Source organism: Euprymna scolopes, chromosome 2 (genome assembly GCF_053919585.1).
Source record: "Euprymna scolopes isolate OS-2025 chromosome 2, ASM5391958v1, whole genome shotgun sequence".
NCBI classification, from domain to species: Eukaryota; Metazoa; Mollusca; class Cephalopoda; order Sepiida; family Sepiolidae; genus Euprymna; species Euprymna scolopes.
The window spans coordinates 31,107,515-31,179,603 of NC_136483.1; the positions used below are offsets into that span (position 1 = coordinate 31,107,515).

The 72,089-nt window shown below is 34.3% G+C and overlaps 19 non-coding genes across 19 annotated transcripts in view; 11 read left to right on the forward strand and 8 right to left on the reverse strand.

Annotated features, from left to right (window-relative positions):
• Positions 1-59, forward strand: part of Trnap-ugg (transfer RNA proline (anticodon UGG)) — a 72-nt gene extending 13 nt beyond the window's left edge. The window contains exon 1 of the tRNA in view: positions 1-59. This exon is cut by the window's left edge and continues 13 nt beyond it. This is a non-coding gene — a tRNA (tRNA-Pro).
• A 1,283-nt stretch (positions 60-1,342) lies between these two features.
• Positions 1,343-1,414, forward strand: Trnap-ugg (transfer RNA proline (anticodon UGG)). The gene has a single exon. It is a non-coding gene; the product is annotated as a tRNA-Pro (tRNA).
• A 154-nt stretch (positions 1,415-1,568) lies between these two features.
• Trnap-ugg (transfer RNA proline (anticodon UGG)) lies at positions 1,569-1,640 on the forward strand. Its single transcript has one exon. It is a non-coding gene; the product is annotated as a tRNA-Pro (tRNA).
• Positions 1,641-1,794: 154 nt separating this feature from the next.
• On the forward strand, positions 1,795-1,866 carry Trnap-ugg (transfer RNA proline (anticodon UGG)). Its single transcript has one exon. It is a non-coding gene; the product is annotated as a tRNA-Pro (tRNA).
• A 154-nt stretch (positions 1,867-2,020) lies between these two features.
• Positions 2,021-2,092, forward strand: Trnap-ugg (transfer RNA proline (anticodon UGG)). Its single transcript has one exon. It is a non-coding gene; the product is annotated as a tRNA-Pro (tRNA).
• Positions 2,093-2,697: 605 nt separating this feature from the next.
• Positions 2,698-2,769, forward strand: Trnap-ugg (transfer RNA proline (anticodon UGG)). Its single transcript has one exon. It is a non-coding gene; the product is annotated as a tRNA-Pro (tRNA).
• Positions 2,770-2,923: 154 nt separating this feature from the next.
• Trnap-ugg (transfer RNA proline (anticodon UGG)) lies at positions 2,924-2,995 on the forward strand. The gene has a single exon. It is a non-coding gene; the product is annotated as a tRNA-Pro (tRNA).
• Positions 2,996-3,149: 154 nt separating this feature from the next.
• Trnap-ugg (transfer RNA proline (anticodon UGG)) lies at positions 3,150-3,221 on the forward strand. The gene has a single exon. It is a non-coding gene; the product is annotated as a tRNA-Pro (tRNA).
• Positions 3,222-3,375: 154 nt separating this feature from the next.
• Positions 3,376-3,447, forward strand: Trnap-ugg (transfer RNA proline (anticodon UGG)). Its single transcript has one exon. It is a non-coding gene; the product is annotated as a tRNA-Pro (tRNA).
• A 154-nt stretch (positions 3,448-3,601) lies between these two features.
• Positions 3,602-3,673, forward strand: Trnap-ugg (transfer RNA proline (anticodon UGG)). Its single transcript has one exon. It is a non-coding gene; the product is annotated as a tRNA-Pro (tRNA).
• A 155-nt stretch (positions 3,674-3,828) lies between these two features.
• Trnap-ugg (transfer RNA proline (anticodon UGG)) lies at positions 3,829-3,900 on the forward strand. The gene has a single exon. It is a non-coding gene; the product is annotated as a tRNA-Pro (tRNA).
• Positions 3,901-30,281: 26,381 nt separating this feature from the next.
• On the reverse strand, positions 30,282-30,353 carry Trnap-agg (transfer RNA proline (anticodon AGG)). Its single transcript has one exon. It is a non-coding gene; the product is annotated as a tRNA-Pro (tRNA).
• Positions 30,354-31,971: 1,618 nt separating this feature from the next.
• On the reverse strand, positions 31,972-32,043 carry Trnap-ugg (transfer RNA proline (anticodon UGG)). The gene has a single exon. It is a non-coding gene; the product is annotated as a tRNA-Pro (tRNA).
• Positions 32,044-33,616: 1,573 nt separating this feature from the next.
• Positions 33,617-33,688, reverse strand: Trnae-cuc (transfer RNA glutamic acid (anticodon CUC)). Its single transcript has one exon. It is a non-coding gene; the product is annotated as a tRNA-Glu (tRNA).
• An 8,405-nt stretch (positions 33,689-42,093) lies between these two features.
• On the reverse strand, positions 42,094-42,165 carry Trnap-agg (transfer RNA proline (anticodon AGG)). Its single transcript has one exon. It is a non-coding gene; the product is annotated as a tRNA-Pro (tRNA).
• Positions 42,166-43,305: 1,140 nt separating this feature from the next.
• Positions 43,306-43,377, reverse strand: Trnae-cuc (transfer RNA glutamic acid (anticodon CUC)). Its single transcript has one exon. It is a non-coding gene; the product is annotated as a tRNA-Glu (tRNA).
• Positions 43,378-51,943: 8,566 nt separating this feature from the next.
• Trnap-agg (transfer RNA proline (anticodon AGG)) lies at positions 51,944-52,015 on the reverse strand. Its single transcript has one exon. It is a non-coding gene; the product is annotated as a tRNA-Pro (tRNA).
• A 1,423-nt stretch (positions 52,016-53,438) lies between these two features.
• On the reverse strand, positions 53,439-53,510 carry Trnap-ugg (transfer RNA proline (anticodon UGG)). The gene has a single exon. It is a non-coding gene; the product is annotated as a tRNA-Pro (tRNA).
• A 1,104-nt stretch (positions 53,511-54,614) lies between these two features.
• On the reverse strand, positions 54,615-54,686 carry Trnae-cuc (transfer RNA glutamic acid (anticodon CUC)). Its single transcript has one exon. It is a non-coding gene; the product is annotated as a tRNA-Glu (tRNA).
• Positions 54,687-72,089: the final 17,403 nt, after the last annotated feature.

Here is a 72,089-nt window from a genome sequence, read left to right on the forward strand (position 1 = left end):
AGGGGTATGATTCTCGCTTTGGGTGCGAGAGGTCCCGGGTTCAAATCCCGGACGAGCCCGATGTCTTACATTTTTCATTATGATCGTAGCAAACCCCATATTTTTTGATGATATTTATAAAGAAACTTTGTTCCTTGACTTGTTTTACATGAATTAAATGGACTTACTTCACTGTATATTAACAATCTGTGCTATGAAGTAACTATTGTGTCTGGCTCGTTGGTCTAGGGGTATGATTCTCGCTTTGGGTGCGAGAGGTCCCGGGTTGCAAGCCGGGACGAGCACGATGTCTTAAATTTTTCATTATGATCGTAGCAAACCCCATATTTTTTGATGATATTTATAAAGAAACTTTGATAATTTACTTGTTTTACATAAATGAAATTGACTTACTTAACTGTATATTAACAATCTGTGCTATGAAGTTACTATTGTGTCTGGCGCGTTGGTCTAGGGGTATGATTCTCGCTTTGGGTGCGAGAGGTCCCGGGTTCACATCCGCGACGAGCCCGATGTCTTACATTTTTCATTATGATCGTAGCAAACCCCATATTTTTTGATGATATTTATAAAGAAACTTTGTTAATTGACTTGTGTTACATGAATTAAATGGACTTACTTAACTGTATATTAACTATCTGTGCTATGAAGTACCTATTGTGTGTTGCTCGTTTGTCTAGGGGTATGATTCTTGCTTAGGGTGCGAGAGATGCAGGATGCAAATCCCGGACGAGCCCGATGTCTTACATTTTTCATTATGATCGTAGCAAACCCCATATATTTTGATGAAATTTATAAAGAAACTTTGTTCATTGACTTGTTTTACATGAATTTAATGGACTTACTTCACTGTATATTAACAATCTGTGCTATGAAGTAACTATTGTGTCTGGCTCGTTGGTCTAGGGTATTATTCTCGCTTTGGGTGCGAGAGGTCCCGGGTTCAAATCCCGGACGAGCCCGATGTCTTGCATTTTTCATTATGATCGTAGCAAACCCCATATTTTTTGATGATATTTATAAAGAAACTTTGTGAATTGACTTGTTTTACATGAATTAAATGGACTTACTTCACTGTATATTAACAATCTGTGCTATGAAGTAACTATTGTGTCTGGCTAGTTGGTCTAGGGGTATGATTCCCGCTTTGGGTCCGAGAGGTCCCGGGTTCCAATCCCGGACGAGCCCGATGTCTTACATTTTTCATTATGATCGTAGCAAACCCCATATTTTTTTATGATATTTATAAAGACACTTTGTTAATTGACTTGTTTTACATGAATGAAATTGACTTACTTAACTGTATATTAACAATCTGTGCTATGAAGTAGCTATCGTGTCTGGCTCGTTGGTCTAGGGGTATGATTCTCGCTTTGGGTGCGAGAGGTCCCGCGTTCAAATCCCGGACGAGCCCGATGTCTTACATTTTTCATTATGATCGTAGCAAACCCCATATTTTTTGATGATATTTATAAAGAAACTTTGTTCAATGACTTGTTTTACATGAATTAAATGGACTTACTTCACTGTATATAAACAATCTGTGCTATGAAGTAACTATTGTGTCTGGCTCGTTGGTCTAGGGGTATGATTCTCGCTTTGGGTGCGAGAGGTCCCGGGTTTAAATCCCGGACGAGCCCGATGTCTTACATTTTTCATTATGATCGTAGCAAACCCCATATTTTTTGATGAAATTTATAAAGAAACTTTGTGAATTGACTTGTTTTACATGAATTAAATGGACTTACTTCACTGTATATTAACAATCTGTGCTATGAAGTAACTATTGTGTCTGGCTCGTTGGTCTAGGGGTATGATTCTCGCTTTGGGTGCGAGAGGTCCCGGGTTCAAATCCCAGACGAGCCGGATGTCTTAAATTGTTCATTATGATCGTAGCAAACCCCATATTTTTTTATGATATTTATAAAGAAACTTTGTTTATTGACTTGTTTTACATGAATTAAATGGACTTACTTCTCTGTATATTAACAATCTGTGCTATGAAGTAACTATTTTGTCTGGCTCGTTGGTCTAGGGGTATGATTCTCGCTTTGGGTGCGAGAAATCCCGGGTTCAAATCCCGGACGAGCCAGATGTCTTACATTTTTCATTATGATCGTAGCAAACCCCATATTTTTTTATGATATTTATAAAGAAACTTTGTTTATTGATTGTTTTACATGAATTAAATGGACTTACTTCACTGTATTTTAACAATCTGTGCTATGAAGTAACTATTTTGTCGGGCTAGTTGGTCTAGGGGTATGATTCTCGCGTTGGCTGCTAGAGGACCCGGGTTAAAATCCCGGACGAGCCCGATGTCTTACATTTTTCATTATGATCGTAGCAAACCCCATATTTTTTTACGATATTTATAAAGAAACTTTGTTTATTGACTTGTTTTACATGAATTAAATGGACTTACTTCACTGTATATTAACAATCTGTGCTATGAAGTAACTATTTTGTCTGGCTAGTTGGTCTAGGGGTATGATTCTGGCGTTGGGTCCTAAAGGTCCCGGGTTCAAATCCCGGACGAGCCCGATGTCTTACATTTTTCATTATGATCGTAGCAAACCCCATATTTTTTGATGATATTTATAAAGAAACTTTGTTCAATGACTTGTTTTACATGAATTAAATGGACTTATTTCACTGTATATAAATATTCTGTGCTATGAAGTAACTGTTGTGTCTGGCTCGTTGGTCTAGGGGTATGATTCTCGCTTTGGGTGCGAGAGGTCCCGGGTTCAAATCCCGGACGAGCCCGATGTCTTAAATTTGTCATTATGATCGTAGCAAACCCCATATTTTTTGATGATATTTATAAAGAAACTTTGTTCAATGACTTGTTTTACATGAATTAAATGGACTTACTTCACTGTATATTAACAATCTGTGCTATGAAGTAACTTTTGTGTCTGGCTCGTTGGTCTAGGGGTATGATTCTCGCTTTGGGTGCGAGAGGTCCCGGGTTCAAATCCCGGACGAGCCCGATGTCTTAAATTTTTCATTATGATCGTAGCAAACCCCATATTTTTTGATGATATTTATAAAGAAACTTTGTGAATTAACTTGTTTTACATGAATTAAATGGACTTACTTCACTGTATATTAACAGTCTGTGCTATGAAATGACTTTTGTGTCTGGCTCGTTGGTCTAGGGGTATGATTCTCGATTTGGGTGCGGGAGGTCCCGGGTTCAAATCCCGGACGAGCCCGATGTCTTACATTTTTCATTATGATCGTAGCAAACCCCATATTTTTTGATGATATTTCTAAAGAAACTTTGTTCATTGACTTGTTTTACATGAATTAAATGGACTTACTTCACTGTATATTAACAGTCTGTGCTATGAAGTAAGTATTGTGTCTGGCTCGTTGGTCTAGGGGTATGATTCTCGCTTTGGGTGCGAGAGGTCCCGGGTTCAAATCCCGGACGAGCCCGATGTCTTACATTTTTCATTATGATCGTAGCAAACCCCATATTTTTTGATGATATTTATAAAGAAACTTTGTTCATTGACTTGTTTTACATGAATTAAATGGACTTACTTCACTGTATATTAACAGTCTGTGCTATGAAGTAACTATTGTGTCTGGCTCGTTGGTCTAGGGGTATGATTCTCGCTTTGGGTGCGAGAGGTCCCGGGTTCAAATCCCGGACAAGCCCGATGTCTTACATTTTTCATTATGATCGTAGCAAACCCCATATTTTTTGATGATATTTATAAAGAAACTTTGTTTGTTTACTTGTTTTACATAAATTAAATGGACTTACTTCACTGTATATTAAACAATCTGTGCTATGAAGTAACTATTGTGTCTGGCTCGTTGGTCCAGGGGTATGATTCTCGCTTTGGGTGCGAGAGGTCCAGGGTTCAAATCCCGGACGAGCCCGATGTCTTACATTTTTCATTATGATCGTAGCAAACCCCATATTTATTGATGATATTTGTAAAGAAACTTTCTTCATTGACTTGTTTTACATGAATTAAATGGACTTACTTCACTGTATATTATCAGTCTGTGCTATGAAGTAACTATTGTGTCTGGCTCGTTGATCTAGGGGTATGATTCTCGCTTTGGGTACTAGAGGTCCCTGGTTCAAATCCCGGACGAGCCCGATGTCTTATATTTTTCATTATGATCGTAGCAAACTCCATATTTTTTGATGATATTTTTAAAGAAACTTTGTTAATTGACTTGTTTTACATAAATGAAATTGACTTACTTTACTGTATATTAACAATCTGTGCTATGAAGTAACTATTGTGTCTGGCTCGTGTGTCTAGGGGTATGATTCTCGCTTTGGGTGCGAGAGGTCCCGGGTTCAAATCCCGGACGAGCCCGATGTCTTACATTTTTCATTATGATCGTAGCAAACCCCATATTTTTTGATGATATTTATAAAGAAACTTTGTTAATTGACTTGTTTTACATAAATGAAATTGACTTACTTCACTGTATATTAACAATATGTGCTATGAAGTAACTATTGTGTCTGGCTCGTTGGTCTAGGGGTATGATTCTCGCTTTTGGTGCGGGAGATCCTGGGTTTAAATACCGGACGAGCCCGATGTCTTACATTGTTCATTATGATCGAAGCAAAACCCGTATTTTTTTATGATATTTACGAAGAAACTTTGTTCATTGACTTGTTTTACATAAATGAAATTTACTTACTTCACTGTATATTAAACATCTGTGGTATTAAGTAACTGTTGTGTCTGGCTCGTTGGTCTAGGGGTATGATTCTCGCTTTGGGTGTTGGCGGTCCCGGGTTCAAATACCAGACGAGTCCGATCTCTTACATTTTTCATTATGATCGTAGCAAACCCCATATTTTTTGATGATATTTATAAAGAAACTTTGTTAATTGACTTGTTTTACATAAACTTAAATTCACTTACTTAAATATATATTAAAAATCTGTGCTATGAAGTAGAGATTGTGGCTTGCTCGTTGGTCTAGGGGTATGAATCTCGCTTTGGGGTCAAGAGGTCCCGGGTCCAAATCCCGGACGAGCGCGATGTGGGTCTTTTTCTCATTATGATCGTAGCAAAACCCATTTTTTTATATTTATAAAGAAACTTTGTTAATTTACTTGTTTTACATAAATTAAACTTACCTACTTTATTGTATATTAACAATCTGTTCTATGAAGTCGCGATTGTTGATGGCTCGTTGGTCTAGCGGTATGATTCTCGCTGTGGTGCGGGAGGTCCCGGGGTCAAATCCCGGACGAGCCCGATGTGTTATTTTTCTCATTATGATCGTAGCAAAACCCATTTTTTATGATATTTACAAAGAAACTTTGTTAATTGACTTGTTTTACATAAATGAAACTGACCTACTTGATTTTCTATTGAAAATCTTTGCTATGAAGTCCTGATTGTGTCTGGCTCGTTGGTCTAGGTGTATGATTCTCGCTTTAGGTGCGAGAGGTCCCGGATTCAAATACCGGATTAGCCCGATGTGGTTTTTTTTTTCTAAATGTGATCGTAGCAAAACCCATATTTTTTGATGATATTTATAAAGAAACTTTGTTAATTGATTTTGTTGCATAAATTAAACTGACCTACTTAATTGTATATTAAAAATCTGTGAAATGAGGTCGCGATTGTGGCTGGTGAGTTTGTGTAGGGCATGATTCTCGCTTTGGGGTCGAGAGGTCCGGGGTTCAAATACCGGACGAGCCCGATGTGATTTTTTTCTAATTATGACTGTAGCAAAACTTATTTTATCATGATATTTATAAAGAAACTTTGTTAATTGACTTGTTTTACATAAATGAATCCGACCTACTTAATTGTATATTGAAAATAGTTGCTATGAAGTCCTGATTGTGGCTAGTACGTTTGTCTTACGGTATAGTTCTCGCGTTTGGTGCGAGAGGACCAGCGTTAAAAACGTGGACGAGCCCGATGTGTTATTCATCTCATTATAATCATACGAAAACCCATTTTTATGGATGATATTTATAAAGAAACTTTGTTAACTGATTTGTTAACATAAATTAAACTGACCTACTTAATAGTATATTAACATTCTGTGCTATTAAGTCGTGATTGTGCATTGCTCGTTGGTCTAGGGGTATGATTCTCGCTTTGGGTGCGAGAGGTCCCTGTTTCAAATCCTGGACGAGCCCGATGTGTAGTTTTTCTCATTATGATTGTAGCAAAACCCATTGTCTTTTGATGATATTTATAAAGAAACTATAAGTTCGTTTATAAAATGTTCGGTAATTAAAACTAATTCTATAATTGTTTATAAGACGATAAAATAAGGATCGTTGTATAACGTTTAACAACATTGAATAAGGAAGAATCGATAAACTGTTTTAAACTATCCTTTGAAACGAGTTGCTAAATAACTTCAAAAAATATTATTCTTTATAAATAAGACACAGCTTTAAATAAAACTTTAACTGATACAAAGCAAGAAATCACATGATTTAGTTGATAAACGGTTCGAAACAATCATATTTTGCTGATAAAAATGGCTAGAAATAAGCTCATAATTGATAAATAGGTTACGATTGATAAAGTCTGAAAAAAAGTTTTAACTGATATGCACATATTAAATTGGTATATAGATTTGTAAAGAATTTGAAAACAAATTCAGTTAATACCCTTTGTAATGATCAATTTTTTTGAAAAACTGGGATAAATAAACATTCAGCTAATAAACAAATTGAACTTAAATGCGATGAGTAGGGCTAGGACAACAGCATATTCTTTTCATTGTTTTGACTCTCGACTATATATCCGCCGCAGTTAGACACAGTTAATCTGTCGAGAACCACATCACTCTACATAAATCATATAAGATATCAATAGATATATATCTGAGATTCAAAACAAGGAAAATAATATGCTGTTGTCCTAGCTCTAGTGATGAGCAATTGAATTGTTAAGTGCGCAATTCTCCTCGTTGAAAAGAAAATAAATTCGATTAAAGAAACACGTGATGAATGTGGCAAAAACAAAACAACAAACAAAAAAACAGAAAAGAAAACAAACTCGTGTCTGCGACCAAATATAAAGATGGCATTAGTTTTCAAATAAATATGCGTTTGTTAGGAAAGATTTCATGGTCCAGTAAATCATCAGTAAATGATGAATCATTACTGGGTGAGGTTTGAAGTTTTCTCTGGTCTTCTACTTAAATTTGATAACCCGAAAACTATATATTTGATGAGGCTAGAATTTCATGCGATTCTTATTGTTACTAAAGCACATCAGATCACATTTGAAAAATCTAAAATTTAATTTCCATTAATGTTTTTCTTTTGCCATGATGGGGCTTTACTAAATACAATATGAAACAAACAGAAAGTCCCTACAATAAGCAGAATTGAAGTGAACACTAAAAGTGACTTTCACATTTTCCATGCCCTTGAACTCTGACCTAGATTTCATATATCTATACCAGTCCTAAGTTAGACCATGAATGATATTTTGACCAAGCTTGGTGACGATTAATCAAGCGATGTTGATACTAAGCTGTACGCTATCAAACAAACATTACACTCGACTGGAAACATAAGATGAGCTTTGGGGGTAATAAGATATTTCCTTTAATAGAACACTAATCCAACTGTGATACTATCGCTTGGTGTATTATTATATTAGCATGCCGAGGCAACGCCGAGTAACCTGGCCGCGTATTGTTTTTAGAAAAATAAAACAATCAGATTTTGTAAAATTTGGATTTACAGTTTAGAATGTGTGTGCCAAGAATTTTACCCAGAAATAAAATAAACAAAGTCGGTTTAGGAATTTTAAAGTAGATTATAATTTAGTTAAGTAAACAATGATTTAGCTTACGTGAACAACACGTGATCTGGTCTGATTTGCTGACGTAATAGTTAGCATGAACTAAACTAGGGAGTTGGCGAGAAAAGCGTTAGCGAACGAACGTGTCGACGACCTCATTGAAAGCAGAAGGGGGGGGGACCAATGAAATGTAAAAAAACAACGGTGTGCCAAACCCCGATAAGAGAATCTATAAGATAAATAAAGAACGTATAAAATATAAGTCGTTGTGATTGCATTCTTTTGGTGTTTGGAAAAATAAGCAGGTATAGCTTGGCAAGAAAGTTCTTGTATTTTTGAACTTTTAAATTTAGATGAACATATCACGGCTCAAACAAAAATTTATTTATCGAAATAAGCACCATTGGAATTAATACATTATTGCCAACGCAAAACAAGTTTATATCAGTAATGTAAAAATTTTGCGTTCTAGTGGTCATGAAGTGACGGTGCTTGGGGTTTTAAAACATTTCTTACGCAGGAATCTGTCAAGATGCTTGAAATAGTGGTAGTCGGTAGGTGAGAGATCTGGAAGATATGGCCGATGAGGCAGAGTTCCGTAGCCCAATCCGTTCAGTTTCTGCAGGGTCAGTTTAGCAACGTGCGGTCGGGCATTATCGTGAAGGAGAATTGGTCTTTTTCTGGTGACTAATGCTGGTTGTTGTTGTCGAAGTTTCTGATGTATTTCATCCATTTGCTGACAGTACTTCTCCATTGTAATGGTTTCGCCTGCATAAAAAAACAAAAAAACAAACAAACGATAATGGATGAGACTGGTCGCAGACCACCAAACAGTTAGCATCACCTTTTTGTTTTTTTTCTTTAGTTCAACTCTGGCTTCGGGAAGTGTCGTGGAGCTTCGTCTGCCTCTAACTACTGGGGTCACTTTTCTTCGCAAGTCACAACCCGGTTGTGAAATGGGTCGTTCTTGTTACGTAAAAGCGAAGATGACCCCTCATAACGGCGTTTTTTTTTGTGTCGTTCAATTCGTGAGGCACCATTATATCAAGTGTTTTTTTTTTTGTCTTTCCAATCTCTCTCAAGTCATTGAAAACCGTCGTATACCTTATATCTAATTAGAAGCAAGTTCTCGAACAGTTGTGCGTGGATTGATCTCGAATAAACCTCTTATTTGAGCGTTGTCGACATCTGATAGCCGACTACTACGCTCATCATCTTCAAGACTGTCGTTGCCGTCACGAAATTATTTAAACAACCATGTTGCTGTTCGTTCAGTAGTGGGTCCTCGGTCAGACGCTTCCTTGAAATCGCGAGCTCTTTCAGTAGCTTTTCGGCCTAGCTTAAATTGAAATAAGAAAATTGTGCAAATTTGCTTTTTTTCCATCTGGAAATCAACATTATGAAAAAAAGACATAATTGTTTCAAAACGATTAAAAGTTAAACGAATAGATAGATCGAAAAACACTCTTTAAAATGATATATAAAGTAAAGGTATTATAACGAAAACTTATTTGAAAATACATCATTTGAAATCAAAATTAAAAGTTAAAATACACCACTAGACAATACGAGCTCATGTATTATAATTTTACACGTGTAGGAAATACATCCCCAATTTCTGTGGAAATATATTTTCTTATAATATATACCAATTCTTATTTAAGATCCTAATTCCCTTATAATTAGGTTTCAGAGTTTCCTAATCTCATAATAATATGTTCTTTAATGTTAATTAAATCAATGTATATTTTAGTGAAATCTAATTGAAATTTTACTTTAAGTTAATTAAGAATTATAAATGTTATTTAGACCTAATATTATAGCGTTCCTTTTACTTTACCTACCCTACCCTATGCATTCCCTTTTTTCCTCCACCTTAAATTTAACTTATAATTCTGTTCAATAAATATACCTTATTATATAATTTTGTTTTTACATCCATTCTAACAATTAACCCATTTGGCTCATATATTTGTGATCACACATCAATCGAATAATAATCACGTGTTTCAACATCTACAGTTTATCTTTAGATCAATATTTGGAATCTGATTACTACATTTGTAATATTATGATTATTACAAATTTAACTTTCCTATCCATAAACTGACTTACTTGGCAAACTAAAGTTTAACAATTCTAAACATTACGATCAATCTAGAAGCTATATTACGATCAACTACTATTCCCTATTCTAATTTGATATTACATTTTTCCTCCACAACTAATGTTATAATATAGTTGTATGCTCTTTATTATCAGTCTACAAGAAAATACAATATTATGTGAGATATATTATCATACTTACTTTCAATGGTTCATATTAAATATTAATTTAAATATATCTTGCCATCATAGTTGGGCTGTTTAATTAGTCTATAAAGTTTTACCATTGTTTTCCTATTTATCTTCATTAGCTAATTATAGTTTATATAAAGTATTTATCTCCATAGAGAAATACTTAAATTATCATGTCATGATAGTTTAATATATTTTTTTCTAATCTATTTTTTTTACACAGGAATCGACACTTATCAAGGCCCGGAGGCTACTTGAGGATAAGGATTAATGGGTATACATTAGTCAATGTGATTATAGCGTAGTAAACATAAGTAGTGGGAATGTTGTAAATTGGATTACTTAGGGGGACGATAGATCAAGGACTTTTTACATTGGATTTGAAGACAATCAGATTGTAGTCAGCTGGAAAGCAGGCAATCAGAAGAGAGTTCCACAGGCGTACAGTTTTAAGATAGAAGCTTTGTTCATGGAATCTACATTTAGGCTTAGACACAGATAAAGAGTGTGGAAAATTATTGATAGTGGTTTGGGCTATACGAGTGTTTTTCACGAAAGTTTGGGGAGGGGGGCGTAGATTGAAGATTAGCTGAGCACTTGCCATGAAAATAACGATAAAACAGTGACAGGCTCGCAGCGTCTCTTTTGTGGAAAAGAGGTTGCAGGGAAGAGAAAAGGGTATCTCCCACTAAACTACGAAGTCTATTTTGAACTCTATCAAGGCAGGATAAACTGCTTCTAGCAGCTCCTGCCCAGATGTGGCAACAGTAACCCATCGTTGGCCGTACTTGGCTTTTATATAGGTAGAGAATAGCATCTCCCCCCCTCTCTGTCTCTGTCTGTCTGTCTGTCTGTCTGTCTCTCTCTATCTCTCTCTCCCCCCCCTCTCTCTCTCTCTCTCTCTCTCTCTCTATATATATATATATATATATATATATATATATATATAGTGCCGGCAAAAAGAAAGTCCGACTTGTAATTTTTTTTCCAAAACTGCAAATTTAATCTAAATTTAATGTAACTGTTTAAACAACCTATACCTCATTTGATTTGCCTTTTATTCTTCTATAATTTTACTTGTTTATATTTGACTTTTAATTGAAATATTCTGGTGTTCACGTCAATTTAAACAAAATAACTTCGAATTGAGGAGGCAAAAAAAGTCCGCAGCAACAAATTCGCTTAAAACCAGCTTAAATTATCGCCCCTAAATCAGTATAAATATCCACCAACAAGCAACAAATATCTCTAATCGTAATTGTTGTTGTTCCAGGTTATACAATGTAGCATTTAGTCCATATGCCGCGATTAGTGATTGTCAGGAGCTCATTAATCTCCACCTTTCTGGTTTATCCAATCGAGGAATCGGCTGCAGATTGTAGGTGATGAGAAAACGGTACAAAAGCACCAAAACACCGGCAGTGTTCGTGATGCCCATAAATCTGGTCGTATTAGAGTTACTTCTAACAGGGAAGACAATGCTATCAAGATCCGCAGCCTAAGAAACGGCCCCCAAATTTAACAACAGTGCAATCTTGTTAAGAAGTGCTCTCTTTCTACTGTCAAGAACAGATTAAAGGAATTTAATTTGCGAGGATATGTTGCAAAACGCAAGCCAATGAATTTTGTAAAGAACAGAAAGCGCCGTCTTAACTTCATCAGATACAATGAAGATCATGACTCTTCATATTGGTCAAAAGTGCTTTTTAGCGACGAAAGCAAGTTCAATAGGCTAGGCAGTAATGGTAGACAGTACGTCCGTCGGGGGAAAGACGAAGAATTTTATCCTAGGTGCTCAGTTTAAACGCTGCAAGGTAGTGTAGGTTCAGTTTTGGTGTTGCGCATTATTAGTACCAATGGTACAGGGCCTATAGTTCGCTTACAAAGTCGAATTAATTCGACTAAGTACATTAGTATGTTGACTGAGCATTTTCTACCCTATTTGGTCGGAATTTGGATGATAATCCCATTTCCATACAGGATAATGCTCCCATTCACACAGCTGGCAATGTCAAGAGGTTCCTGGAAGAGCATGGTATTCCGTGTTTGGATTGGCCTGCACAATCTCCAGACCTCAGTCCTATCGACAACGTATTCCATTACATCAAGCAACAACTATGCAATGATAGAATTTCAAATTTGGAAGAACTTTGGACAAAAATTAAAGAAAAGTAGGATGCCTTTTCGCCAGAGTACTGCTGCAGTCTAATTCAAGGAATCCCCAAAATATTGCAGGCTGTCAAATCGCAGAAGGACTATGCTACTAGATATTAACTAGTTCATTGTGTTCCTGTTGTATGTGTGTTACATTAATGTCTTAAAGTTACATTTAAATAACAATTTTCCATTGTGCAGACTTTATTTTTGCCTCCTCAATTTGAAGTTTATGTACCAGTTACAGAGGATAAAACCACAGTATCCGTACCATGTGTATAATAACCTGTGGTGTTTACTGGGTTCTGTAGTAAGACTTTAGTAATGGAGGAAATCGGGATTACTTTCTATATAGATTATAGCGATAGTGCTGCTGTAGCTCCTCGGATGTAATCTAGGATTTTATTGCAACACCTGGATGTGTCAGAAAAATCTTTATAAAGTTACATAAGATAGTGGCTAATAGGCTAGACGTAATACATTTGTATGTGGCATATGTTGTTGCAAACCCACGGTATTTTAATTAAGAGGAGAATTTTTGCAATCAAATTATTATATACAGGATCAGCTGTATCTACACAGCGTTGCCCGAAAGTCTTCATCTTATTAAAATATTTACATTTTTGAAAAATAATTAAATTTCATAATTTTATATAATACAATTTTTCCTTTGCAAGAATATTGATAGGACGTCATACAAAAATTATGAATTTTTGTTGCACCGCAAAACGAAGGATATTTTAATTTTATTTTATAAGTCACGTGTATTCATAGTTTTGCGAAGGTGGGGGTAAGAACGACAATCATAACATTATTTAAGTTTCGGATTTTTTTTTTAGATGATGATCGATAATTTATGTCATTTGAATAATACGGACTATTGTCTTCAGCTTGAATGCGCTTCTCACAACTTATCGTTCGATGTAATCTCCGAATTTCTTCAGGAACATCCAGAGTATTAAGACACCAATGTCCGTATATTTTACTAGTACATATTTAGCACAAACAATATTTAAAAAAGAATAAAATTTTAGAAAAAAAAGCTGAAGAATTATGGTTTCAAATGTTATTCTAAACCATATATTTCACGCGTGTTACATATAAACCGATACGATTTTTCAAAAACATTTATTTTCTTCGTACGGTTTCAGCGTCCGAAATTATCCGGTTGTATTGAAACTTTAATATCAGAAAATGAACATCACTTTATTTTAGACATTACATTTTTTTTTTTTTTTTTTAAATCTTTATTCATTCTTCGGTTGCTACAGTACTGGCGTTGGTTCGGCAGTCATATTTTAAACGTTTATAAAATATTAAACGTTTTACTTCACTTTTTCTAAGTTATATATAAACAGCATTAACTTGGAATGAAATAGTAATGATGGGAACAGCAGTTTCTTGGTTTCTTCAATTTGCAACAACGTCAAGGTGTCATTAGTTGGGCAATAATAATAATTAGTAATCTTATTTTTAAAGTATTACCGATAGATTTCACTGATCGATGATTGTGTATTTAAATAAAACTTGGGGGGGGGACAGAGAAGTCCACAAATAACTAAGGGGGAAAATCAAGTACGCAATAAATATTTACATAGCCAATAAACGTTACTTTTGTACTTACCAGGTTGATTTTTTTTTACTATGGTAAATAAGTAACACATAAACTTTGTAATTAAAAAAAAATATGTAGGAATGTCCGGGACTTGAACCCGGGACTTCTCCCACCCTAAGCGAAAATCATACCAACTGACCAACGAGCCAGGTGCTCGTTAGTCAACCGCCAGCTACATTTAATTAATATTAGTTTAATGTGTTCAATTTTATATGTAATTAAATGACAGTAAATGTCGAATCCGACACAGATTTTATTAAATGCAATTAAAGTTATTCGAATTTTTGTTCATATTACTAAAAATAAGGAATATGTATGCGAAAAGTGATAACGTACCTACGATCAGAGATGTATGTGATAGGTGATAACGTACGCCCAAAAATAAATGTGTGTGATAGGTGATAACGTACGTCTAAAATACACACAGATGTTATGTTTGTACACACAAACATAATATAGGTGTGAAAGGTGATAACGTACGTCTAAAAATAAATGTATGTGTATGCACCAACACAAATGTGTTTGAAATATATATAATTTGAATTGTTGTTCTAACTTAAACCAGAAAATGACCCTGTATTGTTTTTTTCTGCCAACTCGAGAATCTCATTATCATATTTATTTATTTATTCTTTTCCATTCAAATATTTTATTTCTTATGGACATTTTCGCCTCTCCGTATCGCTACATAAGTACAAAATGGAAATTAAAACCCTTAAAGAACAATTATTATCTATTATTTTCTTCTTTTCTTGATAAAGTCCTAGGGACATTTTTCTTTTTTTCTTGATCAAATATCACACCCCTCTCCTACCTTCTCTTCCTCTATTTGTAAAGCAAGACCATCTGGTATCGCCTGGGATCTTGCTAATTATTTATATAAACAAAAACAAAAAAATAATTAAATAGAACGGAAAGTTTTACAAAGCGGGGACAAAACAAATCCCAATAAACATTTTTTTTTATTAAATATCGTAACATTACATAAAATGCTACACCCAATAATTATTAAATATTACATTACATATATTAAATATAACATTACATAAAACGCTACACCCAATAATTATTAAATATTACATTACATATATTAAAATGCTACACCCAATAATTATTAAATATTACATTACATATATTAAATATAACATTACATAAAATGCTACACCCAATAATTATTAAATATTACATTACATATATTAAATATAACATTACATAAAATGCTACACCCAATAATTATTAAATATTACATTACATATATTAAATATAACATTACATAAAACGCTGCACTCAATAATTATTAAATATTACATTACATATATTAAATATAACATTACATAAAACGCTACACCCAATAATTATTAAATATTACATTACATATATTAAAATGCTACACCCAATAATTATTAAATATTACATTACATATATTAAATATAACATTACATAAAATGCTACACCCAATAATTATTAAATATTACATTACATATATTAAATATAACATTATAAAAAACGCTACACCCAATAATTATTAAATATTACATTACATATATTAAATATAACATTACATAAAACGCTACACTCAATAATTATTAAATATTACATTACATATATTAAATATAACATTACATAAAACGCTACACCCAATAATTATTAAATATTACATTACATATATTAAATATCGTAACATTACATAAAACGCTACACTCAATAATTATTGAATATTACATTACATATATTAAATATAACATTACATAAAACGCTCCACTCAATAATTATTAAATATTACATTACATATATTAAATATAACATTACATAAAACGCTACACTCAATAATTATTAAATATTACATTACATATATTAAATATAACATTATATAAAACGCTACACCCAATAATAATTAAATATTACATTACATATATTAAATATAACATTACAAAAAACGCTACACTCAATAATTATTAAATATTACATTACATATATTAAATATAACATTACATAAAATGCTACACTCAATAATTATTAAATATTACATTACATATATTAAATATAACATTACATAAAACGCTACACTCAATAATTATTAAATATTACATTACATATATTAAATATAACATTACATAAAACGCTACACCCAATTATACTTTGATCTTTAGAAGAAGTGTTCAGTTTTCGAACATTTAAATGCAGAACATAGTAATTCACAAAAGAATATACGTTCAATATTATTGCCTTATAATGAATGTTTTCTTGTTTTCCTTGTGGTAAACTCGTCACTAACATTGACAAAATATATTTGTTTTGTAAATTCATTTTCATTAGACAGGATAGCCAGACCCTACAATCTGGACTGGCTCATGGTTGACCGGAGGTAATTTTTTATAAGTTTCATTTTGGAGAAATTTCTCTCACACGATGCCACAGAAACACATATTGTCAGAAGAAATTTTAGAGCCAGCGTAAGATATGGTAACGATTTAGCAAAATCGCACTATGATAAACTGTAAGAATTGCAGTACAGTCCAGTGCTTGCCTCCCTCCAAGTTTATTTCAGCTGCTTGTAAGTGTCGCCTTAAACATCGGCATGTGCACTTCAGTGAGTTGTAGATAATCTCTTAACTATAAGACCTGTGTACTTTATTAACACATCCCAGCGATGGGTTGACAACGCGAAAAACGTGTACAGCGCTTCAAGACTGCCAAAAAATGTTACACAAGATGGATTGTTAGAAAACGAATGGTTGCCATAAAGGTTCAAAGAATGATTCGAACAACGTACAAAAACGCTCCTTGGATTAATGTCCTTGATCCTTTTTGCACACCACTATGAATTCCGGTCATGCTTGCAGCGTTATCGTACCCTTGACCGCGACAGAACTTAATATCTTGTTCTTCGTTTTTTTTTAATTCTCAAGGATCTCATAAGTCAATGCAATAGCTGTTTTATCATTCAAATGTAAAAATCCCAAGAATAACTCACACACTTCAACTGCACCATCGCCGATATGTATATATCTAATTACTGTTGACATTTAATCTGCATGCGAAACGTCTGGTGTGCTATCAAAAAGTATAACAAAGTACTTTGCATTCTTGATGTCAGCAACGAGTTTTCCAATCACACGTTTCGGCAAAAGAGAAATAAACTCCTTCTGTGTTTCAGGCGACATGTATGAACATATTGTTTGAGTGTTCGTGCGTTGCTGGAGGCTGAACAGATGCTCCTTTAACACTACATCATAGTGAAACAACAATTCGACAAGTTCCAAGAAGTTACCTTGGTTTAATGAGGACGTGCTCTAACGATGTCCTCTAAATGGCAGGTTCTGTCGTGCATAAGTATCACGTCTAAAACTCTGTGCAGAATGTCTCTGAACTTCCTTTTCTCTTTTTTAATAAGGGAAACGTGCGCTGCATCGATAGTTTTTGTAGCTGGAGTTGTGAAGCCAGCGTTTTCCAATCCTCCCAGCACGACAGATGGTTCTTTGACTGTTCATGTTCAATAATTTTGGGATTTAGCTTCCACCAGTCTTCAAAACCAGTGACAAAAGTAAATGTTCCGGGAGCCTTGTCATCTTTGGTAAACAACCGACAACAAAAGCAGTACAACTTTCCGCCACGCAGCGACTAAGCCATCCATGATCGTAGCACCATGTCGCCATTTGACAATGAGGAATAAAACCAGGTTGTAGAAAGTTGCCGAAATTCACCTTTAACCTTTGAACCTGGTCTTTTAACCAACTTGAAAGGTCCCTGCTTATTCTGAAATGGCTCGCTCCCCCTTTTTTTGATATCAATTCTTACACTATCAGGCGCAGGAATTTGCCACGACGACACATCGTTAAATGTTGACAAATTACTGGCGGTGCTGGCGACTGAGCCTTGAAACTTTTCTTCTAATCGAGTTGAAATTGCTGTATCATAATGATCTTCAATATAAGTTTGTTCTGTGTCGCTGTCTCTTGATTGTTCACTATCACTTGAAAAATGTCTTTTTAACTGTTTTTCATGCGCTCTACTTTCAGCTTAAATAAAATCAGAACTTTTGATAGTTTCTGGTTTTTGTATCCACTCCTTGACGTTGCTGATAGCCGCTTGGACGGTTCAGTCGTTTTATGATTATGCAAGTTTCGGTTCTGAAAATAAATGAAATGCATGCTTTTTCAGAAAGCCTGGTACTACTGTGCACCTAGGAAACCCGACAGTATTTGACATTCGTTTTTAAGTTATAAAAATATTAAGTTAAAGTAGAACATGTTATTCCAAGTCAAGAATATATATATATATATATATATATATATACATATATATATATATATATATATACATATATATATATATACATATATATATATATATATATATATATATATATATATATATATATATATATATATATATATATATATATATATATATATATATATATATATATATATATATATATATTCATTGGCTATATCAGTTCTTCTCCTGTACTGAAGAATACCGAAGGATCGGTCGAAAATTTTGTGCTTTTGGAAAAAATGTTTTTGCTTTTTTCCGAACGACTTTTAGTATTCCTACACGTCAACAAATAAGATATAGATAAGAAAAGATATATACATTTATATAGTTTTCGTATTGATTATATATATATATATATATTAGTTATTTAATTTCATTATTAACATATAACAAGGACAGAGTAGTTAAACATTTAAAAACGCTTGTTATCAGCAATCGAGTTGTAGTTTTTTTTTTGTTGTTAGACTATACAGTCAACTTGTTAATTTTGTTTCGCTAAAATTGCGTTCCATTCCATAATTGAACGGAACGCAAATCTTAGAGAAATGAAATTAGTTAGTCGACTGTACAGTCTAGCAAGAAAAAAAAAAACTTCTCGACTGCGGATAACAACAATCAGAAATAAGCGTGTTTTAATTTTTAACTAATCTGTACTTGTTATGAATATGTTCATAATGAAACGAAATAACTAAAAAATTTTATTCAACTAGACTGTAGTTTCACATAACATTCTAATAAACAAATGATACATAAAATTAAATTTCATCGTCCTTTTTCTGTATAATTAATTACCAAAACAAAACCATGAAATTAAAATAAAACAAAAACAATAAAATGAAATAACTAAAAAATAACCTAATCCTCACAAATAACAAAGCAATTTTAATGTCTTTGTTTTTTAGTCAAGAAAAAAGTATGTGAAAAATTGCTAGGCTGTACAGTCGACTAGTTAATTTCGTTTCGCTAAAATCTGTGTTCCGTTCTTTTTTACACCCTTTCGCGCCCGTCGTATTGCGTACGATCTATGTTTGTACACACACACACACACACACACACACACACACACACACACACACACACACACACACACACACACACACACACACACACACACGCACACACACACACACACACACGCACACACACCTAACATATACAGGGTCACCCCCCTCCCAAAAAACAAAAAAACAAAACGGCCCCAACTCTAATTAGGCCCCGTTTCTTAGTGTTTTTTTTCCGAATGAAATGAAACTTTGGTCATAACTAGTTTATTATATTCAAAACATCAATCAAAACACTTTGACCTTTTTTCTCCGTTGACTGTAAAATGCTCAGAAAAACAATTGAATGTCCTTTGTTTTTTTGGGTCACCCTGTATATATATATATATATATATATATATATATATATATATATATATATATATATATTGGTCACCCTGTATATATACATATATATATATATATATATATATATATATATATATATAGTAATTTATAAAATATATATGGCGATTAAGCTACACTGAATATTCTGCGTTTCATCCACTGTAGGATTCGTCAGGCTTATGCGCGAATTCTGTGGTTGCTTCTTGTTTTTATATATGTTGAGGATTTCTAGTTAGCCAATCAGCTTTCTAGTATCCACCGCGCCCCTTCCTATCAGCCAATGGGCATGCATTTTATCGAACAAAGGATCTGTTTTTGAACTAGGTTAGTGATTTTAGGTAGATCTTTTCCCTCCTTTTTTATATATATAAATATACCTATGTGTACACACATACATGCACATATATATATTACATGATAAGGGCTGTCCCCTTTTCATGTAAGTATAAAAATAGAGAGATTAGTTAAAATGAAAATGAAATAGCATAGGCGAAATTCAAACCTCGTAATCTAGGTTTAGAAATAGATTACGTGTGAGAATTTAAAAATGTAAAACAAACATTTGTTTAGAATATAGATAAATATTTCAAGGAAAGAATGTTAACTATCAAGTTTGTTATGAAATTTTAAATTGAAAGAATGCAGCTTATAAGATAATGTTTTTAACATATTGGATAAATAGGTTACTGAGAAATAGGAAAAGTTTTGGACACGTATGTCCAGAGCACGTGAAAGAAGGCACATGTTTTAACATGTGTATGACGTCACGGAAAATAGAAAGTTCTAGGAATAGAGAAAAAACTTTAGAGTTAGTCAGTCAGTGAAGAAACTCGGAGGGAGTCAGTCGTCTAGGGAGCGAGACGTCACTTCAAGAAAAAAATGTGAGATTTTGAATTCTTGATGATGGAAACACGGCCGTGTGACGAAATAAACCATCATGTGTTTTGTAAAGCTCGTCTTGTGTCTTATGATTCTTACAAAAAGGTAAAGTGGAATTGTATTATATATTTATGTTATATGTCTTTACATACACGTCTCAACATCATCATGTCCGAACTGTCTGAACACTATGTCCTCACTCAAAGAGCTTTCTTCTTCTTCCATTCAACACAATTAAGGAATGAACATTTAATATATAAGAATCACTCATAACATGAACAATATCTATCTAGTCTCTTACAACTACATCTCTCTCTCTCTCTCTGAGTCCTTCAACATCCCTCTCCGTAATAAGACAAACACTCTTCTAATAAGACTCTAAGACTCTCTCACAAGACAAACATCATATGTAATAAGACAAGAACTCTAATAAGATTCTTTCTAAGCATCTCTCACTAAGACTCTCTTTTATATAACCCCTATATGTATACCTATATAACATATATATATATATATATGTGATCGTTTATGTATATTCATGTTTATTTAATTTATTTATTTGTTTGTTTTTATTGTTATTGTTAGTTTTAAAGCTATTTTGTATCGCTATCCTAGAGTAAGTTTTATTTTGTGAACACAGTTGTTTGCTATTTCTCGTCTACAGTTTAATAGATTTTAAGGTTCTTTAAAGTACAAGATAGCAAATTTTTCATGGAGGCATAATTTACATGGGTCGTCTAAATGCCTGCACGTGGTAGCTTGTCTCATTATTTTCCATTCGACTACCGGCGAATGTCCGCTTTCTTTGAGTTCACAGTATTTATTCGCTAGTGTTGTTTTTATACGGTGTTTTTTATTTTTGAATGTACTTTTTTGGTCATAGTATCGGGTTTTGAAATCTACGGAAGTCATGCCTATGTAATATTTCTTGTTATTCGGGGTTTCTTTCGCAAATATTGTTGCTTGATAAACTACACTTTTTGTTAGACATTTATTTTGGACTGGGCAAAGTGTGCGGTGTCTACAATTGCATTTATCTTGTTCGTTATTAGTATTTTTATTTATGGTATGGTTGTTCTTGTCCGGGGTTGGTTTGTTATTATTATTATTATTATTATTATTATTGTTATTATTATTATTATTATTATTATTATTATTATTATTATTATTATTATTTCTGCTAGTGTTGGTTTTATTTCTGTCATGGTGTCTACTTTTTTATTGTTTATTTTGTTGTTGTTTACATTGTTTTCATTTAGTATTTTGTTATTATGTGCTTTAATTATTATCTCTAAATTTTCGCAACAACTGTAAGATAACTTCAATGTATTTTTATTGAAGATTTTGTGTAAGGGGTTGGTTGTGGGAAAGTGTTTTTCAATAAGATCTAGAAATTTCTTTGTATATTCATGTTTATTTAATTAATTAATTTGTTTGTTTTACGATAAACGATCACACATATGTATATATATATATATATATATATATATATATATATATATATATATATGTGCATGTATGTGTGTACACATAGGTATATTTATATATATATATATATAAAAATAAATAAAAAAGGAGGGAAAAGATCTACCTAAAATCACTAACCTAGTTCAAAAACAGATCCTTTGTTCGATAAAATGCATGCCCATTGGCTGATAGGAAGGGGCGCGGTTGATTCTAGAAAGCTGATTGGCTAACTAGAAATCCTCAACAAATATAAAAACAAGAAGCAACCACAGAATTCGCGCATAAGCCTGACGAATCCTACAGTGGATGAAACGCAGAATATTCAGTGTAGCTTAATCGCCATATATATTTTATAAATTACTAACTAGCTCTACCTACGTATTGAGCACTTTTGAAGTAAATACTTAAAGTTTACGCATAAATCTATACTTCCGTATATTAAATTTATGTAAGTAAATGAAGTAGTTATATATATATATATATACATATATATATATATATATATATATATATATATATATATATATATATATATATATACTGCATATCAAATTATCAACAGTTTACATTTTTGTCAATATTTAAGGAACGAGTGAATAAAAATCCATGAAACTTTGAGAAAGTGTTTACAATAGTATTTAGCTACTCCAGTCAGTAAATAAAAGTATTTAAACCAGTATTAGCGAAACTCTGGCAAATGATAGGAATATCTGTTGGTTCCAGTGTGTTAAGTTATTAACGAGGTTGAGAAAAAACAATAATTTGTTCATTGAAATAATTTTCAAACATTAAATGAACTAGGAAAAATGCTTAGAACACAATAACTTCATAGCAATTTCTCCGTTGACATAATTAGTAGGGCGTATGCGATCCTTTATTATGAATGACTTGTAAAAGACGTTGGTCCACAGAATTAGTCAAATTAGTCATTTCGTCAACAGTTATTCCTCGCGATACCTCTCGGAGAGCATCCCACAACTCATCTTTGCTCTTAAATTGGCGTCCACTTACATAGAGGCGTGGCTTCATGATACTCCAAAGGTTCTCAATTGGGTTCAAATCTGGTGAATTCGCAGGCCACTCCATCTTCCGTAGCCAAGTAAACCCCACTTGTTGCAAATACTCTTTTTTTTTTGCTGCATGCGAAAGAGTATTATCCTGCATAAATGCAAACAAAAGCAAAGAGTATTTGCATAATGGTTCTTCTGAACGTCAACCTTCGCATCTTCAACCATGGTTCAAAGTGCGCCTTCAGAAAAGCTATGTAAACATTTGACGTCATTTTTACGCCTTCTGGAACTCTCCATGGGCCATCTAAAGTACCTCCGATAATCGCTGCCCAAATCATTATCCCACTACCACCTTGTTGGCGCCTTAAATGCTGATGACCATGTCATTCATCTAGGACCCATCCCTTGCTCCAGCCATCTGGGCCATTCATTCGTGAACAAAACTTTGGAAAAATCCGTTTTTATGTTGTGCTCTCTCAATTTCAATCGATGTTGCTTTAATGGCGGCTTTGTGACAGGCTTACAGACTTTGCCACTTTTTCAGAAGGCCAAATCGAGTACTTTCTTTTTAGACATTCTTCAATCCAGCTTGGTCAAAGACTTCTCGACTTGTCTGCCCAGGGTTCTTAACTACTTCACGTTTAATTTGGAGTAGAGAACGGCGTAAAACAACTCTAGATTTAACTTTATCGGCTCGCTTACGTACCTTTGTAGGGCCCTTGACAAAGTTCTTCACAGTTGGATGGTACCTTGCTATCATTTTCGATATTTCGAAGGTAGTTTTACCTTTTGCTAGCTGTTCTGTAATAGTACTCTTTTCAGAACTACTCAAACTACCTTTACGACCAATCTTTTTGACGAAACAAACTGCTTTGTTAATAATTCGACAAACCTTAAATACCGTGGATTCAGCAATTACGATGGCAAGTTGTTTACATTGCGATGAACAGTATAAAAATTTCACAGTATGTACAGCTCAGCATTGCCAACGTTTCCGAAGCTTTTGATACGAAACTACTGGTAAGTTTCTGAAACTGGTAGAAAAGTGTTATTTCGTTAATAATTTGACACACAATATATATATATATATATATATATATATATATATATATATATATATATATATATATATATATAAATGTGAGGTTAGAAAGAACGATCACATGCGAATTTGTATTTTTTAAATAAACAGATATTTATTTATTTAAAGTTTCTAATTTTCGGCTTATAAAAAAGCCTCCATCAGGATTTTTTTTTAAACAATACAATATATATATATTTTTTTCTTTTAAAATTTGAAACTTTGATTGTTTATTTAAAAAATACAAATTCGCACGTGATCGTTCTTTCTAACCTCACATTTTGAATTCCATTGTCCGCGTGCTTCTTAAAAGTTGATTATATTCATACTACACATTCGCGCATGAACAGAGCTTAACACTGGACTTACAATACACAACCACTCTGCTAAACGACATCATCGCACGTAAGAAAATAAAAAATAAAAAAATAATAAAAAGGTGATAATGTACGTACAAACATAATTTACATAAGAGTTTTCCTTCTCTTATGCGCGCGCCCACATAAACTTGGAAAAACGCTTGAAAAAAAAATGCGCTGATATCAGCAGAAAAGAATTGTATTCACAACTGGTGTCGCTAGACTGGCAAACGATGACATTATGCTTACCTTTTTACATCTCTATGAAAAATGATATAAACTGAACGGAGGGAGATGTGAATGTTATTAGTAGGGCTATGACAACAACATATACTTTTCATTGTTTTGACTCTTGAGTATATATCCGACACAGTTAAACAACCGAGAACCACATCACTCTATATAAAAGCATATAAGATATCAACGGATACGCACTCGAGAGTCAAAACAATGAAAAGATTATGCTGTTTGTCAAGTTATGGGCTTCCTCGCTGGTGTACGGTGTGGTTTTCCTCTTTGAGTATGAGGTGTTTAGTGTTCAAATACTGGAAAGCGTGGATTTGGGTTTTATAATTTATTTTTTATCTGCATAAATTCTGTATTTATAAATTTGTTATTTTTTGTGTGTGTATTGATATTCATTTTAAAAACTATTTTTTCTATTTATTTAAAACGAAAATAAACTTTGTTATATATATATATATATATATATATATATATATATTGAATTGCATTTATCGCCAAAAGATCTAGCTAATTTACATATTCTTTTTAACATATATTTTAATTCCCTATTAGTTTTTTCAGTTTTCTTATGGGGTGATCATCTTAAGGTAACCATTACGTGTAATTATATTCATGCAGATATTCTACATGATTTATACTTGCGTAAAATTTGCATAAAAAGCTTATAGTAAACACAAAACCGTTTCTATATATATGGAGGTATGCGTATATATTTTTGTTTAAAAAATTGCCTACCAAACTCCTCCGTCAGTTTCTGGTCTAGGCACATGAAACTTCATATAAAGTGTAATCGAACCCTTGCTAAACTTTATATTTATTTATTACAGAAATGAAATTTGCCAGGTGAAGGTTGAATGATGGCATTACGAATAGCATGCGTGACGTAATAGCTATTCGTTCATGTTTTAAGTTTTAGCCTTGCACTATACATATCTTTACAGTAGAGTCAAAGGAAAAAGTAAATCTTAAGCTAAACGTTTTGGTTTCCATTCTCGGTTTTGGCAAACGAGTCATTTTCTTTTTTAAAACTTTTAAAATCATTACTATATATTGGATGCAATATAATCTATCAATCTATATCTATATCTATCTATATCTTCTATAAATTCGTTTTTCTTTTGTGTGTATTGATATTCATATTAAAAACTCTATCTTCTATTTATTTAAAAAGAAAATACAATTTTCTTATATATGGGTTCTGGAATTGCATTTACTATCAAAATATCTAGCAATTTGCATATTCAATTAATTCCTTATTATTTTTTTCGGGTTTCTCATGGGATGATCAACTAGAGTTAACAATTACGTGTAATTATATTAATGCAGATATTCTACTTGATTTATACTTGCATAATATTTGCGTAAAAAATTTATATTAAACACAAAATTGTTCCCATATATATGTTTTTGTTTAATCTATCTATCTATCTATCTATCTATCTATCTATCTATCTATAAAAGTGAACGTGTGTGTGTGTGTGTGTGTGTGCATTTCTCTACGCAATAACTTTGTCAATTTTAAGTCTACAAACTCGAAATTTGATATACAGGGTATTTAAGAAAATCTTTTTAATCCGTTTTCAGCAAGATATTTGGCTATTAAGGGGTCAAAGTTCAACGATTTAACCTTTGAGAACTCTACCAAACCCCTCCGACAATTTTGGGTCTAAACACTTGAAATTTTAGATATAGGTTCCTTGGACATGGATCTAACTTTATAACTTGATTTGAGCTAAAAACAATAAATGTTAAGAGGTCATAATAGGGGTCAAAGTTTTTAAAAAATTGGCCTCTGCGGTCTCTACCAAATTACTCAAACAATTTATGGTCTAAACATTTGAAATTTTACATAAAAGGTATTCAGAGATAGGGCAAGCGTTTTCATTAGTTTGGGTCGAAAATCTTTAGCTACCAATATATAAATGTATGTATGTATGTTTGTATGTCTGCCTAAAACTTTCGACAGAGGCGACGGATTTTTACAAGATCAGTATCGTTTTGAAGTTCGACCTTTCATACGACAAATATCGAAAAATTGGCTAAACACATTAATATCTTCACCTTCAACTTGGCACTTTTCTACAGGGCGGGGTGGGGTCACTTTTTTCGCCGATGTTTTTGAAAGTCATCCTCTCCTTTCGATTGTCTAGCTTTAATTTAAGCCACTTATGGTTTGGAGGTGGTCGTAACAGCAAAGACGTCAGGGTTTTCCCCCCGTTCTTTTCCTCCTTTGCGGTACGGGTTCGAGCCTGCCTTCTTACTACCACTTTTTTTGTTGTTGCTCAACGTACACATCCAAACACTCGAACAACGCCGAGCTGAAAGGTAGTATGTCTATAAAAGTAAAATTGTCTGTCTGCGTGTGTATGTGTGTGTTTGTTTGCGTACATTTCCCTACCAAACTACTCCGTCAATTTTCAGTCTAAAGGCTCGAGACTTGATATAAGAGGTACTGAGATTTTGGAAACCCTTTTTTAATCGTGTTTTTTTACTAGAAATTTGGCTGTTAATGGGTCAATGTTTAACGATTTGATATTTGAAAATTCTACCAAACTACTTCGCCAATTTTGGGTCTAAGCACTTTAAATTTTAAATGTAGGTTACTTGGATATGGATCCAAATTTTTAATTTTATTTGGGCCCAAAATAATATATGTTAAGGGGTCAAAATTGGGGACAAAGTTTTTAAAAATTGGCCTCTGCGGTCTCTACCAAATTATTCAGTCAATTTTTGGTTTAAACATTTGAAATTTTACATTAAGGGTATTCAAATACAGGTCAAGCTTTTTAATTGAGTTTTGGCCGAAAATTTTCTTGACAAAGGATTAAAGTTCGAAAGATTAACCTTTGCAGTCTCTAGCAAACTACTCAGTCAATTTTTGGTCTAAACATTTGCAATTTGACATAAAGGGTATTCAGACATGCGGCAATCAGTTTTGGGGCAAAAATTTGGCAAGATTTAAAATTTATTTAAATTAATCTATTAAATAGAAAATGTCTATCCCGTCATGGTGGCCATATTTGAATTCAGAAATGTCAACCGGATTTAATAAACCATCCCTCATTATATTTTTGCCAGTTATTATTTTTTTGATAACAACCGGTTCTGTAGGTAAACAATCCAATCCTAACTATTCTGCACTTTCTCATATAGATGAACAATTCTGTTTTTTCAACTGAGTTCTGGGGTTAAAGTTTACAAACTCTTCTTACTCTACTGTCAAAGTTCGCTGATAAAACAGAAAGTGCATATGAGATGACGTGAACGATCTTCAGTGTATAATTAGAAGCAAAAATGATTTTTTTCTTTTTTTTTTAATCGTTTTCTTTTTTTTTTGTCTGCCCCTGAGGACAATTCATGTTGCATAGAATAAGTACATTTGCACCAATTTTTAAGGCATTTAATCAGAAATTAAAAAAAAATCAAACTGACTTTTATAATTCGAAATTATTCTTTTTTTAAATTTTATTTTGAAAATAGATTTTAGTGCGAACTGAACTAAAACGACTTTTGCCGAAATAAACTGAAAATTAAGTTTGGGTTGATTTGTTACGTTGCGCAATGACCCCATGTTGGGAACGGTCGTAGTTAGTAAGTTCCCCGCTGCAACAAAACCTAGCAGCCGACTTTTATTGATCGTCTAGTTTGTTTAGGACTTTGGTTGTCATGGTAACTGCGAAGACAGCAAAGTTATTTCCCCCTTGACCGTGCATTTTTTTCTCTTACTTGCCGTCAGCTGTCAACCGCTTGTCATAACAACGTTGCCGGCTGAAACAAAATTAACATGCACACAAAAATCAGACGTAACTCAGCACCCCAATTAAGACGTAAGACACGCTGGCTTTTTGTATAAAAATATATTTTGGTATAGAAATATTTTTCTCGTTCTGTACATAAAGATTTTTAACAGTTTACAGTTTAACGGTGCGGCTTACTTCTCTGTCATTCAGTGATGGAGAGGAGGGGGAAGACGTTATGCTCTCGACAACGCACGTCTCCGCTCCTTTCTTTCTCCTTCTTTTCTCCTTTCTCTCCTGAACTCCAAAACTCACCTCCGTATATTGGCATGAGTTTTTGCTCGGTAATTTTCCATTCCCCTGGTCGATCAACTCTGTTATCGATAATGGATCACGCATTTTGTGGTCACGTTTTCAGTTTTTGTTGACAAATGCATTGCTGCATCTGACCCAGAGACACTGTAACCCATTTCTCTTCAACTGCCCAACTATTGAGTTTGTTTATACACGTGCGTCGCCAACCTCGTGCCAGCTTCACATGACATTCCGACTCCTCCATTATAATGCAAGGAATGTCACGTTTCAGCCAAAAATGCGTCTCCCCACAAACCTTCACTTTTGTAAACAAAAACATCGTCGTCCGAGTTCTCTGTTTACGACGTAATTATTTTTGCCGCTTCGACTGGTGGACAATCGATTATTTGATGTCCACCTTTCAAATCTTTTATTATTTGTTTTTAAAGAAGTTTTTTTTCACGGTTATGTATCGGATGGTCCCAGCCATCCATTACATAACAGATTTTAGAGAAAGTTAGTTTATATTAGACTAGCAGTTTCGCCCGGCTTTGCTCGGGCCCTATGTATTGTTCATAACTTTATGTGCACAAACACACACAGACACACAGACACGTTCACTTTTATAGATAGATTTATGTTAAGTTAGAGTGCCGTACTGACATCCGTTTTATGACTTAGTAACTCTAATAAATCCTTGTTCAAGTATATACCTCTCGTACTCCAGCAGCTCCTTTTACAGTGCCCTCAACGTCCTGCACGTGTCTGTTCCTGTCAACCCATCATCGGCAAATGGGCCAGGGGCATATCTTATTGAACATCTCTCATAAGCTAATTGAACATTTAAATAGAAAATTACTACTTTTACATGTCCACTTCATCTTAAATAAGAAATTCTGATAATTTTTACTTTTATACAAATAAAGCTAAAGGCAGTTAAAAAAAACCTTAGTTTGTAAAAATCTAATGATTGGTTGCTTATTTCTAAATGTTAAATACAAGTGACAAAAATAGGTTCTTGATGATAGATGACGCCTTAAATGAGCGACCTTAAGGGCAAATGTCACAGTTCAAGTCATTAACTTTCTAGCAAGCCTTCATTTTTTAAATTCTGACTAAAAGTCGCTAAAATTTGGAACTTATAAAATTGATGAAAAAAGATATATATATATATATATATATATATATATATATATATATATATATACACACAAAAAAAATACTCATATTCATAAGAGCATAGATATAAAATATTCAATAGAGAATTAGGTTTTAATGATAAATAAGAAATCTACATTAATTAAACTGTATTCAAGCATATTTTAGAACCAGGCAAAACCGGATGGTCTCGCTTGTCAAACATTAATTTACATATTTATATTTTTCTTACATTATGTATTGTGCATTTTTACACATTAACAACCGACCTTGTGTCTAAATCTGCCATTTTCGGAAGGCAAGTAAATATTCACGTGGCTCCCCCCCCCCGTAAGTACTTAGTGCCTTTCGAAAAAGAATTATGACTAAAAAATATCGGGGAAACCAATACCAACCATAGAATCTTCAGATTCACACGACATGATAATAATTTGTTTCAATACAAAATTCAACAATCCTCACGAATAAAGATTGATATCAAATTATGACAAACATGTTCCACATAAATCTTTTTTTTTTTTCAAAAAGTTGTAGGGCTCGTCCGGGATTTGAACCCGGGACCTCTCGCACCCTAAGCGAGAATCATACCCCTAGACTAACGAGCCAGCTGCTAACCAGTCCTATTTTAGTACTATTTGTTCGATGTGTTCAGTTTTGAATGTAATTAAATGACATTATAAGTCGAGTCAGATACAAACATAATTAAATGCAATTAGACTTCTTTGAAGATATTGTGTTTTTTACGATCTACAGAAGTTCACAATCTTTGAAAATGGTGTGCCCCATCCAGAGGCAGAGAACCATCATCGTGTGAGGTTTGGTCATGATCGGTCCAGTAGTATGAACTGTAAGAGAGTTGTACACACGCGCGTGCGCACACACACAAAACCATGATATTTTATGTATATATTATTTGGAGTTATTTATCAATTTCTTTAAAAATATTGTTTCAAATATTTTATCAAACGAATCCTTATTCTAAACTGCTTATCTCTTTACATCAATTCTTATTTTATCGTCTTATAAAAAATTGTAAAACATTTCATAAACGAAATTATGGTTTGTTTATGAATAACATCAAAAGGAAATAATGATTGAAGGTAAATATGAAGAATTACTCCACCCTCGAAAATTCCTTTAAAATTACCACTCGTATAGGTTTTCGGGGTCGATGAAAACGAAAATAACGTTTAAAATTACGGCAAACGAGTAGTTTCCAAGATATGAAGAAATGTTAGTATTTAAAAAGTCGGTGATCACGTTTCTATATTAATTTAATGTAAAATGAGCACCCATTTTGTGGCGTCGATATTTTTGGGGGTAGGTGGGGGGGCTTTCTTTCCACCCTCGGAAAACTTTTAAATTATCAATAACTTAAAAAAATTTAAGAAACAAGTAGTTTCCAAGATATGAAGAAATGAAATCACTTTATGGTCACCTTTTTTTTTTTTAGGGGGAGGGACTGCCTGTTTGTTTTTCGTTCTTTTTTTTTTTTTTTTTGGAGGGGATATTCAATTATAGAACTTGTATATTTTTAAACAGGTGCTTATGCAGTTTAATTAACTGTTTTGATCAGAAGGACTGTTTAATATTTTACAAAAATTCTGTTTACATTTGGTGGGAGGCGGTGGCGGCCACACCCCCTTGCCCCTCCACCGCCTCCCACCAAATGTAAACAGAATTTTTGAAAAATATTAAACAGTTCTTCTGCTCCGTTAATGTCGGCGCATTACTTACGTTAAAACGGTTTATTAAACTGCATAAGCACCTGTTAAAAAACTATACAAGTTCTATAATTGAATATCCTCCTCCAAAAAAAAAGAACGAAAAAAAAACCGGCAGTCTCCCCCCCCCCCCCTAAAAAAGGGCGACCATAAAGTGAGTGCATTACTTTATATCTTTGAAACTACTTGTTTCTTGAAATTTTAAACGTTAGTGGTAATTTTAAAGGATTTTCCGAGGGTGGAAAGAAAGTGGGTGCTCATTTTACGTTAAATTAATATAGAAAAGTGATCCCGTCCCCCACTTTCTAAAAACTAATATTTCTTCATACCTTGGAAACTACTCGTATGCCGTAATTTTAAACGTTACTTTCGTTTTCAGCGACCCCGAAAACCTTTAAGAGTTGAAATTTTAAAGGAATTTTCGAGGGTGGAGTAATTCTTCATATTTACCGAAATAGGTTCAACTAGAATCGTATGTAATAATGAAAAAAAACATATTGGGCTCGTCCGGGATTTGAACCCGGGACCTCTCGCACCCAAAGCGAGAATCATACCCCTAGACCAACGAGCCAATCGGTACCAGCGTGCACATAATAAAAATTTGTTTGTAATATTTAAAATTTAGTTTTATGTAATACAACACGATTAACATAAGATTTTTAAAAATATTTGTTTGATCTAAAATATACGTCACTTAATTGTTTGTAAGTATTAAGTTGTTTTTTTACATGTGTTAAAGTTGTTTTTTACATGTATAAAGTTTTTTTTTTACGTGTATTAAATTGTTGTATTTTTATATAAGCAAATCTATAAAACTGTGAAATTACTCAGCTATTGTATTTCAATGTTCGTTCGTTTGCCTTAAACAAACTAAAAAACAATAAATGTGATGATTCGAATTTTTATTCAAAATGAGTATTAAAACTAAAAAATATTAAAATTAAATTTCATTGGTTAAAATTAGCATATTTCTCGCATATTTGCCAAGCATATATCAAGATTTTGTATGTTGTGGGGGCAGAGGTGAGATGTAAACAAGCTTAAAAGTTGCTCATGTAAGCTACTCCGTTTCTTTCTCCATCCGTTTGAATTTCTTTTTAAACATTTTTAAAATAATAAAACAAAAAAAAGGATTTCATATAAAGTAAACTAATTGCATTCATTCGTTAAATACTAATTTCCAATAAAACAACAAAGAAAATGAAAACTCGTGAAGCAAAATCCCAGAGAGGAGTAAGACCAGTTAGGCAGAGACAAGACACGTAGCGAACACAACGTTACGACTCCCTGCCTTTTAAGGATAAGTGGAGGGGGGGGCGTAACGAATACTCAATTCGCACTCACAAAACGTCACACACAACGGCCACATATATACACTATGTCCCAAACACGTGATAGCTTATTATGTTTCAGAAATTTTGAGATGAGGATTGATTATTCTTATCGTTTAGATTCTTGGGCTACTGTTCTCATTTTAGGTGAAATTAGAGTTACTGTTCTTATATAGGATGTTACTCTCACAGTATTTCGGTAGATGTGACCTCCGATCTTCTTTAGGTGTATCTTGTCAAACACGAGAATCTTTCTGTCGAACTCGGAAATGTGCATCGATATAATCCACGGGGTTAACATGCACCTGTTTCGTCAGTCATGACCGGGTAGAAATCCCAAGTAATTCGAAATTGTATTTTGAGTATCGCCCGCACTCTCTATTGAATATTCAATCTCCAATGTAAGTTATAATCAAATTTACCTTACGGTAAGGATCCTTGCTTAGAGAAGACGGTCAACAAATACTCAATTCACGCTCACAGAAGTAGTTCATAGCGCAGTCTAGCATTTTATGCCAGTTTATGTCCGCCTTAGCCAACAGTGGTTTAACTGGAACTATCAACCTTCTTATTGTTACAAAAAATAATATCAATCCAATCCCAAAGAGGTGCAGGTGCACCCTATCAGCCATTACCCTCATCCCAGATAGGGAGACGATTTAGTTTGTTGATGGTCTACTACGGATGGCTATATGCAGATACACGTTTCAGCCTTGAGTCACAGCTTGTTGCCTTCAGATGTATTTTAATAAAGACTGTAACAGTTTGCCGAGATGTCAGTTCACAAATGTTGAGAGTTAGAAAAAAAAAAGTTTCCCAAGCGGGGAATCGAACCCCGGCCGCCGCGGTGAGAGCGCGGAATCCTAACCACTAGACCACTTGGGAATCTGCTACGCCGTATCATAAAGAACGATTTAAATCATGATTTAGCATCTCGTCTCTTTATCAATGGCTGCCACTGAACTGCTGATTTGACTTTCCGCAGTTTCTTAAAGGCTACCAGACTCTGACTCGTAAAAGTTTGATGCTTTACCGACTGAACTATGTAGGCTCACTAAAACAATAATACTCACTGCGAATATATACCGCCAACACATTTTTATGAGAATCGCTCCAGACGAGACATGAAGCGACTTAATGTAAGAAGTTAAAATTTATTACTATAATGTCAAAAACTTACCAAAGATAGGTGTTAGAAAAGATTTGTCATAACTTATAAACACATAGCCTTCCTCAGTTGAGGACACTCTGTTTTGAAAAAAAAAAATAGGAGGCCATGTAAAATAACGTGAAGAGTTTGGGGACCAATACTTCAGAAAAGTGTAATTCAAACAAGAATTTGCATTTGAGATTACGAGAAGTATCGCTATTGCCCGTGATCGTCAATATATAACTGGAAGCAATAACCATTTTTTTCTTTTTTTTTATTCTTATTATTTCCTTTACCTTTTTTTTGTCTGCCACTGGGGACATGCCGCACAGAATAAGTATATTTACACCAATTTTTAAGACATTTAATCACATATTTAAAAATCAAACCGACTTTTATAATTCGAAATCATTTTTTACATTTTATTTTGAAAATATTTTTAGTGCGAATTAAACTAAAACGACATTTGCCGCAGTAAATCGAAAATTATGTTTGGGTTGATTTTAGAGAAAGTTAGACTTATATAAAATTTATGTTAAGTTAGTGTCGTACGGATACCCGTTTTATGACTCAGCTACTCTCTTGACCTCGGGCCAAGATCAAAGTGTAGTAACTGACTCTCTCTAGCGCGCCTAGTTGTGAGAGTAGGGGAACTGAGAAGGAGGTTCTGACTGCGCTCTTGTTCTATTTTGGGTTAGCGTTCTGTCCGCAACTCCCACTTTGTCTACCTGTCTTTGCTCTCCACACGAGGGGAGATCTGAGTTGTTAATTACGACCTTCCTGCGAAGGAGGGTCGGACACACTTTCTTTCTTCCTCACTCCCTTTCTCAGTTCTATTTCCCCTCTTGCCGCATTTGGCGCCAAATTCGGCTCCCCACTATGGACGCCGTCTCCACATCACTCACTTTGGCAACATTTGAGACGGAAACCAACACCAGGGAGTGTAAAACGGATACCCCAGCCCGGGGGCTACCACTATGGATACCCCCAGCCCGGGGACCACCATGGAAGCAACTGCTCCCTCAGAGGATGACTCCCCATCGAGAGAAGCTAAAACACCAATACACAACAGGGCGTACCGCCCAGGCCAAGAATCAATAGGGGACGTCTCCCTGAAGGCAGAAATGTACCAGCAGCTCCCCCACAAGGATGCCTCCCTCAAAGAGGAGAAAAACCAATGTCGGACAGGGCATCGCACTCATACAACAAAAAGGAAGAGGCGCTAGCCCAAAAGGACAAAGGACAAAAAAGGGGACAGTGCTCCCCAGGAGGGCTGCTCCCCAAAAGGAGTGCAAATCATGAGAACGAGGGGGCATACAACCTGGATCTCACTAACAAGGAAGGAGCAAATGCTTCCAAAGACAATAAAGGGGACACGCTCCACAAGAGACCAACAACCCAAAACGGGAGCTGTTTCCGGAAGAAACATCAATCAAGGAGAGTCGGTCCCAAAAGACAGTGGAAAGGGGATGCGGCCCCCCAAAAGGCAACAGTCCCACAAACGATCCACCCCACCAATTAACCAATACTAACCCCAACAAGAGGGTTTACATGGGGGAAGATTGCAGAGAAGCATCTGTCCCCTCAAGAATATAGAGACCTGTACTTCACTAAGTACAGGCAATACATAGAGGGAGCAGAAATAAAGCCAGTGCCAGGCGCCTGGGAGGCGATCGAGGGTAGTCATGTCCCTCGTCACCTCCAACATACCAGAAAACCGCCTCCTAGAGATGAAAAAGGAAAACATGGTGGGGCTCCTTCACCAACTGAACATTCCTACACTATACGTGTACCAAAGGAGCTTCGCCATGTGGGACACCCTCATACCCACGAAGGAGGATGCGGAGAGACTTTCCCACCAGCAAATCAAGCATGGGGGAGTCAAAGTAATGCCCAAATATTAGGACGAGAAGAAGTCGAGTGCAGTTATTCAATGTACCAACTGAAATACCCGCAGGGATCCCTCTTCAGCCAGTTTGGAGAGGTAGAACAAGTGGCCCCGGCACGGTCGAAAACCGGTATACACCTGAGCTGCTACATATTGGCCATAAGGCTGAAGAAAGAAGGCTTCCTGGCGATACCAGCGCTGCTGGCCTTCAAAGGCGTCAGCATGAGGATAGTGGTGAAGGGCCGTCGTCCGCACTGCTGGTTCTGCCATAAGCAGGACCATGTGGCTAAGAGCTGCCCCAAAAAGTCAGCTCCAACTCAACCGACACCAAAGGTAGTCCAACCCGCAAGACAGCCCCAGTGCCAAAGTCCAATCAAGCCGTCACCACTTCAGCAACCCCAGCACTAACCCTGCAATGATAAAATCCAAAACTGCGCAGAAGGCCAAGGGGAAGCAATGAAGCATGATGACGGGCCAGAAACGGACGGCCACAACCCCATCCGCCACCGTCCCACATCCAACCCAACAATCGAGGTAGCAACAACAACAGTAGCCTCCGCAAAAGCAGCCTCCACAACAACAGGCCGAAAGAAAGAAACAGAAAAACAAAAGCATGAAAGGGGAAGAAAAGATGACCCCCACCATCTGTGAGCATACACCACCCCCAACAATAACACAACTCACTGCCACCCTAAACTAGACACCACATAAACACCAGATATCACACCAACACCTGTCTCCACATAAATGCAAACTGAGCCACCAGCACAGAAAGAAAAGAATCAACCCGAGAAGGAGAGAGAACGGCTTCTACCGCTCACGGACTTACTCCAACAAGAACAAGGAAGGGACTGTGTTTTGTGACAATGGATTTACCACACTGGCAGAGAAAAAAATTAAACCTTTGCAGGAAAAGACGTTCATGTAACTTCTAATTTCCCGGACGCCCCACTTCTAACAACTTTCGTCAGGGTTCGAGAGACCTGAAAGACCGACATGGACAATTCTGGAGGCCGCTGAAGAGGCCGTTCTGAGAATGGAATTTATTAAGAAAAATGATCCTTCCCTGGGCGAACTGTCAAAGCAATGCAAAGGAATGGTCCCAATGTTGATTCATTCTATATGGCGCTTAAACTGACTTCCTTTGGACGTCGGTAGCATTGTGAGAGAAAGTCAGGACATGAAAAACCTGACCATCTTGAGCATGGCGTCCTTTCGCCGGCTGACTTCGGAGCTGACTGCGACACGTCTTAAAGGTAGGTACCATGACTTTGAATTTGACTAGTCTGAATGCTAGTCTGATCATTTGGCCAGGTGGTTCGCCTCCGGCACGGCCTCTTGTCCCTGGGAGTAGATGTGGCTGTGATTCAGGAGACGCATTTCGTTTCTTCTGTGTCAGGTGTTGGCCCGAAATTTTGACGTTTTCTCAGCATATAGCAGCTCGCGGGGAGCGGGAGTTTCCTTGCTGGTAAACGTACACTGTCTTCGACAGTCGACGTTATTTATAGAGATGCAGAGGGCAGGCTAGTCGTAACCGATGTTGCCATAAAAGATTCTGTTTTGGTGATCGCGGTTTATGCGCCCAGCACCGCTTGCGAGAGGGTCTCATTCTTCGGTCAGCTCGATGCGTTCGTAGTGTTTTGGAAGCGAGTAGTGCTAATGGGGGATTGAAATGCCATCTTATACCCTGAGATAGATAGGACGCGAAGCTAGAGGGTCTGAGAGATGCGAGTCCAGCCTCGCTGAATTGATGGCTAGATGCAATCTGGTCGACAGATTTCGGGTAGAGTATCCAGAGCGGGAGATGTGGACATGAACCAATAGTGTTTCCTCCTATCCGAATACCTATTTGGACAGGATTTTAGTTAGGAGAGGCGACGTAGATTTCTTATCTTGTCCTACATGCAGTTGGCTAGGCCAGACGGACAATAAACTAGTAATGGCTCAGCTGAAGATAGGCCTAAGTTAGCCGGGGTACTGGAAGTTAAACACCTTCCTTCTGGAGATATAAGACTTCTGAGATAAGTTAATAGAGTTAATTCAAAAGGCATTAATGGAGGCGATTATTGGGATTAAGTGGTGGGTGGGTCTTAAAGCTAAGATTAGAAGACTCTCCGTCAAGTATGCCCAGCGCCTTGCACTAGATAAGACCGAGACAAAGAAGCAGCTAGAGCAGAAGCTAGCCTGCGTTATAGGGAAGGTGATAGGGTTAGTTGGGAACTAGCTAAACAGGATCTTGTGCTCGAGACAAGCGAGCGTTACAAAGGTCAAGTAGTTAGAGCTAGACTTAAAAAGATAGGCAACGAAGCAATCAACTCTGACGCAGATGTATTTCGCAAGATTTCTAAGTGAAACTCAGACAAGTAAGTTGGCAAACATCCTGGTGGATGCTGCTTGGAATCGCCTCGGGAGATCTACAAGGGGTTTCGAGCATTTCGAGGAGCGTTTCATGCAGCAGCCCGATCTTCCGGTCCACAAGTTTAGCGACTATTTGGCCGACTCTCCCCGCCTCGAAGTGGCTAGAGCGGCTAATTGTGAGGGCTGGGTGACAGAGCGGGAGGTTTTTACTGCGCCGGAACTCGATGGTCTGCCATACGAACTGTATTTGAGGCTGTCGCCTATGTTTCTTCCTCTTCTGATGGATGTGTTCAACCATTGGTTTGTTCAGTTATCAACAATTATTGAGTTGGCCTTGTGCCTAAATGTTTTGTTCATGTTTAATTTATATTGTATTTTTTAACCTGAATAAAAGATTTAATACCTCAGAGTGTAGTATCTGTTCTTCAGATGCTACACTTCAATTTCTTGTTCTCTGTCAGTGGAGGAGAAATCTTTCAGAACTGAGACAATTTTTATTTTTGTTTCTTTTCTGCACATTAAAAACGACTCTGGTGTCTAAGTCTGTCCCGTAGGGAAGCATTATAGTAACTCTAATAAATCCATATCCGGTGTCACGCAGACTCTTTTGATAACGATTAATACAACCGGATGTTTAATTATCGAGTGAATAAACTGTGTGATAGAAATGAACATTTTCTAATTTTCCTGCGCACATCGTCACTCAACCCAAACAATCAGAGTTCATCAAAGAGGACAACATGAAAGGAACATGTTTCTCCACTAAAAAGCCGTTGCGCCATGCTTCGAAGACTGGACCGTCTCCTCCATCGCTACCCCACAAACATTTGTCAGAGATTTACACATCATTTCTCGAGTTCCGACTCCTCTGCTCCAGCTCCTGCTTTCCCAGCCCCGGTTCTTTTGGCACGTGCCTTAGGTCCGGCCCCTTGTTCAACCATATACCTCTCGTACTCCAGCAGCTCCTTTTCCATTTCCTTCGATGTCCTGCATCTGTCTGTTCCTGTCAACCCAACATAAGCAAATGGGTGATGGGCATTACTTATTGAACACCTCTCATAATCTAATTGAACAGTTAAATAGAAAATTACAACTTTGACATGTCCATTTTATCTTAAATAAGAAATTTCGATTATTTTTTTTTCTATTATATAAATTAAGCTAAAGGCAGTTTTGTAAAAACCTAATGATTAGTTTCTCATTTCTAAAAATGTTAAATACGTGCACGAAATAGGCTCTGAATGATAGATGATCCCTTTAATGTGTGTCCGTAAGAGCAAATGTCACATAGCACACTACACAGTTCAGGTCATTACCTTTCTAGCGAGCCTTCATTTCTTAAATTCTGACCAATATTCGCTGAGATTTGGAGCTTTAAATATTGGGAAAAAGTAGTATATATATATATATATATATATATATATATATATATATATGTGTGTGTGTGTGTGTGTGTGTGTGTGTGTCTGTATGTGTGTGTGTCTGTCTGTTTGTCTGTGTGTGTGCGTGTGTGTGTGTCTGTGTGTGTGTAACCAAATTGAATATTGAGATTCTCATATCTTTGGTTTTATGAGACGAATCTATATGAAAATCTGAAGGCTTTTTGAAGATTATGATTCTATTCTATGGTTATTTTTTTCTGCCAATTAAACCTAAATTTCCAAACCCAAAATAATGTTACAATTTGCCTACATTTGTATATATAGTGTCTTGGCAGGCAAACTTCAGTTTTCTGCTTTGGGATGAATTTTGCTTAGTTTTTTTTTGTTTTTTTTGCTTTGTTGTCTCTCCTGTGAGCTTGCAAGGCCAATAATATATATATATATATATATATATATATATATATATGAAATAAAATGGAGGTGGAAGGACCTGGATACTATTGAGTATCCAGGTCCTTCCACCTCCATTTTATTTCATATCGTCGGATTTAATCCAGCTCAACAATCATATATATATATATATATATATATATATATATATATATATATATATATATATATATATATATATATATATATTAGTATATATATAGGCCGCCCGGCTTTGCCCGGTATTAAAATTCGCTTGAATATGATATTTTGATTAATGCAGATTTCGTATTTATTATTATATTATATTGGACCTAATATATAGTAATGATATAAAAACCGACTCGTGCGCCGCCACGGAGAATCGAAACCAAAACGTTTTCCTATGACGTTACTGCCTGAGCTATGAAGACCTGTTTTCCGACAAGGCTAAAAATTTAAACATGAACTTCTGCCACTATTCGACCTTAGCCTGGCAAATTCCATTTTGTTAATTTTCACAATTTTGCACTGATTTTCCCGAGTAAAAATAAAATATAAATTTCGCATGGTTTCGAATATCCTATATATTACGTTTTATGTCGGTAGATCAATAACTGATAGAGGAGTTTGGTAGGCAAATGTTTAAACAAAAATATATATACGCGTACATAAATATATTTGGAAAGAGGTTTGTGTTTACTATAAACTTTTTACGCAAATATTATGCAAGTATAAATCATGTAGAATATCTGCATGAATATAATTACACGTAATATTTAACTAAAGATGATCATTCCATCAGAAAACTGAAAAAAGTTATTTAGGAATTATTTAAAATGAATGTTTAAAAAAATATGCAAATTCGCCAGATTGGGTTTATTTGCTTCCCCACTGAGCAAATTAGGCACAAGGCCGTTTTTTAATGTGGAGATGGAGGGAGGGGGGAGGGAAAGGGGGGACCAGCTCTCGAGAGGTGGGAAATGGGAGCTGGATAAGTAACTGTTGGTATGAAGGGTTTCCCCTACAGTGACCAAGGTCAGATATGTGGGGTTACCCCCACATATGGTCTTTGCTAGTCATAGTTTGCAGCATCTGTTGGAACAGATACTACACTTTGATCTTTTCGCCCGGGCCCAAAAAGGGCTCTGGGCCTATATGCAAATTAGCTAGATCTTTTGCACACTAATGCAATTCCACGACTAATATATAACAACATACACATATTTTAGAACCAGGCAAGATCAGGCGGTCTTGCTGGTAGAACATTAAAATACATATTTGTAATTTTCTTACATTATGTATTGTGCATTTTCTTTTTAAATAAATAGAAAAAGGGCTTGCTATTGTTCTTTCTTGGCCATCGGGTCGGATTAAGGTGTAGTGTCTGTTCTGCTGCTACACTTGTGCTACTTTGTCATTGGTCAGTGTAGAGGGAGCCCTCTATACGGAGGCAATCATTATTTTTTGTTCTAAACAGAGTGCCCCTTTTGCCCTTCTTTTAGGGAGCTGATTTCCCACCCCCACATTAAAAACGACCTTATGTCACATTTTCCTTTCTGGGGAAGCAATTAAATGCCAATAGAAAAAAGTCTGTTTTTATATGAATATCAATACACAAAAATAACTCAAATTTATAAAAATATAAATATAAAATATTCAATAGAGAATTAGTTTTTTATGATAAATACGAAATCTACATTAATTAAAATATATTTAAGCGTATTTTAAAACCAGGAAAAACCGGGTGGCCTCGCTAGTCAAACATTAATTTACATATTCATATTTTTCTTACATTATGTATTGTGCATTTTTGCACATTAACAACTGACCTTGTGTCTAACTCTGCCATCGTGGAGAGGCAGGTAAATAAGAATACTCAGGTGGTCCCTCCTGTAAGTACTTGATGTCTTTCTAAAAAGAATTATGACTAAGAATTATCAGGGAAACCAATGCCAACAATAGTATCTTCGGATTCATACGACATAATAATTCGTTTTAATACATAATTAAACAATGCTCGTGAATAAAGATAGATATGGAATTATGACAAATATGTTCCACATAAACCTTTTTTTTTAAAGAAGTTTTTCAAAAAGTTGTTGGGCTCGTCCGGGATTTGAACCCGGGACCTCTCGCACCCTAAGCGAGAATCATACCCCTAGACCAACGAGCCAGCTGACAACCTATCTTGGTTTAGTAGTATTTGATCGATTGGTTTAATTTTGAATGTAATTAAATGACAGTCAGAAACAAACTTAATTAAATGCAATTAGTCTTATTTGAAGACGTTGTGTGTTTTACGATCTACAGATGTACAAAATACAATTGCGTTCATTCGAAACAAATTTATTAACGAGCCAGTGCTAAATACTAATTTCCAATAAAACAACAAAGAAAATGAAAAATCGTGAAGCAAAATCCCAGAGGAGTAAGTCCAGTGAGGCAGAGACAAGACACGTAGCGAACACAACGTTACGACTCCCTTTCATTTAAGGTCAAGTGGGGGGGGGGTCGTAACGAATACTCAGTTCGCGCTCACAAAAGTTCACACACAACCGCCACATGTACACTATGTCCTAAACACGTGTTTCAGAATTTTTGAGATGAGAATTGATTATTCTTATCGTTTAGATTCTTGGACTACTGTTCTCATTTTAAGTGTAATTAGAGTTACGGTTCTTATACAGAATGTTACTCTCACAATGTTTCGGTAGATTTGACCTCCGATCTTCTTTAGGTGTATCTTGTCAAACTCGGGAATCTTTCTGTCGAACTTGGAAATGTGCATCGATATAATCCACGGGGTTAACATGCATTTGTTCCGTCAGTCATGACCGGGTAGAAATCCCAAGTAATTCGAAATTGTATTTTGAGTATCGACCGCACTCACTATTGAGCATACAATCTCCAATGTAAGTTACAATGAAATTTTACGACTTTACTTTATCGACTACGCCAAAATCCTTGCCAGGGGAAGTGGGTAAACAAATACTCAATTCACAAAGGTTCATAACATTTTATGCCAGTCTATATACGGCTTAGTCAACAGTAGTTAAATCGAACTATCAACCTCTTTATTGTTGCAAACGAATACGATTCGTCCCATCCCAAAGTGGTGCACCCTATCAGCCATTACCCTCATCCCAGATAGGGAGAGAATTTAGTTTGTTGATGGTCTACTACGGATGGCTACATACAGATACACGTTTCAGCCTTGAGTCACAGCTTGTTGCCTTCAGATGTAGTTTAATAAAGACTGTAACAGTTTGCCGAGATGTCAGTTCACAAATTTGAGAGTTAGAAAAAAAAAAGTTTCCCAAGCGGGGAATCGAACCCCGGCCGCCGCGGTGAGAGCGCGGAATCCTAACCACTAGACCACTTGGGAATCTGCTACGCCGTATCATAAAGAACGATTTAAATCATGATTAAGCATCTCGTCTCTTTATCAGTTAATGCCTGCCACTGAACTGCTGATTTGATTTTCTGCAGCTTAGATAGCGCTACCAGAGGCTGACTCATTAAAATCTGATGCTTAACCGACTGAACTATGTAGGCTTACTAAAACAATAATATTTACTGCGAATATATACCCCAAACAATTTTTATAAGAATCGCTCAAAACAAGACATGAAGCTACTTAATGTAAGAAGCTTAAATTTATTACTATAAGGTCAAAAGAACTTCTCGAAGATAGTTGTTAGATATAATAGATTTGGACGCAGAAAGCAGCAATTTCTTCCTCTTTGTGAGGATTAAAGGACCAAATAAGGGAAGCGAAAGTTACGCGGCTGCTGAAAGTAAACTTTTTATTGAATTTGAATTTCATTCGTTACATAAAATACATTCGTTACATAAAATACATTCGTTATATAAAATACATTCGTTACATAAAATACATTCGTTACATAAAATACATTCGTTATCAAATACATTTGATACGAATGTTACTCAAACTATTTAGTGATTATTTTAAAAATCACAAGTTTGTTAAGCATTTTTCGAATGTTTGATAGTTTTTGTGTTGGTGAGCATGCAATGCATTTTTTTTTAGTGTTTTTTAAAAAAATTGTTAACTCATGCAAATTGATTGAATACTAACTTTGTTTAAATAGAAAATTCATACCCGTTATGATTGCCATATATGAATTCGGTAATTTCGACGCAGGTTAATAAAAATCCCTTATTATGTTTTTATTTTAAAAAAAATATAATAATCATTATTAACAAATGAATAATTATATTTTTCCTTTGTTCACACAATAGTGAACTTTCTTTCAGTTGTTATTAATTTTTTAACATAATATTGGGTGCATGTCTATAAAGGGGCAAACCATCGACTTTTTCTATTTTTCTGTAAATATATCTCCCAAAATAAAATAAAAATAAAAATAATCCCTAAAAATCTTAAAATTTTATTTTCTTCAAAAAAAAAAAAAAGAAAAAAGAAAAGATACTTGATTGATTTATCTTTTATATTTTCATCTAAGTTTTTCATGTTCTTATTGTTCATGGACTTATTAAAGTCTGTTTTCAAACAAAAAAAAACCAGGGTTTTCGACATTCTCTTTCTTTAAAGAAGTCAATTTATTTATCTTCTCTTCTATCTTCTTCTTCTATCTTCTTCTTCTTCTTCTATCTATCTTCTATTCTATCTATATAAATAAAATGAACTCATTTTTCCCGCTGATTTTGACATTAATAGGATTAGAAATCAAGATATTTCATGCAAATATAATATGCACAAACGGCAGAACAATATCTGAGGTGTGTTATAGGCTTATTATTTCTCAAATTCCTCGATAATCTTAGATTTCTATACTTTTTCTGCTGAGAAGTCACGGCCAAAATCGGTTAAGATCAATGAAAGTGGTAAAAATATTTTCTCTCTAATAAATTCCTCCTCCCCCTGCCACCACTTAACACCGTTTGGGGATCGTTCACAAGGAACAGTTGAGAAGAGAACACCGGTTTGGCTTCGTAGTTCTTTCATGTGAAGTTATTTAAAATCACTAAACTAAGCTGCAGTGCTCTGTGGCGTAGTGGTTAGCGTGCTGGACAATTCGCATTATATTTTCACGTTCGCGCCGACCCACCGTAGTCGTTTTCTTTTTTTTTTTTTTCCTAAACAACTGGAATGGACTTTTCTTGGTGGCCGAACTGTTAACGTTGCAGATGTTTTTGTTTTTTTTCACCCTTTATTTTCCTACTTTTACTCATGACTCCGGGTTTGATCCTTCCTACTTACCTATCATAACATTTTTTAAAACTCCCCTCCCCCGTCCCGGAAACAAACACTCGGGCAACACCGGGTACCCCTGCTAGTTTATTAAATAAGTTGATGTCGAAACCCCTATATTTTCATAACATATAAATATATAGCACTCCTCGGTTGAGGTCACCCTGTTTTGAAATCATATCTTATAGGAGACCGCCATGTAAAATGACCTGCAAAGTTTGGTAATAACTGTAAATAAAAGTTGGATATAACTTAGCACTTTTCTACGATTAAATCAAAAGTGAAAAAAGAAGCGTAGGTAACAAAACAAAAATATATATGAACTATGTCGATGGTAACAAATTCTTTATGTGGACGATACAAAATTATAATTACTAAATCTAATGAACGTGAATAAAATGCTCTATGCCAACATGGGGACTTGAACCCCCGACACTCAGATAAGTTTACTAGAATATATCTCGTAAAAGTATGATAGTCTACCAACCAAGCTACGCATGCTTATAACAAAGCCAGAGTCTCGAAAAACTTATTTATATTAAATTTTAATCTCACTCGCCCCATAAAACATATTGTCGTCAATTACATATGATACAAATATTTTTCAAGTCAAATATTTAGTGATTAATATGTAAAAATCAAACGTGGGTTCATTATTTAATTACTAAGAAGTTTTTGTTTAGCAGGCAAGAATTATTTTGAGTGTTTTTCGGTTGAATTTCATAAAAAAAACTGCTCATACGTTCAGTTTTTTTTATATTTTAATTTGTTAAAATAAATCTATTACATAGAAAATGTCCATCCTGTCATGGCAGCCATATTTAAATTTGGAAATTTCGACCGGGACTAATAAACCATCATTCATTATATTTTTGCCAGTTATTTTTTTTTTTTAATAACAATCGTTTTTGTGGGTAAATAATTAATTGTTAATTATTGTGCACTTTCTCAAATAGATTAACAATTCTGTTCTTGCAACTAAGTTCTGGGGTTTAATTTTACAAACTCCTGAGAAAACTCCTAACTCTATGTTCGACACATCGCTGTCAAAGCTCATTGATAAAATTTATTCCATTCTTTGAAAACCAAGCTTTTTATTTCAAACCAGAATTTGCATATGAGATGACGAGAACTATTGTTAATGCACCAAATTGTCAACATATAATTAGGAGCAATAATGATTTTTCCTTTTTCTTTATTCGTTTTCTTTTTTGTCTGCCACTGAGGACACTTCATGCTGCGCAGAATAAGTACATTTGCACTAATTTTTAAAGCATTTACTCACATAGTAAACCGACTTTTAAAAATTTTATTTTGAAAATATGTTTTAGTGCGAACTGAAGAAAAACGACTTTTGCTGAAATAAACCGAATGTTAAGTTTAGAGAAAGTTAATTTTATATAAAACTATCGTTGATGCCCGGCGTTGCCCGGGTGTTTGTAAATATGTGAAAGAGACAAAAAAAGTGCTCGAACTCGTTACGGGGAGGCGAGGTGTTAAAAAAATGGTAGTAGCAAGGGGGGCAAGATGGAGAGAGGTGTTTAAAAAAGTGGTAATAGGCAGCCAGGCTCGAACCCATGACGCGAAGGCGGAAAAGAAAGTGTAAGAAAACCTGACGCGTTACCGATTCTCAATTGTCCGACCGGAAGTTCATAACGTTGAGATTAAGAAAAGTCAATCAAACCGATACGACGATACGATGACTTGCAAAAAATGGCGACGCAAAAAAAAAAAAAAAAAAAACGAAAAAAAAACGACCTCTCCCAGTAGAAAACCGACCAGTTGAGGATGAACGAATTGATGTTTTTGGCAAATTTTTCGATATTTGTTGTCCGAAAAGTCGAGGTTATAAACGATACCGGTTTGGTACCATTGCCTCTGTCGAAGGTTTTTTCAAGACATACAAACACACAAACATAAACACATACGCACACATACTAGCGGGGGTACCTGGCGTTGCCCGGATGTGTGAAAATAAAGAATAAGCGAAAATAAAAAAAATGTTAAAACTTCTTATAAAAAATTGGAAAAATAAAAACTAAAACAAAAAAAAACCAAAACAATAACCGCACATACTCAATTTAACACCTTAAGGAAAATTTGGGGTCAGCGGGAGCAGCGCGGGTGTATATGCATGCATGTACGAACACGTGCATGTGTTTGCATGCCTAGGCGGAGATGTATGTGCACAGATGAGCGTTTCTTTGAGTATATGTGTGTGTATGTACGCATGTGTGTGCTCACGCGTACGGCCGCAAGCTAACCCTCTCCAAGCACTTAACAACAAATAAAAATCAAATATCAAGAAATCATCTCACCAACGAGGCGCCAACAACCTTAACCTTAGGACTCGAAATCTAAAATAACCTCCTACTCCTACCCCCCACATATCTCCCCCCGTCATGTATGCCTATGCCCTCAGCCACACCAGAGATGAACTTCCCAGAACCCCCACAACCATCTAATGTCCTTAAACTCCAAAACTAAAACATTACCGACATACCAAGCACCCCCTCCTACATCTCCCCCTTGTTCCCTTCCTCTTTTTCCACTTTTCTCTCGCGCCACTCCCCTGACACCACTCATTTCATTCCACCATAAACGAACATTTCTGTAAAAGTCTGAGGAAGCTACATGACGGGCAAAAAAAAAACAGTCGTATAGCCGAAACAATAATGTAACTTAACAGAAAAATAGGTAATAAAAAATAAAACGCATATTTGCTCTACAACAGTATTGAGCCCTTTCTTCAGGTTTTTATGAATTACCATTTCTAATATATATATATATATATAATTCATTTATACAAAAAACGGCTACATATGTGCGTACATTATATTTTAATTTCCCGTTTAACGTCATCAAGCATCAGAAATAGGCTCCTGATGATAGATTATTCCTTTCATGTGCGACCTAAAGGGCAAATATCACATAGCCACACTACACAGTTCAGGTCATTACTTTTCCAGCAAGCCTTTAATTCTTAAATTATGGATATCGCTGGAAAAATACACTTAAAATACAAAACTTGTATTCCAGTATTCATTTCAGGATGACTACCAGAATTAGAGGGCGGGGTTAAATAGAGTTTTGAGATTATATTTAACGAGAAAGACAGGGTAATAATGGTCACTTTATATATATATATATATATATATATATATATATATATATATATATATATATATGTATATATATATATATATATATATATATATACTTGTACTTTTTTGTAGAAAAAGAAATCCCATACAGTGCTCTATTATTAGGGAAAAAACCTTTCTCGAAATAAGAGCAATATATTTTTTGTATAATATATACAGGAATTTACATTTATATCGGTAGTCGGTACCGACGGTTTCAAGCCCGGTAGTTGAGGACTGCTCTTAATGTCCACCTCAGGCTCTCTTCAGCCGACTCTCATCGGCTGAAGAGAGCCTGAGGCTGACATTAAGAGCAGTCCTCAACTACCGGGCTTGAAACCGTCGGTACCGACTACCGATATAAATGTAAATTCCTGTATATATTATACAATATATATATATATATATATATATATATATATATATATATATATATATATATATATATATATATATGTGTGAGAGTAATAATTTAAAAAGTTAAGAGTTTTGTTGTTAAAAAATATAACAAATTATAATATCGCGTGAAAATTTATATAAAATGATTTACTAAAAAATTGCCCAAACATACACACACACGCACACACGCACACACACGCACGCACACATGTATGTGTAAACACAAAGAACCTTCTATTTATTTATACATATACAGATGAAGAGACATCTACACATATATACACGTTTAACAGATGCATCTAACTATACACTTATAATTAAATAAAATAAATAAAAACAATATCTACTTTGTTACAGCATATATATATATATATATATATATATATATATATATACGTATATTAAAAATTTCAACCGTATTTACATATTATTAATGATTATGAATAAAACTTCGTATGTTATTTTCAAAGCAATTATAAATCTTTCGCATTTGATGTACTAACACATTCATATAAGAGTGTTTATTCTTTATTCCTAGATCACTTATGAATCATTACGCAGACCAAATATCATACATAGGTTCAAAATTGTATCTATCCAACGTCCAGATATACTATATTTTTTTTCTTTTACATTGCACACTTAATATATCTTACAAAAGTATATATATATATATATATATATATATATATATATATATATATATATATATATATATATATAAGTGTGCTGAAAAATTCATTAAAAAAAGACTAATAATTATGTTGGTAACTATTTTTTGTCGCACAATTTACATGTGTTTTTCTAGGTATTTAGCAGGATTAGCAATTCTATATGTTCAAAAGATATACAACAGTATTTATTAATATATTCAATTATATAATTAAAAGAGCCCCCCAAAAAACCTTGATTATTCCTCGTTTTATATGGGGTGAGCTGGGTCATGGGACAGGTTTTCTTTTTCTTTTTGGGTAGTTACAGTCAATAATTATTTATAATCGTCAATTTATAATTTCTTAAGTGCGTGTATTTTAAAGCGTTTGCAGGAAATAGCAGTCTCTTGTTTAATGTTCAATACTTTGTCTCGGTCCTTAAAATCTCGTTATTTCAAGTTTTTTCAGAAAGGCATAAAACACGGTGAGTGTAGTGAGTGTCATGCATTAGCATTTTTAATAATTGTTCACTCTAACTTTTGTGTCTTGTTTTCCCGAACTAATTTCCAATGCATCGATAACGATGTATCCTTTTCATACGTTTGATTATTCATCGAACGTGTATGCCCATAAAATGTATTCTTAATTTTCATTTGGGTACTTCCTATGAAATTTGTTCTTCTCTTGGATTTTCTTCTATGAATATTTTTGACTGGTATACGACTGAAGGGGTTAAACATTCATTATTTAAAGGACACTGCTTAGGTATTCGACACTTGCAATTGTTAATAACCTTATTTTTCTTTATATTTCTAGTTTCATTGTTACCAGTCTTTAATATATTATTAAATTTTTGCGTATTTCTTTCCAAGCTATCCCAACAGCTATAGCTTAATATTTAAGTATTTATATTAAACATATTATGCAATGCATTTCCTGGTGGGAAATGCTTATTTATAAGTTGTAAATATTTATTACCAAATTTTGTTTTTAACATAATATTAAAGGGAGGTGAAAACCAAATCACTTTCCTATTATGATTTCTAGATCTACCCTCGTTAATATTAGCTTATTTATATTTAGTATCTACGTTTTTATATCCACTATCTTTTAGTGCCGAATGATAAATATGCTTATAACTATTAAATGTTACTTCGTTAAATGAATTATTGTATATATACGGGTAGCCAAACTAATTATTTAAATGATCATATCTTTGGTTCTATGAGACGAAACTACTTGAAAATCTAAAGGCTTTTTAAAGATTATAATTCTATTCTATGGTCAATATTTTATGACAATTAGTAAAGCTTGCCCTCTCGAATTCACAATAGTCCTAATGTTAATTTAAGGGATCATCATTTGTCCGGTCGTAAAATACGCTTAATTACGATATTTTAATTCATGCAAATTTCGCATGTATTATTATATTATATTAGACCCAATATATAGCAATTATTAAAAAGGTTAAAAAAATGCCTCGTGCGTCGCCACGAAAACGTTTTGCTTGCGATCTACTTTTTCCTTTAAAGTTAATGCTTGCCCTATGAAATGTTGCTGCAATGCTAAAAATTTAAACAGGAACTTTTGCCGTCGTTCGACCTTCCCCTGGCACATTCCATTTTGTTAATTTTCACAATTTTGAAGCGATTTTCTCCGGCTAAAACCCAAATATAAAGTTTTGCATGGTTTCGAATACCCTATATATTAAGTTTCATGTCTGTAGACAAAAAACTGACAGAAGTGTTTGGTACGTAAATTTTTACAGCAAATATATATACGCATACATGTATATATATAGAAAAAGTTTGTACGCAAATATTACTCAAGTATAAATCATGTAAAATATCTGCATGACTATAATAACAGGTAATATCTTACTAAAGATGATTATCCCATCAGAAAACCTAAATAGAAATAGGGAATTAATGAGGAAATTATATAAAATTAATGTTTAAAAGAATATGCAAATTCGATAGATCTTTTGCAGATGAATGTAATTCCACGACCCATATATATCAAAGTTGTATTTTCTTTTTAAATAAATAGAATGATCAATACACAAAAAACTCAAATTCATAAGAGTATAGATATAAAATATTCAATAGAGACTTAGTTTTTTAATGATAAACATAATATATACATTAATTAAAATATATTTAAGCGTATTTTAAAACCAGGCAGAACCTGGTGGTCTCGCTAGTCAAACATTAATTTACATCTTTATATTTTTCTTATATTATGTATTGTGCATTTTTTACACATTAACAACCGACCTTGTGTCTAACTCTGCCATCGTGGATAGACAGGTAAATAAGAATATTCACATGGTCCCTCCTGTAAGTACTTGATGTCTTTCTAGAAAGAATTATGACTAAGAACTATTGTGGAAACCAATGCCAACAATAAACTCTTCGGATTCATACGATATGATAATAATTTGTTTCAATAAATAATTAAACAATGCTCATGAATAAAGATTGACAAACATGTTCCTCATAAACTTTTCAAAAAGTTTTCGGGCTCGTCCGGGATTTGAACCCGGGACCTCTCGCACCCTAAGCGAGAATCATACCCCTAGACCAACGAGCCAGCTGCTAACCAGGTCCATTTTTGTTCAATTTGTTCAATGTTTTGTTTTGAAGGTAATTAAATGATATTATAGGTTGAGTCAGTACAAACTTAATTAAATGCAATTAGTCTTATTTGAAGATATTGTGTTTTTTTACGATCTACGGAGGTACAAAATAGTTTTCCATAAAAAGAAAAAATACATAACAAATAAATTTTATCAGGCGCAAGAAAAATTTCTCTTCTACCTGCTTGGAAATGGAAGTTGGTTTTGTGTGTGTGTGTGTGTGTGTATGTATGTGTGTGTGTGTGTGTGTGTGTGTGTGTGTGTGTGTGTGTGTTTACTTTAAAATATATAATTTGGTCGAAAAACATGTTGTGTTGAGCACCATCCTTAGCTCGGAGACCATTATTATGTCAGGTTTGGTCATGATCAGTGAATTGTTCTGGGCTGTAGGAGAGTATATATACATGCGCTGTGACCTTGACCCTTGACCTTGATCTTAGAAAATGGTACGCACCATATATAGGTGGGGGACCGTCATCATGCTATATTTGGTCATGATCGTTCCAGCTAAAATTTATTACTATAATGTCACCTCTGCAGAAGAGTTGCACACACACACACACACACACACACACACACACACACACACACACACACACACACACACACACACGAATGCTGCTATTTAATATATATATATATATATATATATATATATATATATATAAAAGAACATGTTAAAAAACACTTTGAAAAAGAGTTAAAAACGTATTTAATTTTAAAAAGGAAACACTACATAAGTGGATAGTCCTTAATCCGCGGAGTTTCGAAGAAATACTTTCCTTCTCATCAGAGGGTAGGATTTATATACATTTATCAACTTTAAAAAAATATTGTTTCAAGTGTTTTATCAAACCAATCCTTATTTTAAACTGCTTATCTCTTTACACCAATTCTTATTTTATCGTCTTATAAAAAATTGTAAATCATTTCATAAACGAAATAATAGTTTCAAGAATGTGAGTTCATATTGATATGTTGATTTAATTTGAATAAAATAAAATACGAATCAAGTGCGCTTGAAAGCCAAATCAAAACGTAATATTAGGAAAATAAACAACTATTTTACTTGTTTGAAATTTATAACATAAATATATTTCAAAATATATTTTTCTTACCCCAACTTTACAACATGACTGGAAAAAAGAAAAAAGAAAAAAAATGAAACAAAACAACACACTGAAGATGGAGTATACCTCTGAAATATATTTGTCATGAATTTCAAACAAGTAAAATATTTGTTTATCTTTCTAATATTACGTCGTGATTTAGCTTTCAAGCGCACTTGATGAGTATTTTATTTTATTCGAAATAATAGTTTGTTTATAATCAACATCAAAAGAAAATAGGTTCTACTAAAATCATATGTAACATAGTGGGCTCGTCCGGGATTTGAACCCGGGACCTCTCGCACCCAAAGCGAGAATCATACCCCTAGACCAACGAGCCAACTGCGAATGGCTTACACATAATAAAAACTCGTAAAGCAAAATCCGAAAGAGGACTGAATCCAGTTAGGCAGAAACAAGACACGTAGCAAACACAACGTTACGACTCTCTGTCTTTTAAGGCCTAGTGAGAGAGGAGGTCGTAAGGAATACTCAGTTCACGCTCAACAAAAGTTCACACACAACGGCCACATATATACACTATGTCCTAAACCGACGATACACATAAGTGATAGCTTATTGTGTTTCAGAATTTTTGAGGATTGATTATTCTTATCGTTTAGATTCTTGGACTACTGTTCTCATTTTAGGTGAAATTAGAGTTACTGTTCTTATATAGGATGTTACTCTCACAATGTTTCGGTAGATGTGACCTCTGATCTTTTTGAGGTGTATCTTGTCGAACAAGGGAATCTTTCTGTCGAACTCGTTAATGTACATGGGTATAATTCACGAGGGTAACATGCACCCGTTCCGTCAGTCATGACCGGGTAGAAATCCTAAGTAATTCGAAATTGTATTTTGAGTATCGACTGCACTCACTATTGAATATTCAATCTCAAATGTAAGTCTTTTTTTCTTGTGTTTTACATGTTCACCCCAAACAAGGCACAGTGGCACTTTGATGTAGGAGACTGCTATCGGGGATATGAATTACAGAGATACTATGCAGGGAGTTGGGTAGCAAGAGGTCTGTTCACATTACACTTGAACTTCTGCATATCATTAGACTTGGAAAGACTCAATTCAAGTTCACAGTAGTTCATAGCGCAGTCTGGCATTTTATGCAAGTTTATGTTCGCCTTAGTCAACAGTAGTTTAACTGGAACTATCATCCTTTTTATTGCTGCAAAAAAAAAAATGAATAAATAAAAATAATATCCGTCCCATCTTAAAGAGGTGCATCCTATCAGCCATTACCCTCATCCCAGATAGGGAGAGGATTTGTTGATGGTCTCCTACGGATGGCTATATACAGATAAACCTTTCAGCCTTGAGCCAAATCTTGTTGCCGTCGGATGCTTTTTAATAAAGACTGTAACAGTTTGTCCAGATGTCTGTTCACAAATGTAAGAGAGTTAGAAAACAAAATAAAAAATCAGTTTTCCCAAGCGGGGAATCGAACCCCGGCCGCCGCGGTGAGAGCGCGGAATCCTAACCACTAGACCACTTGGGAACCTGGTTACGATTACCCTAAAGAACTATATAAATTATTATTTAGCATTCTGTCTCTTTAACAGTTAATGGCTGCTACTGAACTGCTGATTCGATTTTTCACAGCTTCTTAGATAAAGCAACTAGACTATGACTCGTTAAAGTCTGATGTTTAACCTACTGAACTATGTAGACTCACTAAAACAATAATACTCACTGTGAATACATGCGCTCAAAACATTTTTATGAGAATCGTATCAGACAAGGCACGAAGCGCCTTAATGTAAGAAGCCAAAATTTATTACTATAAAGTAAAAAAAAAACTTACCAAAGATAGTTGCTGGATAGAATAGATTTGAACTCAGAAAACAGCAATTTCTTCCTCTTTGTCAGAAACATCTCTTATTGAATGTGAGGACTAAAGGACCAAATAAGAGAAACGAAAGTTACGCGGCTGTCGACAATAAACTTATTATCCCTGTTTTGTTATTGTATTTGAATCTCGTTCGTCACATAAAATGCATTCGTCATCAAATACATTTGATACAAATGTTTATCAGATCAACTAAAATAAGAATTACAAGTTGGTTAAGCATCTTTCGAATACTGGACAGTTTTATGGTGAGCATGGAATACATTTTTTCAGTGTTGTTTTCTTTCATTTTTTTTTAAAATCTCATGCAAATAAGTCATAACTTTAATTGTTTAATAGAAAAATCATACCTCGTTATGAATGCCGTATTTGAATTTGGTAATTTCGAACGAGGTTAATAAAAATATCCCTCACTACATTTTTACTTTTTCGAAAAATGATAATCGTTATTAAGAAATAAAAAATAAAATAATTATTTATGATTCGGAATATTCTGTTTATTTCGAAAATACTTTCGCTGAGTTTACACAATATGAGCCAAACTAAACCGACTTTTTCTTAACTAAATTTCAGTTTAAGTTTGGGTTGGTTTTAGATAAGACTAGTGGGGGTACCCGGCGTTGCCTCGGTGTTTAGAGGTGTGTGTGCTCCGGCAGGGGGCGGGCTAAATCAAAACAAAAGAATAAGTGATGTAATCACCCTGTTGAAATATTATATATATATATATATATATATATATATATATATATATATATATATATATATATATATAAATGTTAAAACTTAAAATTCGTGGCCTGTGTCGAAAGTTTTTGCGAGACATACAAACACACACACACATTTTCGCTTTTATATATATATAGACTAGTGGGACTGCCCGGCGTTGCTCGGGACCGTATAAACAATGAGAAAATTTGAATTTGATTTTGAATATATTTGTTATTCTTAGGAGAGAGGAATGTCTATGTAACATTTGCTATTTAGAGCAAAAGTATATTTACCTACCTAGGACGGGTATTACACGTATGAAATAATTGTATCTTACCTAGGGTAGGTAATTTAACGCTTGTATATGAAATAATTTTACCTTTGCAAGGACGAGTAATATACAACACATACTTAAAATAATTTTACCTACACTAAGACGGGTAATTTAAATACATATATGAAACAATTTCACAGGCGTTTTTACCTCAAAACAGATATTACTCTCTCCAACCGAACCCCAAAAGAAAACGCAAGAGCACGTTTAAAATTAACATTATCATGCTTCTTCCTACCCACCACTACAAGCATCACATGATTCCCGGATAATAACATAAAAGATAAAAAAATATATATAGATTACTCCCTAAAGACACTGTCCTAGTAAACTTTCATAGAAAACCAACAATATATATGTATTAATCTAATTTTGAGATCGTAAACTGTTTAAGCCATATCCGGAATCGCTTGACAAATGAAGTAATTTTTAGATAGAAAATTGTTCGAGCCATTTACGGTACAGACTTTATATTCTGCCAACCTCATTTTATCCAGAGCGACGCTGATTATTCTGCTAGTATATATTTGCCCCTATCTCATTCAATCCTGAGCAACAGCAGGAATTTTGTTAATATATATTTCCATCAATTTTCCTCAATTTCGGGCGAAGCCGAGGGTATTGCTAGTAAATTTCCTCGCCTTTCTCATTCAATCTTGAGCAACCCCGGGTATTTTGCTAGTGTATATGTGCAGTTATCTAATACAATCCCGAGCGACACCAAGTATTTGTCTATTCTGTATTTGTATCTATCTCATTCATCCCCGATGCCTGGTATTCTGCTTCTATATATTTCCACCCATATCATTCAATCCGGGGCGATGAAGGGTATTCTGCGAATATATATTTCTACCTACCTCATTCAATCCCAAGCGACGTTGGGAATTTTATTAGTATATATTGTCACCTACTTCATTCAATCCCAGGAAATGCTACGTATTCGGCTAGTATATATCTCAATCAATCTCAGTACATCCTGGGCGATGTTAGATATTCTGTTAGTATATATTTCAATCAATCTCATCCAATCAAAGGCAACGCCAGGTATTCTGCTAGTATATATTTGCATCTATCTCATTTGATCCCATGCACCCGTGTATTCTACTTGCATACATTTGCATGTATCTCATTTAAGCTCGAGTGACTCCGGCTAACCTTGTAGTATATATTTTTACATACCTAATTGAATCCCATAATTCTTGGATATGTTATTAATTTCGAAAATATTTTTTCATAATTTAACCCATATTATCGCCCCCCCCTGTTACTAAAATAATAACTTTGATACATTGTCTTGGCTGTTTATTTCATTAAAACACACTAATCAAATAACTCACATTTTATAATTTTTCATAATTCTTGGATATGTTACTAATTTCGACAATCAGTTTTCATAATGTAACGCACATGATCGCCCCTCCATTACTAAAAAAATAATTTAAAATATTTTCTGGGCTGTTTTTTCCATTAAAAAACACAACACTAAAATAATTCACATTTCATCATTTTTCATAATTGTTGGATATGTTAGTAATTTCGATAATTATTTTTCACGACTCGACCCACATTATCAGCCCCCCTCTTACTAAAATAATAACTTTGATACATTGTCTAGGCTGGTTATATCATTACAAACACACCAATGAAATAACTCACATTTCATCATCTTTCAAAATACTTGGATATGTTACTAATTTCGACAATCATTTTAAATGATTTAACCCACATTATCGACCCGCTTTATTGAAAAATTAACTTCGATACATTCTGCTAGTATATATTTCCAACAACGTTTTTCATGCCGGGCGATGGCGGGTACAAAGCTAGTACATATTTCCAGCAAGGTTATTAAATCCCAGGCCATGCCGCATACTCTTCTATTATATATTTCCACCTATTTAATCCATTCAAGGGTGAATCTAGGTATTCTGCTAGTATGTATTAACACCTGTCTAATTACATCCTGGGCGGCGCCAGGTATTCTACTAGAGAACATTCCACCTACCTTATCCAACCCTGGGCAATGCCAGATATTCTGCTAGGAAACATTCCACCTATTTAATCCAATCACGGGCCCTGCCGGGTAATCTGCTAGTACATATATCCACCTGTCATCCAATCCTGGGTGACGCAAGGTATTTTGCTAATATATATACACCTATACCATCCAATCCCAGGCTCCGCCAGGTATTCTGCTAGTACATATATCCACCTATGTGATCCAATCCCGGGTGTTTTGCTAGTACATATATCAACAAATCTTATCCGATCCCCAGCTATGCTAAATATTCTGCTAGTACATATATCAACTAATCTCATCCGATCCCAAGATATGCCGGGTATTCTGCTAGCACATATATCCACCCATGTCATCCAATCCCAGGCGATACTGGGTATTTCGCTAGAACATATATCAACCAATCTTATCTGATCCCAGGTGACGCCGGGTATTCTGCTAGGAAATACTCTACCTATTTCATCCAATCCTGGGCCATGTCGGGTAATCTGCTAGTACATATATCCACCTATGTAATCCAATCCCCGGCTATGTTAAGTATTATGCTTGTACATGTATCAACAAATCTCATCCGATCCCAGGATATGCCGGGTATTCTGCTAGTACATACATCCACCTATGTCACCATATCCCAGGTGACACCAGGTATATTGCTAGTACAAAAATCAACCAATTTCTTTCCGATACCAGGCGATACCGAGTGTTCTGCCAGGAAACATTCCATGAATTTTATCCAATCCCGGGCCATGCCGAGTAATCTGCTAGTACATATCTAATTCAAATGTAACAAGTCTAATCCAAATGTCACACGTCTAATCCAAATGCGAACTTAGTAACTCATGGGAATTAAGGAAAAAAGCAACCAAAAAATACAGACTTTTCTCGCCGGCCGCACGTTGAACAGAACCAAAGAAAGTTTGCTCAACGACCCCGTATACCTTTGGTCGGTGGATGTATGCGAAAGGAAATCGTCAATGACTCACATACAAGCTTTTTTCATATTGCTCACAGACGAACAGAAAGGAATTCCTACTCACTGTTATACGCGCACTAACAAAAACATGGTAAAGTAACACACACTGTCAAATACACATATACGTATATTATTCACGCTATGATCATTTTGACTTGTTACTATTTATTCAACTTTCTTTCCCAAACACAAACTTACATAAATGAACATTTACTAATTAAAAAATATATATATTCTAATATCTTGTATAAAAACATTTTGTTGTAGATTTTCTTTTTTCTACATTTTTCGTTCACAAAACTCTGTTTATGTTTTAGTTAGCACTTGCTAACTGGTGACCCTTTTATTCTCTTAATGTTTTATTACTCTCTCTTTAGAACCATTTTCTCCATTTGCTGAAGTATAACTTTTATAAACAATTTATATCAACTATTGGTATGATTCTTGGCATCGTCGTCCAGAAAAGACCCTGCCAAGACCAGCGGTTACATTATAATTAGATCAGATTAACACCAGTCGAAATTTCTTATTTCAGATATAGCGGGTACGTCGAAGTCGAGATTTTTTTTTACCCCAAACAAGGCACATTTTCACTTTAAAAAAAAAACGTCGATTTAGCGTTTCAACATTTGAACAACGCTCAGCTTAATCCGGTGATTGCCGGTCGAGCCCGAGCCATAATTGACAGAAATCCCGAGGATCCGAGTCAAATTCTGCAAGAGTACTCCGATTTCAGATATAGCGTCAATGTCAAAGACGAGATATTTTTTACTTTTATTCAGCTCAAACAAAGTAAATTTTCACTTCAACATAGGAGACTACTATTTGGGATCATATCTACAGGGGCACTATGTAAAGTGTGAGGTAGCAAGATGTCTGTTCACATTACATTTAAACTTCTGCATGTCAGAACAGTCAGGGAAGCAGAAAACCAGGAAGCAATTCCAGTCTAGCAGTTCGAGGGAAGAAACTATTAGAGTACTAGGCTTTCCAGCATCTACAGATCTCTACATGTAGGGGAAGGATTTTGCTGCTTGTCGGATCAGTCGGGGTTATTTACATCGAGTTTGTCAGAACACATCACATTAGAATAATTATAAAGTAGGCACAGGGATGCATCATTGCAGTGATGTGACAGAGATTGAAGTTTGGTTGACAATGCGGGACCTACTAGATTGGATACTATTTTCTGGGCTCTGTCTCAAAGCAAGAGAATAGTGGTATGTGCCCCACTTCAGATGTGCAACAATACTTCATGCATGGGCGAAAGGTAACTTTATAGAGAGATGGGATACTCTAAATGTGTGAGTATATTTCTAGCAGGGTAGAGAGAGGCCACCTTCTTTGCAGCAACTAGTAATTCTCTCCATGTACTTGTTCCAATTTATGTGGCATGTGAATGTTAAGTCGAGGAATTGTAATGAAAAAAACTCTCAGGTAGCGTATCATTAGTCATAACAATCGGTGGTTGAGAAAGTTTCTTGTAATTATTAAAGGAAAGAAGCTTAGTCTTAGCAGCATTGAATGTTATCATCCATTTACATCCTCACTCCACTACAGACTGAAGGTCATTCTCTAAATTTCTACTACTGCCTTAGATATGTGTTCATTCGTTTTCCCATCGTGTCTATTTGGAAACGAGGTCTTATCAGCAAATATATCTATCTTGGAGACAATTTTAGGGGGGAAATCGTTTATGACTATCAGGAATAATAATGGTTCAAGGATTGGCCCATATGACATACACACATTTATATTAAGCTGTTTTGACGTACGATCATCGAGGACAACCTGGGGTTTTCTCTTGTCCAAGAAGGATCTAATTATATCAAATATTCGTCCAGTAATACTGTATGATTTAATTTTCATAAAAGGACCTTCATGCCAATCCTTGTCAAAAGCCGCAGATATCAATAGCTGCTGCCCCCACCCCCGCTGCATTGACCGGTGCGTGGTATATATATTCAGAAAGTACAGTTAGGGTATCTGCAGTTGAACGAGCTTGCCTAAATCCATACTGTCGGCCGGAAAAAAGTTTATTAACTGTGAGGTGGTGAACTAGTGCTTGATTGATTAAGAACTCAAAGATTTTAGCGAAGAGAGAAAATATGTAAATACACAATGATTAATTCAATGATCATATCATTAGCTCGAGAAAGGTTTTTCATGCACATCAAAACAGACTTCAGGGTTTTTTGTTAAATCTTAATATACAAGAAATATTTTAGAAAACATTATTTTTCACATGTATGTAGTTTATTTTCATAAAAAGGAAAAATGAGTACGTACGTTTTTTCTTTAATATTCAAAATATAACTTTAATAAAAGCGTTTTTCTTTACGAGTAATAAATGATTTCATTAAAATTTTAAAATCATGATAGATTTATTAGATTCAGTGATCTTGTACAAAAAAAAAATGCTGCAAATTTCATTGCAATTGGTTGATTTCTTGAATTTTGGTGAATTTTTAATTGAAGGGAGGGGCGAAAATGTTTCTAAATTTTGAGGGGGCAGAGTCGGTCATTAATTGTTTGATTATAAATAGAATATAAAGTAAATTTTGAACACGTACTCAAATAGAAAAAAAACATGCTTTACACCAAGAAACAAGCTCATAACATTCATATTTGCTTCGGGTCAGTTTATATTAAAAGAATTAGGTTTTCATGTAACAGATAATGTCGCCGTTTTGACACTCTAGTGACACCAGTTGAAGTACTGTGGAGTGGTACATTATGTTTTTTTTTTATTTATGAGAAGCATCTTTTTTATTAAAAAAATTATCGACGGATGATTATGAATTTTGGAATATATATATATATATATATATATATATATATATATATATATATATATATATATATACTAGGAATTTAATGAATAGTATAATTAAAATATATTAAATGGCTACGGGTTTTTGTGAAAACTTCCTATGACAGGTTTTTAAATAAGGATACGAAAATTAGGTGATATATATAATATTTAAATAAGCTCTTGACAAAGGATGCGTCCAGGATAAATGTTTTCGCATACTTCATTTCCTTTAAGGGAAATTTCTTTAAATAATGTTCTATTGTTAAAGTGTTTTATATTCAAGAAGTCTGAAGAAAGGCTGGTTATGTGAAAATTTTCAAACGCTATAATGCTTGAAATTGTCCAACCGGTCTTGAAACAATTGTAACTTACAATGAAATACACTTTTTGTTACTACCAATTCCTTTTTTGAAGTCTTGGTTTTGTTAATACAGTATATATATATATATATATATATATATATATATATATATATATATATATATATATATTATTTATTATATATATATATATTATTTTGGATTCTTCTAACTACTGTTCTCATCCTGAGTGTCATTTTTACAACGTTTCCGACCTTCCTCAGTTGTATCTTGTCTGCAAGAAACTGTATCACAGTGAGTACTTGGAAAAATCAATTGAAAAAGCGATATTCTCCTGAAGGTGGAGACTTCAATTTTCGAAAAATAAAATTGAGAATTACTTAGAACCTCTATCTAGTCATGGTTGACGGGATGAGAGCATGCTACCTCGCATGAAGTAAACAAAAAGGTTCTGTTCGAGATTTTGTCATAATTACCGAGTTCGGCAGAAACATTTTCGAGTTCAACAAGATACACTTGAAGAAGATCGTTGGTTACATCCACCGAAACGTTGTGAAAATGGCACTCAAAATGAAAACAATAGTCCGAAGAATACGAATAACAAATCCTCATCTCAAAAATTCAGAAATATATATATATATATATATATATATATATATATATATATGAAACGTCTGGTTTATTCAAAATCGATAAACTAGTAATTTAAAATCCCGTTTTCTGTGAAATTTTATAACAGTGAATCTTTATCATCTAACTGTGTTTTTAAATATTAAAAAGTAAATATTACCTTATTAAAAAAAACTTTTATTCGTCGGGGAAAATTTCCGATTTCAGCCGATTAGCGGAAACACTTTCGGTTTACCATTTTGAAATGACGAAAAATAAAGATTCTGACTATAACACACTTTTTTTTTAAAATCGTTAAAATAGTAACACAGAAATTAATATTAAATACGATTTTGACTTTAACACACTTTTTTTTTAATCGTTAAAATAATAACACAGAAATTAATATTAAATAAAATAAAAATATTTTTCGTAATGCGGAGCTATTTTCACCATTTTATTTCCGGTAGAAATGAGCAGCCCACGAGTTGGTGACTTCCGAATTACAATATTTCATTATCGGTTTAATTGATAAGTATAAAAAAAACATTCCCTATTTTTTAAATTTAAATTCATTGTGGCGGTTCTTACGATACAATCATACCATTTTGAAATGACGAAAAATAACGATTCTGACTACACGTGCGTATAAAAAAACCCATTTTTTTAAACAATCATTAAAAGCGTAAGACACAAATTGATATATTTAAGAAACAAAGCCTGAGTAAAAAATGTTTTTTTTCGATACAACTTATTTTAACAAACTTCAAAGTACACTTTTTTCCGAGATGTTTTTATGAATGCTTTACCTTCATTAAAACCGTGGTATACATTAGCGCTGTGCTTTAAACTAACAATTGTTATTACATTTAAGAAATAAAGCATAAGTAAAAAAATTTTTTTTTTTTTCGATAAAACTTATTTGGGGTTTGTTTTACTGTACACATAGATTCGAAAACGTTGGCAAAAAAACAAATATATAACAAATAAATGTTATCAAAGGCAAGATAAGTTACTTTTCTATCCAACTGGATATTTTTAGTGTTTTTATTTAATGTAACATGTTTATTCAGTTCGACAAACATACAGTATTTACCGATGTGTTGGTAAATTCAAAATGGCGCCGAACTCTCTGCTGAACACGGTACGTTTGGGAAAATGAGTTAAAAATAAAATAATATACAAAATACTGTTAGAAACTAGCGCACTATATGTTACCGTGATATACGCTGACATATATTCGGTGGGGTTTTAACAGTATGTGGTATAGTTTTTTTATTTTTAACTCATTTTTCCAAACTTACCGTGTTTAGCAGAGAGTTCGGCGCCATTTTGAATTTTCCAACGCATCAGTAAACACTGGATGTTTTTCGACCTGAATAAACATTTTACATTAAATAAAAACACACAAAATTATCCAGTTAGGTTGAAAATTAATTTATCTTGCCTTTGATAACATTTTTTTGTTATATATTTGTTTTTTGACAACTTTTTCGACTCTATGTGTACAGTAATACAAACCCCTTATTTTAACAAACTAGAAAGTGCGCTTTTTTCCCGAGTTGTTTTTATATAAGAAAATATGAATGCTTTTCTTTTATTAAAACTGTGGTAGCGTTGTACTTTAAAATAACAATTTATTTAAAAAAAATAATAAATTTTTACTTTAGGTCCACCTCCACAATTTTTAACATGGGTGGGTAGGCGTTGTTTATTCTGCAAGCCGTTCTTAACATGGGGAGGATGGGGGTATTTATTCCAAAAGCCGTTTTGTACATAGGGAGGTTAGGGGTGTTTATTCTGAAAGCCATTCTTAACATGGGAATATTGAGTGTGTTTATTCCTAAAGCTGTTCTTAACATGAGGAGATTGTCGGTTTTCATTCCAAAAGCCGTTCTTAATATTGGGAGGTTGGGGTGTTTATTCATGACCGCCAGTGAATTATAGCGCATAGCACAGGTCTTTATATCTCGAAAACTACTTGCCTCTGCAAATTGTAAATATGCATTTATTATTCAGCATCGTCGAAAACCTTTAAGAGTAGTAATTTCAAAACAAATCGTGGAGGGGGACCTAATGTAATAAAATACCCTCCCCCTAAAAAAAACAGACACCATGAAATTTACGTTCGTTAAAAGCGTAAAACAGAAATTGTTATATTTAAGAAATAAAGCATAAGTAAGAATTTTTTTTTTTTTTTGATAAAACTTATTCTAACAAACTTGAAAGAACGCTTTTTTTCGGAGTTGTTTTTATATAAAAAAATATGAATGCTTTTTCCTTTATTAAAACCGTGGTAGCGTTGTGCTTTAAACTAACAATTTATTTAAAAAAAAAGGAAATTTTTACTTTAGGTCCACCTCCACAATTTTTAACATGGGTGGGTAGGTGTTATTTATTCTGAAAGCCGTTCTTATTGGGAGATTGGAGATGTTTATTCATAGCCGCCAGTGAATTATAGTGCATAGCACAGATCTTTATATCTCAAAAACTACTTTCCTCTGCAAACTGTAAATAAGATTTTCTTATTCAACATCGTCGAAAACGTTTAAAAGTAGTAATTTTAAAACAAATTGTGTAGGTGGACCTCAAAGGCAGGATAAGTTACTTTTCTACCTAACTGGATATATATATTTTTTTTTTTTTTTGGTTTGTACACATAGATTCGAAAAAGTTGCCAAAAACAAATGTATAACAAATATTATCAAAGGCAAAATAAGTTACTTTTCTTCCAAACTGGCTTATCCAGTTAGGTAGAAAAGTAACTTATATTGCTTTAGATAACATTTGTTATATATTAATTTTTCGACAACTTTGTCGGATCTGTATTCAGTAAAACAAACCCGTTTGATTTAATGTAACGTTTAGTCGACTCGAAAACCAGTGTTTATCAGTGTATTTGAAAAATACAAATGGTGGCGGACACTGTTGATTACGTTGTTTTGGAAAATGAGTTAAAACTAATAAACTATACAATATACTGTAAGAAATCCACCAAATATGTCAGCCTATGTCAGGGTCACATATATTCGGTGGGTTTCTTACACTGTTATGTATATATTTTTATTTTTTTATTTTCCCAAACTTAACATATTCAACAGAGTCCACGACCATTTGTCTTTTCAAATACATTGATAAACACTGTGTGCTTTTCCGAGCTGATTAAACCTTTTACATTAAATAAAAACAAACAAATTATCCAGTCATGTAGAAATGTAACTTACCTTACCTTTGCTTACATTTATTTGTTTTTGGACAACTTTTCGAATCTGTGTATAGTACCCCCCTCACTAAAATATTAATTGAAAAGTAAGATTTTTGATTACAAAGAACCACACAAAAAAAATCGATTAACCATTCCAACATTTTAGCCACGTTCGGCTTAATCTAGGCACCGCCAAAACTGAGGGGGGGGCAGGTAAGTACTTTTTGACGGACCGTCTTTTTAAAAATCTACGAAAAATCAGGTAATTATCCGATCAATACGAAATTTTCAGCGATTATTAAGAGAAGAATGAACTTTATAACAGTGTACTTATTTTTCATAAACGATATTTATATATATTTTTTTTGCTTACAACCCCCCCTTGTTTTGAGGGGGTACAAATATGCTTAAAATAATCATCTGAAACTGAACACAACATATTGTGTTGTTGTAAGGGACAGAATTATAGATTTAAAAAAAATTGTTTGCATACCTTATTTTGACGTCTGAATATCAGAACTTCGATTGTGTTTAATTATCTCGCTTTTGAGTTTTGAAGTGTGAAATTCGGTGAATATGTTAAATAAAATAATTAATTTAAGTTAAGCAAAAAAAAAAAATGTTTAATATTTATACGAAAAAAGCCATTTTAAAATATTTGATAAATAAATTAACAATCTTTTTAGCGAGCCGAATAATGCATGACCATTATTAAACAGGGCATGCTTTGAAGAATCGATACAAAAACAAAATTCGATAAATATTGTGCCCTTTGTGTTAAAAGTAGCATCATTTTTTCGATCCCGTTTGAAAACATTTGCCGCCTTTCGACTACGGTGGACCAAACGCGCTGAAATATTTTTTTTTATTCTGCTTTAAATTGCCCCCCCCCCATTTGGGGGAGCCTTCCCCCCCCACACACACACATACACATTAAAAACCAAACTCATACAAATGGTCACCCATCTGGTACTGGCCAGCCTCAGCGTTAATAATACATTGAAATTTTCGTCACTAAAAAATAAGTTTTTTTTGGCTTGTTTGGTCTTCCATAGTTTGCTTTTTATTAAACACAAACATAAACATTGTCGATCTAGACTCTAGATCGACGCGAAGTAACTGGTTGCCTATATGAATAAGTGGAATTATTTGAAATGCAGGTACTTATATTATAATATTTTTGTATATTCTCATAGAAAATCATCCTAAAACTTAGTTAGACAATAAATAAATAAATTAATTATTTCAAAAAACTTTTCTTTAATATTTATGTACGTTTTTTGTGCAAGACAAAAAATGTCAATTGTTAACTTTTTGGGAAAATTTAACATTTAAAATTTAATTAAAAATAGTAGAAAAGTTTTACATTATTCTGTTTTCTATATGATAAAATCAGGGTTTTATCTTTCTGGAAAAAAAAAGTTACTCAGAAGTAATAGATTTTAATAAATGTAATTTCGTTTTAAAAAACAACAACTTGATTTTTCGGCCATTTTTGGCGGTGCCTAGCTTAATCCATTGACTGCTGGTCGAGCCCAAGCCATTATTGATCGAAACTCCTAAGGATCCTGGTCAGATTCTGCAAGAGTACCGTTCCCCCCCCATTTTTGTAGTTTTTTCTTTTTTTAACACTTTTGGGGTGAATTGCTGTACTAACAGTATAAGAAACATGCATTTTCTCTTTTTATTAGATTTTTCCATTACACCAAATTGAGCCACAGCAATGCGTGGCAGGGTACAGCTAGTATATATATATATATATATATATATATATATATATATATATATATATATATGTATGTATATATATGTATGTATATATATATGTATGTATATACATATATGTATGTATATACATATATATATATATATATGTATATATACATGCTTGAAGGTAGAAAATTTATATATAGATCTAAATAAAATATGTGGAAATTCCTCGAGAGTTCTTTCGGCTATTATCCTATCAGGAGAAAATCGATAGCAAGGGAAAACAATATTATTGGCGAAATTAAAGAGCACTAAGGGGAATTCGGATGTGCCAAGAATAAAAACAAAACGATTAAAAGAAAGATTTTAATCTGTATATACGGCGTTTAAATGTGACAAAAAATTGGGACAACGAGGGGAAAAAGCAACAAAAAAAACAAAAAAAAAAAAAACGGGAAAATGGGATCAAAGTTCCCCAAAGAGAAATAACGCTTTTGTTGTCTCCTTTTGTCGACATAAAGAAAGTTTTCAAACCGCAATAGAGAGAGGCTTCAGAATCTTTAAATGGTTATTGAAGTTTGTAATACCTCGAACCACTCTATTTTATATTTATCAGCATAGCATGGATTGTCAGCCAAATGCTGACCAATAGCAGAGTCTAAGGTTATAGAAGGAGGGAAGTTACCAGATTCTACCCTCCCCTGTCTGATTTTAGATGGAACGTGCTGGTTTATACGTGTTAGCAAATGCAAATATATTCACCCGACATAACCAGCATCGCACTGGCATTTAAATTGATAAACAATATTAATATTTTGGGTGTAGGGCAAACCATCTTTGCGAAAAGAAGGAAAAGCAGGTCTCATAGTGTATACCAAATGCAAGGAAACAGAGTAGAAGCAATTAGAAACACTTCTAACAATCTGTTCTGACAATTAAATACTCTTGTCTCCAATCCACGGTAATATTAAATAAACCGGGCACTTCGCAGGCCCAAACTTTTTAGAGGATTTAAAATCACCTCCTTGTCAATGCAATCATCAATAAGGTCCAATGGATACCATGAGAGCTCTATGAGCTAGTGTATTAATTAGGCCGACCTTACGTGATTTAGGTACAAAAGACAACCAGTTCACATATAAACCAGTGAAAGTAGACTTCCTATAAATGGTAGTGAGAAAACTCCCTCTTGAACGTTCAATAAGAACATCCAAGAAGGGAAGAAAATTGTCATTCTCACATTCCATAGTAAACTTCAGAGTTCCATGCAAAGAATTCAACTTATTGAAAAATGCTGACGCTTCACTTTGCGATGAAAACAGCAAAAGTGTCGTCAACATATCTGAAATATGTGGTGGGTATTGCCCCAGAATTAAACAGAACGAATTCGTAGTAACCAACAAAATATCAGCTAAAGTTGGGGCCAACAGACTGCTCATTGAAACCCAGTCGACCTGACAGTACATAATATCAGCGAAGCTAAACTTCACTCATTTGGGGGTCCTGTATATGACCTTAAACTATATCCAGTGGTGAGACCCCAGCTTGTGGGCTTTTGGGAGTGTTGAGCCACCCTTTAATTGCCATTGCTGCCAGGTCCACTCTGACCAGGAATGGGAGTACCTGTTAGGGTCCCAACTATGGGTTAAATAGAAACCGACTTGAAAACAACAAATATATTCTAATAAAAATTTTTTTTCCGAATCTTTGGATTCGGCATTAAATAACCTTAAACGGGTTGATATGCCGAAAAACAACCAACCAACCAACCAAATCACTCATTTGGTGCACATTACAACGATTTCAGTAAATATCTCTTTGGAAAAGCGAGGAGACGTAAGGCGACCGCCATAAAGCGCGTCGGTACAACTACGTATCGTCTCATCTAACTGTATATTAGTAAAGAGACTAGAGACATCAAATAAACACATAAAAGATGTCTCTGCACTCGAATCCAACCCACTAATTCAACAAACCGATAAGAATCAGGAATAGAGTATGTGCTGTATAATTCAAGCACAGGTTGCAAAATTACGACAAAGAATGTTGAGCGGAACCTATCATAGATAAAATAGGTCTCAGTGAAACACCTTGCTTATGAATTTTATGAAAACCATACAATCTGGGACGTTGTAACCCAGAGGGTCTAATCTCATAAAAAAAAAGGTTCTTTTTAAATAATGCAAGTAGACGTTATTGCATTTGACCTCGTTTTTGCAAGTATTATCTGTCAACTCGACAATGCCAAGTTTCCGGAATTCGGAAGCATCGTTAAGAATAAATAACATTTTCTCAACGTAATCAGATTTATCCATGATCAAAACTCTTGCTCCTTTGTCTGGTTTACATATATAGATGTCGGCATTTGACTTCAACGCTTTAATAAGTCAACCAAACTAGATTTCATCTCAGAAAATATTGTGCTAAGTCAACCAAACTAGATTTCATCTCAGAAATATTTTCCAAGGAATAAGGAGTCTTATGTGTAAGCTGAGCAAACAAAACCTCAAAAGAAGCGAATGTTCTTTATTTATACTAGTGGGTGGGGGGATACAAAAATCTAACCCCTTAGATAAGACTCTGTTTTCGCTGTCTGTAATCACAGTTTTCAAAAGATTAAAAATAGGGAGCGGCATATATATTGTTGCTTTTAAAATATAATTCTATTTTATATATATATATATATATATATATATATATATATATATATATATATATATATATATATATATATATACACACAAATGGAAATGTATAAAAAAGAATACGAAAAGTATAAAAGCTTATAACTTTTCTTTATTCGTTTTTAATTGGTGACGTGCAGGAATACAATATAATATTATGAAAAAAAATTAAAAAACTTTTTTTACAGGTACATATTTTCGACCCATCCTTCAGTCTCCATCGGTGTAGTGAAAGTGATATATATATATATATAGTGAAAGTGATATATATATATATATATATATATATATATATATATATATATATATATATATATATATATATATATATATATATATATATATATATATACTAGCATGGGTGCCGGCCTTGCCTGGGTGTTTGGAAGTGTGTTTTGAGCAACAACAACAAAAAAAAATTGTAGTAGTAGTAGAACCTGTGCCACAAAGGAGGAAAACAACGAGGAAAAAACTTTGCTGTTTCGACCACCGCCAAACCGGAATTGACGTAGGTTTTAATTAAGCAACCACTCCCTGCAGAAAAGTGCCTAGTTGAGGGTGAAGAAATTAATGTTTTTAGCCAATTTTTCGGTGTTTGTCGTCTGAAGGGTCGAGCTTCAACACTATACTGATCTTGTGAAAATTCATCACCTGTTGAAAGTTTTAGGCATATATATATTGATAGCTCAATTTTCGATCCAACCCGATTAAAAAGCTTGTCCTATCTCTGAATGCCCTTTATGTAAAATTTCCAATGTTTAGACCAGAAAGTGTCTGAGTAATTTGGTAGAGACCGCAGAAGTCAATTTTTTAAACTTTGACCCCTATTATGACCCCTTAATATTTATTGTTGTGGGTTAAATCAAGTTATTAAGTTAGATCCATATCCAAGTATATCTAAAATTTCAAGTGCTTAAATAAAAAATTGGATGAGGTCAAATCGTTGAACTTTGACCACTATACAGCTAAATTTCTGACCGAAAAAGGATTTTTTAAATTTTTTTTTAATCACATTTTCACCCCAAACACTTTGGTGTAGGGGGCTACTATCAGGGGAAACATCTACTGGGGTACTATGTAGGGATTTGGGCAGCAAGATGTTGGTTCACGTTGCACTTGAACTTATGCATGTCAGTACAGTTGAGGAAGCAGTGACCTGGAATGGAATTCCAAAGTCTAGCAGTTCTGGGGAAGAAACTACTGGAGTAGAAATATCTTTTACATCTAGGGATCTCTACAGTGTAGGGGTGGGATTTTGCAGCTTGTCGGGTCTGTCGAGGGTGTTCACGTCGTGGGGGCACAAGTGCTTGCAGTTCATCAGAGCATTCACCATTAAAATACTTGTAGAACAGGCAAAGGGATGCAACGTTTCGTCGATGGGACAGAGGCTGAAGCTTAGATGCCAGTTTAGGGACTATCAGATTTGCGACTCTCTTTTGAACCCTGTCAAGGAGTGAGAGACTAGTAGCCGATGCACACCAGCCCAAATATGACAGCAATACTCCATACATGGGCGAATGGTGGCCTTATAAAGGTACAGGATACTTTCGGGTGTTAGTAGTTTTCTAGCACGGTAGACAGAGCCCTCCTTCCTCGCAGCGGCCCTGGCAATGCCCTCGATGTAATTGCTCCAACTCATGTTTCCTGTGAACATTAGGCTTAAGGAGCTTGAAAGAC